The sequence below is a fragment of the Hordeum vulgare genome, chromosome 2H (genome assembly GCF_904849725.1).
Source record: "Hordeum vulgare subsp. vulgare chromosome 2H, MorexV3_pseudomolecules_assembly, whole genome shotgun sequence".
Lineage (NCBI taxonomy): Eukaryota > Viridiplantae > Streptophyta > Magnoliopsida > Poales > Poaceae > Hordeum > Hordeum vulgare.
Genome location: NC_058519.1, coordinates 223,520,354 through 223,592,442, shown reverse-complemented (window position 1 = coordinate 223,592,442; position 72,089 = coordinate 223,520,354). Strand labels below are relative to the sequence as shown.

The 72,089-nt window shown below is 43.1% G+C and overlaps 2 protein-coding genes across 2 annotated transcripts; both read left to right on the top strand.

Annotated features, from left to right (window-relative positions):
• Window positions 1-28,932: 28,932 nt before the first annotated feature.
• On the top strand, window positions 28,933-57,439 carry LOC123426195. Its single transcript, XM_045109986.1, has 5 exons — window positions 28,933-29,315; window positions 53,479-53,651; window positions 56,656-56,757; window positions 56,856-57,268; window positions 57,353-57,439. Exons 1-5 carry the CDS (start codon window positions 28,933-28,935, stop codon window positions 57,437-57,439), a joined length of 1,158 nt encoding a protein of 385 aa, XP_044965921.1.
• A 5,196-nt stretch (window positions 57,440-62,635) lies between these two features.
• Window positions 62,636-63,993, top strand: LOC123429964. The gene is made up of 4 exons (XM_045113928.1): window positions 62,636-62,706; window positions 63,099-63,361; window positions 63,449-63,539; window positions 63,619-63,993. The coding sequence occupies exons 2-4, from the start codon at window positions 63,102-63,104 to the stop codon at window positions 63,991-63,993; spliced, it is 726 nt and encodes a 241-aa protein (XP_044969863.1). The 5' UTR covers window positions 62,636-62,706; window positions 63,099-63,101.
• Window positions 63,994-72,089: the final 8,096 nt, after the last annotated feature.

The following is a 72,089-nucleotide window of genomic DNA, read 5'->3' as shown; positions in this document are numbered from 1 at the left end:
CACCATTCTATAGCCGGTAATAATCCTTTGTGGGATTAGTTCATCCTTATCATTAGGAACAACCGTGATACCTCCCTTCTTAGGTACGCAATGTATTGGATTTACCTAATCACTATGAGCAACAGGATAAATGATTCCTGCTTCCAGAAGCTTTAATATTTCTTTTCTAACGACCTCTTTCATCTTAGGATTTAATCTCCTTTGATGATCAGCAACTGGTTTAAAGTCAGGATCGGTTTTAATCTTGTGCTGACATAGAGTAGGACTAATACCCTTAAGATCATCAAGAGTATATCCAATAGCAGCGCGGTGCTTCCTTAGAGTTTTTAGTAACTTCTTCTCTTCACGCTCTGAGAGGAGAGCACTAATAATAAAAGGATATATCTCCTTCTCATCAAGATAGGCATACTTAAGAGTATCATGCAACTGTTTAAGCTCAAATACAGGATCACCCTTCGGTGGGGGAGGATACCCAAGCAGTTCAACAAGCAGATTATTCTTGAGAATAGGATATTGTTCTAAGACAATTTTATCTATCTCATCTCTCTCCTCCATATGCATATCATTTTCATGCTCAATCAGATATTGCTCTAAAGGATCCGAGGAGGTAAGGCAACAGAAGCAAGAGCAATGATTTCATCTCTACCAGACGACTCTCTTTCATGGGGTTGTCTTCCAAACTTGGAGAAGTTAAATTCATGAGACACACCCTCGAAACTTACTGTGACAGTCTGCTTAATGCAATCAATCTGAGCATTGACAGTGTTGAGAAACGGTCTACCAAATATGATGGGACAAAAGCTATCTTGTGCAGTACCAAGGACGAGGAAATCAGTAGGATACTTCGTCTTACCACACAGGACTTCTACGTCTCTCACAGTTCCCAAAGGGCAGATAGTGTCTGTATTAGCTAGCGTAATAGTGACATCAATGGGTTCTAACTCAGCAGGGGCAATCTCATCTTTGATTTTGTCATATAGAGAATGGGGTATTGCACTAACACTAGCTCCCATATCACATGAACCATGGTAATAGTGATATCCTATCTTAAGAGAAACAACGGGCAGGCCAACTACAGGTCCGTGTTTGTCTTTCACGTGAGGTTTAGCAATTCTAGCGGAGTCCTCACAGAATTTGATAACATGCTCGTCTATGTCTTCGGCTAAGAGATCTTTCATAATAACAACACTAGGTTCAACTCTAATCTCCTCAGGGGGTGCAAGTGGTCTAATGTAACCCCTACGTATCACAGTTGGAGATTTAGAATAATCCTTTATCCTAGCATGGTATGGTGGTTTCTCACTGTAAGCACAAGGAACAACAGGATCACTAAAAGAAATGACTTTCTCTTCAACTAGATTGGTTTTGGCTATGTTGCTTTCTACAGGAGGATGATATTTAAACCACTTCTGTTTGGGAAGATCAACATGAGGAGCAAAAGATTCACATAGAGAAGCTACTATCTCAGAGTCAAGTCCATACTTAGCGCTAAAATCTCTAGAAGTGTTTGTCTCAAAAACAGATTTAACGCAATCAAACTGGAAATTCATACCTGACTCCTTACCTTCCTCCAGCTCCCAATCTTCAGAGTTGCATTTGATTCTCTCCAATAAATTCCACTTGTGATCAATATCCTTCTTCATAATAGAAGCGGCACGAGAAGTGTCAAGCATGGTACGATCTTCATGAGAAAGCCGAGCATAAAAGTTTTGAGTGATGATTTCTCTCGAGAGCTCATGATTGGGGCATGAATATAGCATTGATTTAAGCCTCACCCAAGCTTGAGCTATACTTTCCCTATCACGAGGACAAAAGTTTTAAATAAAGTTCCAATCACGATGTACTAAATGCATAGGATAGAACTTTTGATGAAATTCCAATTTCAACCGATTGTAGCCCCAATTTGGTATTCGTTAGGAATTTTGATATGTTGTTTTTCCTCTAGTGGTGTTACGTGAACGTCGACTACATAACACTTCACCATATTTAGGCCTAGAGGAAGGCATTGGGAAGTATTAAGTAGATGACGGGTTGCTGGAGTGCGAGAAGCTTAAACCCAGTCTATGCGTTGCTTCGTGAGGGGCTGATTTGGATCCACTAGTTTAATGCTATGGTTAGACTTTGTCTTAATTCTTCTTTTGTAGTTGTGGATGCTTGCGAGAGAGGTTAATCATAAGTGGGATGCTTGTCCAAGTAAGGGCAGTATCCAAGCGCCGGTACACCCACATATCAAACTATCAAAGTAACGAACGCGAATCATATGAACATGATGAAACTAGCATGATAGAAATTCCTGTGTTACCTCGGGAGCGTTTTGCCTCCTATAAGACTTTGTTCAGGCTTGTCCCTTGGTACAAAAGGTATTGGGCCACTTGCTTCACCGTTTCTACTACTTGTTACTTGTTACTCTTTGCTTGCTACGTTTCACCTCGCTACACAATCAGTTGTTACCGCTACTTTCAGTGCTTGCAGTTATTACCTTGCTGAAATCCGTTTATCAGAGCCTTCTGCTCCTCGTTGGGTTCGACACTCTTACTTATCGAAAGGACTACGATTGATCCAATATAATTGTGGGTCATCAAGACTCTTTTCTGGACCCGTTGCCGGGGAGTGAAGCGCCTTTGGTAAGTGGAAATTGGTAAGGAAACATTTATATACTATGCTGAAATTTATTGTCACTTGTCACTATAGAAACTCTTCCTTTGAGGAGTTTGTTCGGGGTATCTTCACCACGAACAGAAGCACGAGGAGTTGCTCCTCAACCTGAGGTACCTACCGAAAATATATTTTATGAAATTCCTTTGGGTATGCTTGAGAAACTACTGGCTAATCCTTTTAAAGGAGATGGATCTTCACATACAGACTTTCATCTAATCTATGTACATGAAGTTTGTGGTTTATTTAAGCTTGAAGGTTTGCCCGAGGATGAGGTAAAGGAGAAAGTCTTTTCTTTATCTTTGAAGGATAAGGTGTTGACATGGTATAGGCTATGTGATGATGCTGGATCATGGGGCTACAATCGGTTGAAATTGGAATTTCATCAAAAGTTCTATCCTATGCATTTAGTACATCGTGATCGGAACTTTATTTATAACTTTTGGCCTCGTGACAGGGAAAGCATAGCTCAAGCTTGGGGGAGGCTTAAATCAATGCTATATTCATGCCCCAATCATGAGCTCTCGAGAGAAATCATCACTCAAAACTTTTATGCTCGGCTTTCTCATGAAGATCGTAACATGCTTGACACTTCTTGTGCCGGTTATTTTATGAAGAAGGATATTGATCACAAGTGGAATTTATTGGAGAGAATCAAACGCAACTCTGAAGATTGGGAGATGGAGTAAGGTAAGGAGTCAGGTATGAATTTCCAGTTTGATTGCGTTAAATCTTTTGTTGAGACAAACACTTCTAGAGATTTTAGCGCTAAGTATGGACATGACTGTGAGATAGTATCTTCTCTATGTGAATCTTTTGCTGCTCATGTTGATCTTCCCAAAGAGAAGTGGTTTAAATATCATCCTCCTGTAGAAAGCAACATAGCCAAAACCAATCTAGTTGAGGAGAAAATCATAGCTTTTAGTGATCCTGTTGTTCCTTGTGCTTACACTGAGAAACCACCATACCCTGCTAGGATAAAGGATTATTCTAAAGCTCCAACTGTGATACGTAGGGGTTACATTAGACCACTTGCACCCCCTGAGGATATTAGAGTTGAACCTAGTGTTGCTATTATCAAAGATCTCTTAGCCGAAGACATAGACGGGCCTGTTATCAAATTCAATGAGGACTCCGCTAGAATTGCTAAACCTCACGCAAAAGACAAACACGGACCTGTAGTTGGCCTGCCCGTTGTTTCTGTTAAGATAGGAGATCACTGTTACCATGGTTTATGTGATATGGGAGCTAGTGTTAGTGCAATACCCCATTCTCTATATGATGAAATCAAAGATGAGATTGCACCTGTTGAGTTAGAAACCATTGATGTCGCTATTACGCTAGCTAATAGAGACACTATCTGCCCTCTGGGAATTGTGAGAGACGTAGAAGTCCTGTGTGGTAAGACGAAGTATCCTACTGATTTCCTCGTCCTTGGTACTTCACAAGATTGCTTTTGTCCCATCATATTTGGTAGACCCTTTCTCAACACTGTCAATGCTCACATTGATTGCATTAAGCATACTGTTACAGTTAGTTTCGAGGGTGTGTCTCATGAATTTAACTTCTCCAAGTTTAGAAGACAACCCCATGAAAGAGAGTCGTCTGGTAGAGATGAAATCATTGCTCTTGCTTCTGTTGCCTTACCTCCTCGGATCCTTTAGAGCAATATCTGATTGAGCATGAAAATGATATGCATATGGAGGAGAGAGATGAGATAGATAGAATTGTCTTAGAACAATATCCTATTCTCAAGAATAATCTGCCTGTTGAACTGCTTGGGGATCCTCCCCCACCGAAGGGTGATCCTGTATTTGAGCTTAAACAGTTGCATGATACTCTTAAGTATGCCTATCTTGATGAGAAGGAGATATATCCTTTTATTATTAGTGCTCTCCTCTCAGAGCGTGAAGAGAAGAAGTTACTAAAAACTCTAAGGAAGCACCGCGCTGCTATTGGATATACTCTTGATGATCTTAAGGGTATTAGTCCTACTCTATGTCAGCACAAGATTAAAACCGATCCTGACTTTAAACCAGTTGCTGATCATCAACGGAGGTTGAATCCTACGATGAAAGATGTCGTCAAAAAAGAAATATTAAAGCTGGAATCATTTATCCTATTGCTCATAGTGATTGGGTAAGTCGAGTACATTGCATACCTAAGAAGGGAGGTATCACCATTGTTCCTAATGATAAGGATGAACTAATCCCGCAAAGGATTATTACCGGCTATAGAATGGTGATAGACTTCCGGAAACTGAACAAGGCAACCAGGAAAGATCATTATCCTTTGTCGTTCATCGACCAAATGCTAGAAAGGCTATCAAAACACACACACACTTCTGCTTTCTAGACGGTTATTCAGGTTACTCGCAAATACCTATTGCACAATCTGATCAAGAGAAAACCACTTTCACCTGCCCTTTCCGTACCTTTGCCTATAGACGTATGCCTTTTGGCTTATATAAGTCACCTGCCACCTTCCAAAGATGTATGATGGCTATATTCTCTGACTTTTGTGAAAAGATTGTCGAGGTTTTCATGGATGACTTCTCCTTTTACAGGGCTTCCTTTGATGATTGCCTCAGCAACCTTGATCGAGTCTTACAGAGATGCGAAGAAACCAACCTCGTCTTAAATTGGGAAAAGTGCCACTTTATGGTTAATGAAGGTATCGTCTTAGGACACAAAATCTCTGAAAGAGGCATTGAAGTTGATAAGGCTAAGTATGATGCAATTGAGAAAATGCCTTGCCCCATAGATATCAGAGGTATACGAAGTTTCCTAGGTCATGCTGGTTTCTATGGAATGTTCATTAAAGACTTCTCTAAGATTTCTAGGCCTCTTACCAACCTCTTGCAGAAGGATGTTCCTTTTGTTTTTGATGAGGATTGTGAGGAAACCTTCGAAATACTTAAGAAGGCTTTGATAACCGCACCTATTGTTCAACCACCTGACTAGAACTTGCCCTTTGAAATCATGTGCCACGCTAGTGATTATGTTGTTGGTGTTGTTCTAGGACAAAGAGTTGACAAGAAGTTGAATGTCATTCACTACGGTAGTAAAACTCTAGACAGTGCCAAAAGACATTATGCCACTACGGAGAAGGAATTTTTAGCAGTCGTGTTTGCATGTGAAAAGTTCAAACCTTACATAGTTGACTCCAAAGTCACAATTCACTCTGATAATGCTGCTATTAAGTACCTCATGGAGAAGAAGGACGCTAAGCCTAGGCTGATCATATGGGTTCTCTTGTTACAGGAATTTGATTTGCACGTCGTTGACCGAAAGGGTGTTGATAACCCTGTAGCAGATAACTTGTCTAGGCTAGAGAATGTCCTTGATGACCCACTACCTATTGATGACAGCTTTCCTGATGAGCAATTAAATGTCATCCGCACTTCACTTAGTGCACCATGGTATGCCGATTATGCAAACTATATCGTAGCCAAATACATACCACCCAGTTTCACCTATCAACAAAATAAGAAATTCTTCTTTGATTTGAGACACTACTTTTGGGATGACCCTCACCTTTATAAGGAAGGAGTAGATGGTGTTATTAGACGTTGTGTGCCTGAACATGAACAGGGACAGATCTTGCAGAAGTGTCATTCCGAAGCCTACGGAGGACACCATGCTGGAGATAGAACTACCCATAAGGTATTGCAATCAGGTTTCTGTTGGCCCACTCTCTTCAAGGATGCCCGTAAGTTTGTCTTGTCTTGTGACGAATGCCAAAGGATAGGGAACATCAGTAAGCGTCAAGAGATGCCTATGAACTATTCACTTCTCATTCAACCATATTATGTGTGGGGCTTTGATTATATGGGACCCTTCCCGAGTTCCAATGGGTACACTCACATCTTAGTTGTTGTGGATTACGTTACTACGTGGGTAGAAGCTATCCCCACTAAAAATGTTGATCACCACACCTCTATTAAGATGCTTAAAGAAGTCATATTCCCAAGATTTGGAGTCCCTAGATACTTGATGACTGATGGCAGTTCACACTTCATTCATGGTGTTTTCCGCAAGATGCTAGCTAAGTATGATGTCAACCATAGAGTTGCATCTCCTTATCATCCTCGGCCTAGTGGTCAAGTGGATTTGAGTAATAGGGAGATCAAGTTGATCCTACAAAAGACCGTTAATAGATCTTGAAAGAACTGGTCAAGCAAACTTGATGATGCACTATGGGCTTATATGACTGCTTATAAGAACCCCATGGGCATGTGACCGTATAAAATGGTTTACGGTAAGGCCTGTCATTTACCTCTTGAGCTGGAACATAAAGCTTATTGGGCAATCAAAGAGTCAACTTTGATATCAAACTTGCCGGTGAGAAGCGGTTGTTTGATATCACCTCGTTATATGAATGTAGAGCCCACGCATATGAGAATGCCAAGTTGTTGAAGGAAAAGGTTAACAGATGGCACGACAAACGATTACAGAAACGGGAGTTCAATGTAGGTGATTATGTCTTGCTATACAATTCTCATTTGAGATTCTTTGCAGGCAAGCTTCTCTCTAAATGGGAAGGTCCCTATGTTGTCGAGGAAGTATATCATTCTGGTGCCATCAAAATCAATAACACGGAAGGAAAATTTCCTAGAGTGGTAAATGGGCAAAGAATCAGGCATTACATCTCTGGTACTCCCATAAATGTTGAGACCAATATGATCAATGTCATAACTCCAGAGGAGTACATAAGGGATGTTTATCAGCTTGTTTCAGACCTTGGAAATGAATATGTATCTGTTTCAGCAAGAAATTGGACTCCGATACTTTTCCAATAGGAAATTTCCTCAGTTTTGGAATTTTTGGAAAATAATAAAAAATAAAAAGCAGTCAGGAGAGGAAACGAGGTAGCCACAAGGGCCCACTCCGCCACCACCCCCCTGGTGGCGGTGGGCAAGCTTGTAGGCACCTCGTGTGCCTCCCGGACTCCGTTTTCTTGCGGAGGACTCCTTCTGACCCAGAAAAAATCAATATATAGTCGCCTGAAATTTTTGATCTCCGTATTGCGCAGTTTTCCTCTGTTTTCCTTTCGAGCTTGTTCTGCCGCAGATCTAGGTCAAGATGTCTTCTCAAGATTCAGAGGGAGAGAGCTATGTGGCCGACTACCTTGCTAACCCTAAGGTCTATGGGGACTTGGAACCATATGGCTGGACCACTCATGAGGAAGAGGACTATGAGCCCAAAGGGAAGGAGCAAACGAGTTCCGATGAAGAGGAGGCTCCTCTACCTCAACCTGCAAACACCCATGTGGAGTTCAAGAAGTCAAGCCTCCCTTACCATAGGAAGAACCCTAAGACCTTGTTTATCCCTTCTCGTTTCTTGCAGGAGAGTAAGCAAGAACTTTGCCATAGAGTGTTGAAACTTGAGGAAGAAAATGACGATCTAAGGGAGCAGAACTTTTTGCTCAAGTGGAAATTAGACAAGCTCAAGATTGCTTCAACAACTCCACCACCATCACCACCAAAGGAAGACAACTAAGCATTGGTATGGGCAATCCCCTTGGCTTCTGCCAAGCTTGGGGGAGTTGCCCTGGTATCGTATCACGTTTATATCTTTTGCTTTTACCTTTGTTTTAGTTTTTTCCTTTTCAGTTTTTATTTCTTCTTTTAGAGGAATAAGTCTTTAGTTTTTAGTTTGAGTCTTTTGCTTTTGTCTCTCCCCCGATGTATTCGAGCTTACGAGCTACATAATAAAGAGTTTCTTAGTCAAGGGCTTTGATTTGTGCCATGATAAAAAAGTATGAAAAGAACGATAGCATGAAATATCATGAGACGATCTTATGGATAGTGATAACTTCACATATGACAAGTATGATGATTGAAACTTGTTGAGAATAAATCAACATAGACCTCAGTCATTGTTGCAATTAAGAAGAAGTAATAAGGAAAGAGAGGTTCACATATAAATATATCATCTTAGACACTTTTTACAATTGTGAGCACTCGCCAAACTATTACATGCCTAGGAGTAGATGTTGGACAGGGAAGACAACATAATGAATTGTGTTTGCTTGGTTCCAAACAATGTTATATGATTAGAGATCCCTTAGCATGTGACGATGGCTTCCACCTCATGTTAGCCAAAACTCCCGCACCAAGTAGAGATACTACTTGTGCATCCATAAACCTCCCACCAGTTTTGCCATGAGAGTCCACCATACCTACCTATGGATTGAATAAGATCCTTCAAGTAAGTTTTCATAGGTGCAAGCAATAAAAATTGGTCTCTAATATGTATGCTCTATTAGTGTGTGGAAAATAAGCTTTGTACGAACCTGTGATGAGGAAGACATAAAAGCGACAGACTGCATATTTAAGTTCTTTGTCACAGGAGGCAATATAAAGTGACGTTCCTCCGCACTAAGAGGACACGCATTCAAACCTCAAAAGTGCATGACAACCTCTGCTTCCCTCTGCGAAGGGCTTATCTTGTACCTTTACTTTTTACCCTTGTAAGAGTCATGGTGATCATCACCAATTCCCTTTTTGCCTTTGTCTTGGCTACCGTCACATGCTTGGGAAAGATCTATATTCATATATCAACTTGGAGTTGAGTACTCATGCTTTATTGTTGTTGACTTTACACTTGAGGTAAATGGTTGGGAGGCAAAACTATAAGCCCCTATCTTCCTGTGTGTCCAGCTGAAACTTTGACACCATGAGTACCACATGATTTTTAACAATTGTGTAAAACAAAAGAGATGATTGAGTATGTGGGTTTGCCTTACAAGCTCTTATTTGACTCGTTCTGATGTTGTGATAAATTGCAATTGCTTCAATAACTATGGACTATTGTTGGTTACTTCTCGGTAAGGTTTTTGCTTCATGCTTTGCTTTGTGAAGGAATTGTCACTCTCCCATAAGAATCTTTATGATATATTGTTGTCCTATGTGTGATCATGATGCCCTCATGTGTGTATTATGTTTTATCGACACCTTCGTCCCCAAACATGTGGACATGTTTAGGGAACTTGGTTTTCGCTTGAGGACAATCGAGGTCTAAGCTTGGGGGAGTTGATACGTCCATTTTGCATCATGCTTTCATATTGATATTTATTGATTTTTTGGGCTGTTATATTACTTGTCGTACCATATTTATGCCTTTTTTCTCTTATTTTGCAAGGATTATTTGAAGAGGGAGAATTCAGGCAGCTGGAATTCTCGACTGGAAAAGGAGAAAATCCTAGTCCACTATTCTGCACATCTCCAAATGCCCTTAAAATTTACGTGGATTTTTTCTGGAATATATTAAAAATACTGGACGAAAGAACTACCGGAGGGGGGCCACCAGGGCCCCACAAGCCCCCACTCCGCCACCACCCCCTGGTGGCGGTGGGCAAGCTTGTGGGCTGCCTGAAGGCCCACTAGACCCCCCTCTTTTGCTATATGAAGCGTCCTGGTCTGGAAAAAATCAAGAGGTAGCTTTTTCGTGGTTTCGCTGCCGCCACAAGGCGGAACTTGAGCAGATCCAATCTAGAGCTCCGGCAGGACGATCCTGCCGGGGAAACTTCCCTCCCGGAGGGGGAAATCATCGCCATCGTCATCACCAACACTCTTCTCGTCGGAGGGGAGGCATCTTCATCAACATCTTCATTAGCACCATCTCCTCTCCAATCCCTAGTTCATCTCTTCTAACCAATCTTCGTCTCGCAACTCCGATTGGTACTTGTAAGGTTGCTAGTAGTGTTGATTACTCTTTCTAGTTGATGCTAGTTGGATTACTTGGTGGAAGAGTTTATGTTCAGATCCTTGATTCTATTCATTACACCTCTGGTCATGATTATGATTATGTCTTGTGAGTAGTTACTTTTGTTCCTGAGGACATGGGATAAGTCATGCTGATAATAGCCATGTAAATTTGATATTCGTTCGGTATTTTGAAATGTTGTATGTTGTGTTTCTCTAGTGGTGTTATGTGAACGTCGACTACATAACACTTCACCATATTTGGGCCTAGAGGAAGGCATTGGGAAGTAGTAAGTAGATGATGGGTTGCTCGAGTGACAGAAGCTTAAACCCCAGTCTATGCGTTGCTTCGTGAGGGGCTGATTTGGATCCACTATTTTAATGCTATGGTTAGACTTTGTCTTAATTCGTCTTTTCTAGTTGCGGATGCTTGCGAGAGAGGTTAATCATAAGTGGGATGCTTGTCCAAGTAAGGGCAATACCCAAGCGCCGGTCCACCCACATATCAAACTATCAAAGTAACGAACGTGAATCATATGAACATGATGAAACTAGCATGACAGAAATTCTCGTGTGTCCTCGGGAGCGTTTTTCCTCCTATAAGACTTTGTTCAGGCTTGTCCCTTGCTGCAAAAGGTATTGGGCCACTTGCTGCACCATTGCTACTACTTGTTACTTGTTACTCTTTGCTTGCTACGTTTCACCTTGCTACACAATCACTTGTTACCGCTACTTTCAGTGCTTGAAGTTATTACCTTGCTGAAATCCCTTTATTAGAGCCTTCTGCTCCTCGTTGGGTTCGACACTCTTACTTATCGAAAGGACTACGATTGATCCCCTATACTTGTGGGTCGTCAATGACGTCGTGGTGAAATCTCAAAAGAAGGAAACGCTCTTGGAAAATCTCAAGGAGACGTTTGATAATCTTCACGTGTACCATATGAAGCTTAACCCGACCAAGTGTGTTTTTGGTGTTCCTCCGGGCAAGTTATTAGGTTTCCTGGTGTATGAGCGAGGCATCGAGGCTAACCCGGACAAGATCAATGCGATAACTTCTCTTGGTAAGCCGGCCAATATAAACCAGGTACAGCGCATGGCGGGTCGCATCGCAGCATTGATCCACTTCATAGGTCGCCTCGGTGAGAAGTCCATCCCCTTCTACCAGATGCTCAAGAAGACGGATAACTTCGTTTGGATTGATGCCGCTAATGAGGCCTTTGAAGCCCTCAAGAAACAACTTACTGAGCCGCCCGTGTTATTCGCCCCGACTGATAAGGAGCCCATGCTCCTCTACATTCCCACTAATTCAAAGGCGGTGAGTGAGGCGGTGGTCGTCGAACGCAAGGATATCCGGTTCAGCGACCGGTTTATTTTGTCAACGAGTTGTTAACCTTGTCTAAACAACGATACCCACATTGTGAGAAGCTGGTCTTCAGGATTTTTATGGCGAGCCGGAAGCTGAAACATTACTTTCAGGAGCACCCAATCACTGTGGTCAGTTCAGCGCCAATTGGGGACATTATACAGAACCACGAAGCCACTGGACAGATTGCTAAGTGGGCAATTGAGCTTGGCCCCCATCATGTGAAGTATATGCCCCACATAGCCATCAAGTCCCATGCTTTGGTGGATTTCACCAATGATTGGACCGAGTTGCAGATTCCAGAAGATAAGCGGGATAACACGTACTGGACTATCCACTTTAATAGTTCCAGGCAATTTGAAAGCTTGGGAGCTGGCGTGGTATTATCCTCTCCGCGAGGTGACAAGTTTTCCTACGTTTTACGGCTCATGTTTCCTTGCACTAACAATGCAGTTGAGTATGAGGCTCTTTTACACGGGCTCAGAATAGCTAAGAAGATGAAACTTAGCCGGGTCAGATGCTTGGGCGACTTAGATTTGGTAACTCAACAAGTCTCTGGAACTTGGGACTCCAAAGATCCACTGATGGCGGCTTATAGGCGTGCAGTAACCGAGGTGGCGGGTCATTTTCACGGCTACCACGTTGATCACATTGATCGTTGACATAATGAGGCGGCTGATGCTTTGTCACGACTAGGATCTTAATGCAAGCCTATTCCCCCAATGTGTTCTTGGATGTCTTACACAACCCTTATGTGAAGTTGCCTTCTGAAGAGGACAACAATTCCTGACCCAGAGTCATAGATGGTGGTGGATCTCTGAGCCATTCCTGATTGGACGACTCCTTATATGGCTTACCTAGCCCAAGGCGAGGTGTCGGTTCACGAGATCACCGCCCGTCAGATAATACGACGGTGCAAGTCTATGACCATCCATAGGGGCAAGTTACACAAATGAAGCACTTGCGGGATCTTTCAACAATGTATTTCCCTTGAAGAAGGACGAGAAATTTTCAATGATATACATGCTAGCAACTGTGGGCCTCATGCTGGGTCACGATCTTTGATGTCAAAGGCTTTTCGACATGGGTTCTATTGGTTGACGACTCAGGAAGACGCGGAGGATATAGTGCGCAAATGTGATGGATGTCACAAATTTGGCCGGCAAGTTCACGTGTCGGCTCAGGAATTGCGCATGATCTTGATCACATGGCCTTTTGCAGTCTGGGGGCTTGATATGGTCGGCCCGTTCAAGATATCTTCCGACAAAAATACTCATCTATTGGTGGCGGTTCACAAGTTTACCAAGTGAGTTGAGGCGGAGCCGGTCAGCAATTGCGAAGCAGAGACAACATCTTTCATTTTGGTTATCCTCATAGTATTATTACTGATAATGGTACCAATGTATCCAAAGGCGCCATGAAGCAGTTTTGCCAGCGGGAGCATATCCGGCTTGATGTATCCACGGTAGCACATCCGCAGTCCAATGGTTAGGCTGAGCGAGCTAATCAGGAGATTTTGCGTGGGATCAAGCCCGGACTTATGGTTCCTTTAAAGTGCACTCCGGATTGTTGGGTTGAGGATCTCCCCACGGTGCTTTGGAGTATCAGGACTATGCCAAATAGATCCACTGGTTACACACCCTTTTTCCTTGTTTATGGAGTCGAGGCAGTTTTACCAAGTGATATACGACACGATTCTCCTCGAGTCGTCGCTTATGTGGAAGCATACAACGAGGACACACGTCAGATTCCTTGGATGCCTTGGAGGAAGAGCGTGATTTTGTTGTAGCACGGTCAACTATATATGAACAAGACTTGTGTCGCTATCACAGCCATAGGGTTAAGAGCCGGATTTTCCAGGATGGCGACTTAGTGCTTCGATTCATTTAGGATCACACAGGCATGCACAAGCTATCACCTCCATGGGAAGGTCCTTTCGTTGTCAGTAAAAGTCTTCACAACGGCTCCTACTATCTGATAGACCTTCGTCCAGATAGCCCAAGTTCGGAGGAGGAGACGACCCGGCGGTGGAACATCGCCTACCTTCGGCCTTACTATACTTAGGGCCATTGGCTCCTTATTCATGTACATAGTTCAGAATTTTGTACTATTTTTATCAAGACAATAAAGCCGGCACCCACAAAATTTGGGGTTTCTACCGTTTCAGCCTACATAATGAGCATGAGCCTTTATTGTTTTCTTTTCTAAAGCCGCCCAAGAGGATGAGCCACCGTAAGGAGGTCATTCAAACATGGATGCTATTAGTAGCAAAGAGGATGGGCCTCTATGTTGCGACCGTTCAACATAGATGCTGATAAGCCAAAGAGGACCAGATGCGTGGATGCATGGTTCAAACATAGGTGCCAATTGTAGTCCGAAGAATCAAGCCGGCTTACCCGGGGGCTATTAGTCCCCAAGTTGTTTAGCAGGAATAGCATTGTCTTCTACAATCCTATTCTTGGCTTTTCCCTGATCACATGTCACTTGGGGGCTTCCAACTCATTGAGTTCAGCTTTCTCACCCTCTTGGCTTGCGAAAAATTACGGCTTTACAATGGTTATACTGGATTGTATGCCTTTGCGACTCCCCTTATTGGCCCCGTGTACTCTTGGCGATTCAATCAATTGCGGACCTTGACCTTGTCAAAGTTAAAGCATTGAGGTGTCGTGTGAAAGCCGGCATATGGAAAATAGATAAACCATGGGTTCATGAAACCTGCTTCATTGAAGCTTGACTTGAGCCTGATCCGCCAGTCTAAATTATAAAGGTTATTTCACAAACCTATCTTAGGGTATGACTAGAGCCTTGCAAGCCCGTGTACCTGTCATGACTCAGTGAGCCGGCTTATTAAAAATAATTTGATGCCCTATATGGTATTATCTTTTCCAGGGAAGGATTCAATATTATTATCGGCTCATGCAAAGCATTTTGGTTGCGAAGTCATTGCCTCACAAAGGAAAAATCAAATTGCAAGATGATAAATTTCAGAAAGGCGGCTTATATTAAAGTAATGCAAAAAGCTTCAGCATGCACGAAGGCATAACGCAAAATAACATTTTTTACATCTAAAGGTATTACATGGCTACGGAAGGCCAAAGTTTTTCAATATATCAACCCGGTGTATAGTTCCTCCGGGTTAGAATCTTCCAGGTCAGTCTTGGGCAGACACCTTGATCAAGACGCCTTTGGGTTATCCCGCGCCAAGCCTTCGGGATCTTGGATCTGGAGGTCGCCCATATCATAGTTGCAATGGATTAAAGCGTGGAATTCAGCTTCATCATTCAAGATGGGCGACGTATCAGCATGAGGGGAAAAAAGGTGCTTATGGTGCCGAGGAGTAAGGCCCACTGGTTCAAATGTGGGAGGCGGCACACGCTTGTTTTTCTCATCAGGAGCCGCCTGATATTTTGTTAGATCAACACCTTCAGCAAGCTGACTAGCCGGTAGACGAGCCACCCTCATGCAACGGGCGTATTCCTCCTGAGTGAACTCTGATCCATCGTCCTTATATTAAGAAAAACCACTAGTTATCTCCTCCGGGCTGAGTTCTGGTGCATAAGCCAGAGCCCGGCTCAACGCAGTGATTACCCCTTTACGAGCAGCTGATTTCTTCAAGTCTTCAATCTGCTTAGGCATGGTCAAGAGACGCTTCAACATGTCACTGATGAACTTCACCGGTTCTATGCCACCCATAACAACCTTGATGGTGAACAAGCCGCCAGCATAAAGTTGCTTTGTTAAGGTGTACAAAGCCTTCAGCTTCAGTACACAGTTCTCTTGAAGGTTGGCAGATCGAGCGCCTGCAACAATAATTTAAGGAGTATAAGTCGCTCGGCGGGTCATATTTTTTCTACAACGATTGCAAATGAAAGTCTTACGTACAAATACTCACCAAACTCATCACTCGTCATCTTGGAGATATGTCGTTTCAGACCAGTTAGTTCTTCGGTAACCAGCTTCAGCTAATCATAGATGTCTTCAGCGCATTTCAGCAAGGCAGCTTTGTCAGCTTCGGCCACCTCTTTATGTAATGTGTACTCAGCTTTGAGTTTTTCAATTTCTACCAAGGAGATCCGAAGTTTCTCCTCAGCTTGAGCTGTGGCGTCTTGCTATTGTGCCAGATTTTTCTTCATATCACTCAAGCTTGCATCGGCCTGGTTCAAATTTTCCTATACAATCAAAGACCAGATGGATGATTAGTTCCAAGCTGAGTCGCCAAATGGCTTACACAAGATTTTTTACACTAGCATAGAAGATTGTTATCAAGTCTCAAGTAGATTGCAAGTAATATACTTGACAGTTGGGGCTAATGCATGTTAATTTTCGATGCACAAGTCAAGACCCGGGTCATCGTCAAAAAGATGACCCGACCCTTTAGGGCCAAAGGTTGAAGATTTTCAATTAAGTATTAAAAGGACCCGGCTAATCTTCAAGAAGATGACCCGGCCCTTGGGGGCTACAGGTCAAAGTTTTTCAATTATGTATTAACAAGACATGGCTCATCTTCAAGAAGATGACCGGCCCTTGGGGCTACAGGTCGAAGTTTTTCAGTTACGTATTAACAAGACCCGTCTTATCTTCAGGAAGATGTCCTGACCCTTGGGGGCAAGAGGTCGAAGTTTTTTAAGTAAGTATTAACAAGACCCGTCTCATCTTCAAGAAGATGACCCAGCCCTTGGGGGCTACATGATGATTCTGAACAATTTCATCAAGACCCGGCTAATCTTTAATAAGATGACCCGACCCTTGGGGGCTACGTAAGGATATATGGAGTGAATTATTGAAGTACAACATAACTCATATCTTTTCTTCATCATATTGACCAGGCTAGCATCCATATCCCGACTGATCGAGAGGCGGCTCAGATATCCAGCATGCAATTCTTAAAAATCGAGCTTTTCAATGTTGGGAAGCTCAAGTTTGGCTTTCCCTTTCTCCACTTCAAGTGTTGCACTTTTGATAGTGTGCTTGGCCAACACAGTGGAGACAAGTGTTGTGTAACCCGTCCCAGTAATGACAACTCTCTCCTCATCATACATAGCATCTTTGGTTGTTTTTGGAGGACTCAACGGGTTAAGATTGCCTTAGGATTATCTCCATGGCCGTGTCATCAGCGTTCGCCGGCTCAACATGAGTCTCAAGAAGCTCGTCACGTGTGTCAGCTGGCTCAACACGAGTCTCAAGAACATCAACGACGTCTTGATGAGTTTCAGGAAGCTAGGCACGTGTGTCAGCCGGCTCAACGTGAGTCGCAAGAACAGTAAATTCCAGTTCCTCTTGTTCAGGTCCTTTTGCATTATTTGATGACCCGCCAGCCTTCCTCTTCTTAGCCTTAGCCCTCAAGGATAAAGATTAGGACATATATAATGGATTAAAAGTATTAATGCAAGTATTAGACATAAAAACAAAAGTTACCCTCAAAGGAAAAAAAGAGGTGGTAGCTTTGATGCTGTAGAGCCGCCCGATGTAAGTGGCGATTCCTGATAATTTGAGTCAAAAGATTCAAGAGGCCATTGAATAAGATTAGCTTTAAAATAGAAGGAGAATTTATCAAGTACCTCTTTCCGTCATTTACGAGTGGAGGATTTCTCACGTAAACCCGTTGCAAGATCACCCGAAGAGATTAAGGTTTGGCGCCTTCATGCAAATAAAGTATTCTTCAAAAGGAAATCGGGAGCCAAATGAGCTTCCGGGTGAGAAAAAGGAATCTTTCTAACAACCCTCCTTGGTGGCCTGGCGAAGGAAAGATCTGAGTGGGAAGAGACTGAAATTACCTCAACATCTACGTCCTAATCATCAGTGTCATCATCCTAAGATTGAACAAGTAATTAGTAAATCACACGTTAAATACAAGGGGAAGATAAACATTTACCTCAGATTGGTCATCGATGGTTTGTAACTCGCCCATAGCAGATGAATCATCTATAGACGCCTTGGTCTTCTTCCTTTTTAGGGTGGTTTTTACTTTCTTGATAGCCGTTTTTGGTTGTTTCCATCTCCAGAAGGGCGAGTTTTTCTGCAACAATATTGACAAGGAGGCAAATTCTAAAGCAATAAAAGGAAAAAAACATAAGCAATGCCGAAGAAGGTTAAGGTTACTTACCTCAGGAGCCGGGTTGTGAGTACAGAATAGCTCTAGCCAATTTTGCAAGAAACCTCTTTTGGCTCGCCTGATAGTCTCTTTAAAATTTTGCTGACTTCATCTGAATCGAGCACGACGTTGGTGAAGCGTTGAACATCGTTTAAGTCGCCGTCATACTCGCACATCAAGGCGCCATGATGACTCAGGGGCACGATCCGCCATTCTACCCAGCACCGGGGTTCAGATCAATCTCGGTTAAATTGTTGGCTGTAAAGGCTATGAGCTTCAGCCATACAAAGGCAATGGTAGCTCGCTCTTCTGAAGTTAGTGAGTCTGGAAGTACGAAACCCATCGGAAGGCGTTCCTCTCTAAAACCCGGGAGGGGGTTCTCGTTGGTGGGTGCAGTATTCTTGCAGTAAAACCAAGTTTATCCCCAGCCTTTGGGATGGCTAGGCAAGGCGGCACCAGGAAAACCACGCTCTCTTCACCTCTGAATTGTTACCCCGCCAAGTTCCAAGCTGGGCCCATCAGTAAATTCGTTCTGGCGATTTAGGTAGAAGAATTCCCTGAATAAAAGAACCGTGGGCTCTATTCTCAAGTATACTTCGCAAAAAACTTGAAATTGGCATAAGTTGCTCATCGAATTGGGGCCCAAGTCTTGAGGATGAAGATTGTAGAAGTGCATGGAGTCTCGAAAGAATTTTGACCCGGGGGTGTAAAGATTCGTTCAAGGTGATCAGTGAAAACTACTACGCCTTCGCCGGATCGTGGACGTACTTCCCCAGCAGCGACAAGACTCCTAAGGTCACGCACTGCTGGAGCGCGGCTTCAGAAATCTCCGAAGGCAGCGAGTCGCATGTGGAAGGTTTTGATGTGATAGTGGATTCAAGAGGAAAAAGAGCTGCAGAGATATGTTTGATAGATTATCTAAATGATGAATTGATTTCTTGAACAGAAAGGGACTCAGGAAAGAAGTAACAGAGTAATCTACAATGTTCAAGTCGCCATAACGTGAGTTGCCATTTAAAAAAATAGGCGACTTACAAAGCTAGTGAATTTGAATCTTGTCAAGGAAGCCGGTATAAAGTGAACGCGATTTAGAAAGGGATAAATTTTTCAGATTATTTACTAAGTGTGGGATAAACAAGTTTCTACCAAATTGCCTAAAAATATGGATCTACCGATGGTTCAAAAAGGGAAGAATTCAGTGACCCTAGATGATAGCGAGGTATGGAAGCAGTGGCAATTCGTTACTAACAAATCTCACAAAGCATCTAGGGGGTGATGTGCAAGGAATCATATCACGATATCTACCACAATCTAACGATGGAAAAAGATGCATTAGAGGACCAAGTAGGTCGGCAGTGGCAACAAACACGGGAGGAACTCCGACGAACTCGATTGAACTACAATGGGTTGACAAGCAGATCTGGGAGGAGAAAGGAACTTACCCGAGGACACTGATGGTGGCGGAGAAGACCCACAGTACGGAGGTGAAGTCGCACAATGCGATGTTCTAGGACCTGGTCCATTAATGATGGAGGATGCAACGGCGGTAGTGCAGTGAAGATCCGAGCTGGAGCAAGAAGAAGTGAGGAGCAAGGTAAAAAGTAAAAGGGCCCTCGTGGATATTTAAAGGCCAGGTGCTAAAGTGGAAACGACAAGCGTGGGAATCCATGTGGCGCAGTAAATTTCGGAGCCAAGGGCACCTCGATTTTTGGGCTAAACGGATAATTCAAAGGAGCCGTTACAATGACATCATTAAGTCTTTAGAATCTTGGGGCGGGTGACGTCACTTGTAAACAAGGCAAGGCCTTATAAAGATATTTGAAGCTAACATTGCTACCTCGAAACAGAAGACCTGAATTGCATACGAGCCGCTAAGATTAAAGTAAAGACTATTGATGCGAATAAATTAAACTCAATGTGGGGCCCAATGTTGGGGATATTATCCCACCGTATGACCCGCCCTATGAGGTCGGGTCAAGATTATGGCAGCCCAATGTTCATATTCAAGATGGGCCCTTGGCATACAATACACGAGGCGCAAGGCGGTTTACCAAGAGTCGGTGGCGGCTCAAGACACGAAGATGGCGACTCTGAGCCCACAAGGTAGAAGGTCGCTAGAAGTTTCCTTGGTAGAGGAGTAAGACGAGTTAAAGATATATCGGCTCACGAATCATAATGTGACCCGGACTCTTGTAAACCTAGGGTCTCAACGTGTATATAAAGGCAAGTCCCTAAGGCCGGTAGACTTAAGTTACAATCAATCGAGAGCTAGGTCAGGCGAATCCGCAACCTTGTAATCGATTTCATCATCAATAAACACAAAGCATGACGTAGGATTTTACCTCCATCGGAGGGGCCGAACCTGGGTAAAATCGTCTCTCGTTCCCGATCAACCCCTTTGAGTCGCCATGTAGTTGCGATGGCCTCATCACTAAGTCCTTTCACGAGGACATCTGTCGTGACAAAACCACGACAGTCTCCTTCTTATCATCATCACACGAGTTATCTTGACTAGCATGATTATCATCAATCTCACTTTCATTGCTATCACTAGTTTTATCAAAGAACAAGTCATCATCTCCAAGTAAGTCATCCTCATCACTATTAAAGTCAAAGTACTCAGGGTGTGATACATTGGAGCCTTTATCCATGAAGCAGTTTGCAATCCCTTCATTTGGTGAATCAAATATGTCATAGGAGTTGCAGGTTACGAGTGCAAGACCGGCAACACCTTCATCTTGACTATAGTCGGAGTTGGAGTGGTAGATTCTCTCAGATTGGTTGTCGGACTCGGAGTGGGATACCCATTCACCAACATGATCTTGATGTGTTCTTCTTGAGTGGATCTTGGTGTACTTGTCCTTCTTATCCTATTCCTTGCTTCTCTCGGAGGATTTTCGTTCATAGCGATCTTCTCTACTCCTTTTCTCTCTTTGAGGTGACTCTTCTCTTGAGCTTCGTCTTCTAGGTGACTCTTCTCTTGTTTTGTGGAGGGCGAGCACTCATTGGAGTAGTATCCGGGACTTCCACAATTGTAGTAGTTTTGGTCACAACTAGATGAATGCTTCTCTTCATATCTTGAGTTGTAGCTTCTCTCTTTGCCTCTACTCTTGTAGAATTTGTTGAATATCTTGACCATGAGCTTATCTCTTCATTGGTGAAAAGGTTGTCATTTGAAGTAGCGGTAGCATCACTTCAAGATTTGTAAGCTCTACTTGACTTGTTATGCAACTCTTCTTTGTCCTTGAGTACCATTTCATGAGCGACGATCCTTCTAATGACATCTGTTGGCTTGAGATCTTTGTAGTTTGGCGTAACTTGTCTTAAAGTTCACATGCTGCAGTTTCCATTCAAGGCTCTAAGTATCTTCTTGGCGATGAATTTGTCAGTCATCTCTTTGCTTCCTAAGCCAACAATCTCATTTGTGATGATAGCAAGCCTAGAGTACATCTCAGCGGCTCCTTCACGATCCTTCATCTTGAACTTGTCAACCTAACTTTTTAGCACATTCAACCTAGATTCTCTGACGGTTTCGGTACCTTCATGCATATCAATCAAAGTGTCCCAAATTTCCTTGGCACTCTCAAGCCAACTAATCTTCTTGAACTCTTCGGGGGCATAGGCAGTTGAACAGAATGTCGCATGCTTGAGCGTTGTATTGCTACATCTTCAATTCTTCCACAATTGCTTCATGATCTGGTTCCTTTCCATCATCAAAGAATTCACCTTGCAAACCAACACGAACAATAGCTCAAATGGCGGGGTCATGACCAAGAGTATGAATTTTCATTTTATGATTCCAACTAGCAAAGTTTGTACCATCAAAATATGGACCTCTATGTTGATAATTCCCCTCACTAGATGCCCTAATATCCTAGGTTGTGAAACTAATGCAATGAGACCAAAACTCTGATACCACGTGTAGAATCTGAAGTATGTCTAGAGGGGGGTGATTAGACTACTTGACCAAATAAAAACTTAGCCTTTTCCCAATTTTAGTCGTGGGAAAGTTTTAGCATTTGTTGTAAGTCAAACGCACTCTACACATGCAAGTCTAAGAATATAGCAAAAAAAATAAATGACATGCACATATAAGTAGAGGGTGGAGATAGGAAGATCAAACAGAAAGGTTGACATGGTTATTTTTGGCATGGTTTCGATAGGTGGTACTATTGTATGTCCACGTTGATGGAGACTTGAACCCGCGGAGGGTAATGGTCGTGCGAGTCCATGGAGGGCTCAACCCATGGAAGGTCCATGGAGAATCAACTTTGTCTATTCTATCAAGGCTTACGTCCACGATTGACTAGCCTCATTCAAGGTAGATCTTCATGAAGTAGGCGATTTCCTTGCCCTTTTTAACTTCTTGGTTCAACTCCACAACACGAAGTAGTAGTCTCCCAAGCGACACCTAACCAATCTAGGAGCCACCACCCTCCAAAATGTAATAGATGCGATAAAACAATGAACTCATCGCTCTTGTGCTTCAAAGGATAATATCCTCAACACTCAATCACTCTCTCATGGATTTGGCATGGGTAGAAGATATTGATTGGGTGCAAAGCAACTTGGGTAGGCTATAGATCAAGTTTAAAATGGATGTATTGAAATATCTTGATCTAAACACAAGAGTAGGTGGCTCTCTCTTAGAAAAATGGATATGGAAAGTGTATGTGTGTTCTGAGTGCTTCCTCTATGAATGATAGGTGGTGGATGGGTATATATAGGCATCTCCCAAAATCCAACCTACAACATTATTGCCCAACTAGGTGAAACCGAAGTGAATCTCGGTGGCAACGTTTTGCACAAAATGTGGCAACTTTCGAATTCTCGGTGAGACCGATATAGGAATCTCGGTGGTACCGATATGGTGACCTAGGGCAGTTTCCAAATCTCAATGAGACCGATTACAAGACTCGGAATTTCCGATTCTTGAAAATGACATACCAGAAACTTGGTCACTAGTTTTCAGTGGCAAGAAATGGAATGTTGGTTTTACCGAGATTCTAGGTTTGACAAAGGTCATGTCTGGTGGAAATTGGTAGTGTCGAATGGAAATTCTTGGTGGCACCGATTTTTATCTTTAGGCTTTGGAGAGAGAACTTCTGTGGGAGAATGGGTGAGTACTTTATGTGGCTATCCCTAAGCACTTGAGCAACCAATTCATCATAGATAGCTCACCCCCTTTTAGTAGTATTGGCTTTCCAATGGACTCAAATGTGATTTCACACAAATATAAAATGCAGAGTCTTGTAGCTTGAAGCTTGTCCAGTCCTATTCCTTACCTTGTATCTAGGGGTTCTCCTCCCAATCCTTTAGCCAATGCATATTTGAACTTTTCTGAAATATACTTAGATAAGATCATTAGTTCAATGACACATATATTGTGATTAATTACCAAAACCACCTTAGGGAGAAGTTGTGCTTCCAGATACCCCTCAAGTCGGTTGGGGCCCTCCTTTCAACACAATAAAAATTTGTGATAAAAAGCACTTCAAAATTTCAGCTCGATCGGAGTTACGGATCTCCCAATATTTAAGAACGGTGAAGGGCTAGAAAACATAAGCAAAAAGAGGAGAGAAACAGAGAGAGAGAGATCCAATCTTGGAGGGGCTCCGGCCCTCCGGGAGCCATGTACCAGAGGGGAAACCCTCCTACCATCTAGGGGGATACCAAGGAAGGAGAAGAAGGAGGGTGTCTCTTTACCCCTCTCTCCCAATGGCGCTGGAGTGCCGCACGGGCAACATTCATGACTACGATCTACACCAACAACTTCGCCGTTGTCACACCCTATTTTTCACCACAAGTATTTATGTTGCAAAAATCAGAGCTTGTTAAAACTTTTTCAAATAATGTTGTGTGTGCAACGTGAACCCTTGTTTGAGTGTATGCTTGTTTGTTTGATGACTCAAACCTATGAAAACTTATTACTTTGCTCTCTTCAAAAACCCTTTTTTCCTTTATATCAAGATCACCTTCATCATGATGGGATACACTACTAGCTCATGAAGCCAAGTGGCACTTCCAACCAAAGTTGGTGATCTGATCCAAATATTATTTTCATTCATTAAAAACATTAATTGGTGATTTAAAATATTATTTTCCTATTTTATATCTATGTCTGTTTCTAAGGCCAGTAATCATATTCCCACAAGGAAAATTGCTTTCCTGCCTTAGAAAATTCTGAGTAAATTCATGGAAGCTCAGAAGGACAAATATTTTCCATATATAAGATTTTAAACCCTATTTTATATTAATATTATTTGAGTCAAACCCTGAAAACCATTTCTGTTGTGTTAGCTTTTTGAGATGTTTCCAAAGGAAACTATCTCAGTAAAATCCCATAAAATTACAGGAGCCCTTCCAAGCCATATTAGGTGCTCACCTAAAATCTCACATTGATCCAAGGTGGGGAAGTGCACCTAATGAGCCAAAAACCCTCTCTGTCCAGAGTAGAGTTGGAACAACTCTACATTGCTATGTTTCTCCAATGGAGCTGAAACTTTGCAGAAGTGTTTGACACCCCAAATGAGGACTCCACACCAAAGATGGGATTTGTGAGACTCAGTTTGGCCACACTTCCTTTGTAAAGGACAGTACTGGTCATTTTGAGACATTTTCAAGTTACAAAACCAAACTTGTTCAATGGAGCTCAGATTTGCTGGAACCCCATGTTTTTACCCCAAGACCAAACCTATTAAGTTTCATTTCCAGTGGTGGAGTGGAAGCACCCCAAGTCACTGTCGAACACCTACTAACAGGACGGTAAAAACCCTCCTAGCCAATGTTTTACCCAATGTCAAGGCCCCAAACTTGGTGGGTTAGAGCACCAGAACACCCTGAGCACCCAGTCAATCAGCCCCTCCCCAACTCCAAGCACAAGTGACAAGAACTCCAATTTAAGCCGCAGGGCAGTACTGGTAACACTAGTGTTCCTTGCTCCATTGACCAGCTCGGGCTCCCACCAAGCCACAACAACTAGGCACACTCCCAGCAACACTCAGGACATGGAGGACACGTACCAAGTGCCCCAGAGCGAGCCAGCATGCCGTGGCATGCCAAAACTGCGCTCTGGGCGCGCTGCAGAGAGCCACCAGCAAGGGGACGACGCTCCGGCCGTTCCCAACCTCCCCAGTTATGTCCAAACGCTTCCCCAACAACCATTCAGTGCAAAGCTACCCCAGGGACCCTCTCCCCCTCGCGCAAGAGCTCAGGCGACGCGCGCCCGTGCGCGCCCGACACGGCCGAGCATGCACGGTCGCTGCGGCTCAACCCCACTCGCTTTCCCTCTGCGGCCGTTGCACCAGGAGGTCCTAAACCATGTCCCGAACCCCTGGTTTCGCGTCCAACACCTCACTGTGCTCGCACGCGCGCCACGGTGAGTCACCAGCGCGCCCGAGTCGGGTCACCGTCATTGGCCTATAAATAGGTCCCCCCGGCACCCCAGCACCCTCCAAGCAGCTTCAGCACAACCAGTAGACACTCCCTAGCCACCCAATCGAGCTCGCAGAGCCCCGGTGCTCGAGATCGACCGAGGCCCCTCCGCCTCGGAGCTCCGGTCAATCTCTGGCTACACGTCGGCTCCTGCGCTGCCCGACCTCCCATTACACTCCCCTTGACACCAGGAACATTTCCCCTAACTTCCCCGAGCGAATCAGTGCCCCTAGCCCCTAGTTCAACACCAACCCGAAACCCTTCTGCCACGGGCACCTCGTCGCCGGCGACCCAGACCACCTCCGGTGACGTCCCGACCACGAGCAGGTAGGCGGAGGCACGAGGGACCCGTTCCCATTCCTAGATTGGCCTGAGGACAACGGCAGCCTCGCCGGCGTCCATCTCCACCTCTCTGGCTGGAGGTAGGAGAAAGACCCGACAGGTGGAGCCCACCTGTCGGTGTCCTGGGGCAGCGAGCGCGCGCAGCCACTGACGCTGACCCCAGGGGCCCGCAGGTCAGGTTTGAACCTGGCCCGCGCGCGCGTGGTGGCCAGGCCTGCTGGCTGGGCCGGCTGGATCTGTTCCCCTGGCCTTTTCCTTTTATTTTAATCCAGTAACTTAAATGATTTTTATAAAAAGATTTAGCCAGTAGAAAAATATAACTCTTCCACCAGTAATTTTCTAAAAATGAGTAGTATTTGATTCTGTAATAGTTGACATTTATCAAAAACAGAAACTATTTTGATATAATAAAATGATATTAAAAAGCACTTGTTTGCTTTAGTTTGCTTTTAAATAAATATGCTTAGCTAATAAAACTATAGGAAACATTTTCCAAAATAATAAACTGAATTTATTCAAGCCCTGCGACATTTTTAAAAGCACTTTGTGATCTGTTTTAGTGAGAGCTAGTATTTATTTATTCCTTTCTCGACGGTAGAGTTACCGAGTGAAGGAGGATCCGGAGCGGAAGACCTCGAAGACCCCGGATGCCTAGCTGACCAAGTCAATCAGCCCTTTTGCCATGACTTAAGTATATAAAATGATGCATGCTAGAGTAGCAAGTATTTTCCCGTTGCATGTGATCACGATGCGGTTCATCATTGTGGTGATGGTACCGAAGGCTTCTTCGAAGCACTTGCATTGATAGTAATGATATTCACATGGCTCCTCGGAGCACAAACATGATGAGCTGACCCTACCATCTACGAGGATCATGCTACTGTCATGTTGACCAGTAAAGTAAGATCATTGCATTGAGCTTGACCCTACCCCGTGAGGGTCATGTTATTTCCATGTTGACAAGTAATGATAGAGCATATTATCACAAGCATGATGATGAGTTAAATAAAGAGTTTATGAAAACCCCGTCGGGTGGCACTAATGCCCGAGGGTGATGATGAGTTGGTGATCACTTTTGGTGAAGTGATGCACCGGTGTTTTGGTGTGAGTATGGTTTCGGAAATGGGATTAGGTTTATGATGTGTCGACTATCCCAACCTTACCAGTACGACCATGATACCCCTTTATGGGACGGGGCTTTGTTGATTACTCTGGTCGGTACTAGCAAAGAGCCACATTACTAGTGGCGGGAGTGATCGGTGTCACTCTCGTGATGGGGTCGTTCCAGGTAGGACGACTATGCCATTATTATGAGTTCCAGGCACACCGTTGGTCCCTGCATGGTTGATACAGTCCAGAGTCGGTGCTCGTAAGACGTACAACATGTGGGCTGGGTACCAATCGAGTGGACCTCTTTGTCTAGTATCGTCAGGGGAAAGATGATGATCGGGTACTTACCTCGGGTATATGTGATATACCACGAGTCGTGGATGACACAGAAGTTTCTCGTTTCTCGTGGGTCCAGCGTACTACCTCTTCAGAGTGTAAACTATTCGAATAGCCGTGTCCACGGTCAAGGACAGTTGGGTGGTGCTACTTAAACTACGTCAGTGTTTCCGCATAAACCAAAAGTGTGTGTGTGGTGTTAAAAAGGTCTCGTTATGATAATCACTATAATATGATCAAGTTCGGTGACTTGACATATAGGGTAAACCCGGATGGTTTAGCCCTCATTAATACATTGAGGTAATGACAAGTCCGATGACTTGGCATATAGGGTGAACCCGGTGTGTTCAACCCTTGTCAGATATGTTGATATTTGTAACATGTTCTTAAGAGTAACCCTTTAACTTGTTGCATATACCTGATCATGCCACCACATTGCATTCCACTAAAGATACATGTTACTGTTATTCCTTACCATACATATATATTCATATCATGGGCTGTTTGCGAGTACATTCAAAGTACTGATTGGCTTGCCACTGGTTATGTTATTGACCAGACATGGAAGGACCGGAGTTTGGCGATGAGTACGCCGTCGGAGACGAACCTGCGATCTAGGACGCTTCCAAGTCAGAATGCCTGTCACTGTAGGCTTGATGGCATGGGCATCGCTTAGCTCTTACGAGTTTCCGCTACTCGATGTATCCGTTTAATTGGCTTTAGGCCTTGCTCTTGAACCCGACCTTCTGGTCATTCGATGTAATAATTTCGGTACTTGGATGTAAGACTCTATTATTCAGTATCTGTGTTCAGTGAACATTGATCCTTGGGGTCACTGGGCACGGCGAACTCGACTTGCTAGTCGGGGTCCCCACAGCCGTTGTCACCACCAACTCTCTCCCCCTCTATATAGTGGTGTAACACCTCTTCCCACCACTGCAATCTCTACTTAAACATGGCGCTTAATACTATATATTATTACCCAATGATGTGTGGCTATCTTATGATGTTTGACTAGATTTGTTTTGTCATATGCGTTAATTCTAGTATGTTGTGATTGATATGAGTTGTATGTTGATATGGTGTTGTTCTAAGGTACCTTATGTGTCTCGCACATGTGAAGGATTCCTGATGGAGGGTGTTGCAATACATTCATGATTCTCTTATAGTGGGTGGATAGATTGACATAAGCTTACACCCGAGTAAGGAGATTGTTGCGTATGGAAGTAAAGAGGACTTGAAGTTTAATTATATGGGTGGGTTTTACTTTGATGATATTTAGTAGTCGCAGATGCTTGCTAGAGTTCCAATCATAAGTGCATATGATCCAAGTACGGAAAGTGTGTTAGCGTATGCCTCCCCCTCATTGCATATGATAAGTATCTGTCATGTTATATTCAATGGCCTATGGACAATCTTTCCTTTGCGTTACACACAAAGCTTTCTACTAAACAACTAACTAAATTAATATTTATCTATACAACCCCTAACTTTTATTTACTTGATCTTTATTTTCTTGCAAAACTATCTATTACACCTAGTAAGTACTTCTTGTTTCCTTCTCACAAAGTAGATTCATACGTGTTCTATGTAAAGTAAGCGTTAGCATGCATAGAGTTGTATCAATGGTCGATAGAACTTGAGAGAATATTAATTCTACCTTTACCTCCCCGTTGGGTTCAACACTAATACTTGAGAGAATATTAATTCTGCAAATGACCCCCTACACTTGTGGGTTATGAGGCCTCGCGTACTCCATCCGACGTAACTGCCAAAACCATCGATTTTATTCAATCTAGCTTTTCATACTAATTGAAGTCCTTCAATTGTCCATATAAATGGGCTTCCAAGGTGACACACATCAAGTGTCCGGTGCCCCTGCTCGAGGACGACATGACCCCTGAGATCCAAGGCCTCCTGGTCGTGGTGCCTTTAAAGTTCCGTGATAACGTCAAGAAGGGACTAGGAAAAAAGAAGTTAACTCTTCGGATCCAACATCCTTCAGATACAAAGTGCATGGAAATTTGTATCGTCTCCTCTCATGAGGAGAAAGAATGCGAAGAGGAGAAGAAGGAGAGTGAAGGCACATCGTCCCCATCGAGGAAAAGGGTGACATCCAAAGAGATTGTGGGGGATAACACCCGCTATAGCCGGACACCTCTCGTCAAGGCCTTTGACGTCGCACCTTGCACGGCTCCCACCAAGGCTAACATCGTCCTCTCTACTTCAGATGACGATCACTACGAGCACCCGAGGACAAAACCTCCGCCGAGGAGGTATAGTATTTTGCTCTATCACATTTTTCCTGTTCTGATTCCTTTTTCCCGCAAGTTTTGATTTAGTATTTCGTCTTTCTTAGTGTCCAGCGATCCGGGATGAGCGAAAAGGAGTCCTGAAGCGACTTCCTTCGACCAGCGCCTCAAGGGAGCGTCACTCTTCCCCTCCTAGCCATGACGGGTTGGGGGAGTTGACTTGTCAAACACCACCCATGACCACTACTGGGGACCGTAACAACATCCCAGTGGTCAAGGTAGAAACCTTGGTCACCGAGGACCTACTGGGCAAAGGCCCTTCCTCCATGGGTGGGAAACAACTGGAGCAACCAAGAACTTTGGTTCGTGTGGACCTCGAGCCACCTCGGCAACCTAGTCTAGTTGCATCTCCTGCATTAATGGAGAGAGCCGAGGTGGCCTATCCTTCCCCGCCTACTATGAGGCAGGATCCCAAGGGATGGACTGAGGATATGGAAGGGGCCATGACAGCTTCCTCCATCCTTACCGAGCATCGCACCTTTCTAGGTGAAGCGCTTCAAAAATACCAGTCCGTTGAGGCCGGTATGGGGGAGGTCTTTCAAGGCCTCTAGGTGACCTTCAATCCTCTTTTTAGAAATTATCTTGATGCATAGAGCTGTTGAGAACTACAAGTGTTTAGTAGCCCTTATCAGATGAGTAAACAAAATAAGTGGTCCAAAAAATTATACTGCTACACGCAAATGCCACAAGCGTATAACCACAATAGCCCCCTGATACTTGTGATCTGTGTTTGGTTTTCGTGAAGAGGAACAGGTGATGCAGCACAATATATGTAAGTACTTCCCTCAGTAGAGAACCAAGGTTTATCGAACCAATAGGACTAACAACCAATCCCCGTATTCAGCGGCTACACACAAAAGAGCAAACACTTGCACCCAATGTGGGCAAGAGGGTTGTCAATCCCCTTGGACTCGTTATTTGCAAGCTTGTAAGTAGTGTGGTTGGTAGTAGATAATTGTAAATTGCAAAATAAATTAAAAATTAAATAAGAACATAGAGGTATTGTAGCATTTGTAAACTTATAAGTGAATAGACCCCGGGGCCATAGTTTTCCCTAGTGGCATCTCTCATGAGAGTAAGCATACAATGAGTAAACAAATTACTATTGGGCAATTGATAGAAAAGTGCATAGTTATGTGATATTCACAACAATGATCATGTGTATATAGGCATCACGTCCATAAGCAAAGCAGCCGACTCCTACATGCACCTATTACTGTTACTCCACCCATCGACTTCTATCCAGCATGCATCTAGAGCATTAAGTAAAACAAAGTAATGCCTGGAGAATATTGACCTGATGTAGACAAAGAGAATTAAATTAATATGAACTAACCGCATTGTTTTATTGTTAGTGACAACAATACAAAGACATATCTTGTCCCCTTTTTTCACTGGGATATAGAAATCCGTGAGATTAAAGCCACTACAATGCAACCCTCTCATTGAAGAAAGATAAATCTACTTGGCCAAGGCAAATCAATCGATCGGATATATTTACGAAGCTATGATGACCATGCACATAAGAATCATATTTAGAATTTAGTGAAGACTAAAATAATTATCATGAATAATTTGAACATAAACCCAACAAATGCATCAGACAAAAGAGTTACCTCGGATAGATGAAAGTGAAGATGCGATGATCATTATATTCAAGATCAAGAGAGAGAGAGAGATAGCCATCTACGTACTAACTACAGACCCGTAGATCAATGGTGAACTACTCACACATCACCATGGGAGCAATAAGGATGATGTAGAGGCCCTCCATGATCGATCCCCCTTCCAACAAGGCACCAGAACAAGGCTCCAGATGGGCACACGATGGAACCAAGATTCTCGGTGGTGGAAAAAGTGTTTCGGGTGACTCTCTAGGGTTTCTAGAATATATTTGAATTTATAGGACAAAGAGGTACGTCAGGAGGCAGCCAAGGGGAGCACAGGGGAAGCAGGCGCGCCCTACCCCCCTGGTCGTGCCTGGTTGGCTCGTGCCTCCCTCGTGTTGCCTCTGGTCTCATCCTGACGATTCCAGATCTTCTTTTTGTTCTGAAAAAGTCACCAAAAAGTTTTGGGGCAATTGGACTTCGTTTGGTACTGTAAACCTGAAAAGCCAAAAACATGCCGAAAACAACAATTCACACTAGGCACTGGGTTAATAGGTTAGTGCTCAAAAATAATATTAATTGGTAAATAAAGTCCCAAAAAGTATCCTAGATGATAATATAATAGCATGGAACAATAAAACAATTCTAGATACGTTGGGGACGTATCAGCATCCCCGAGCTTAATTCATGCTCATCCTCGAGTAGGTAAATAATAAAAAATGGATTTTTTGATGTGACATTTTACCTAACATGCAATCTATTGCAGGTTTGATAATTGATAAATGATGAATTATTAAACATCAACATAGTAATGCTTATAAACATAAACAACATAATCATTAAGTTACAAAGCATACGATCCTGAAAGAATGTTCACCCCTATTCATTTATCATATAAATATAGCATGGCTCCATCCTCACCACATAAATACAAATGTTCAGAACCACGGTGTCAAGTCAGGCAATTGAATCATACCTTTTAATGTGCTTCAACTTTTTATTACTTGTGCAATATACAAGCGTGAACCATGGTTATATCATAAAGGTGTAATAGAATATGGTGGTAGGTTTCAAAGGGGTGAAAGTAGAGAAGAAAGTATTGAATCAACTAGGCATATCAATGAGCTATGGAGATGCCATCCATAGGTATCAATGCGAGGAGTAGGGATTTCCATGCGATGGATGCACTAGAGCTATAAGTGTATGAAAACTCAACTGAAGCTAAGTGGGTGTGCATCTAACTTGCTTGATCATTAAGACCTCTACCATTTGAGGAAGCCCATCAACGGAATATAAAAACCATGTTCTATAATGAAAAATTCCCACTAGCATATGGAAGTGACAAAAGAGGAGACTCTCTATATGAAGAGCAGGGTGCCACTTTGTGGCACAAGTGTGGAATAAGAGGTAGTAGCATTATCCCTTCTCTCTTTTCTCTCATTTTCTTTTACTTTTTTTACTTTTTCCTTTTCCTTCTTTTTTTCTCCTTTTCTTATTTTTTATTTATTTATTTATTTTTCGTCCGGAGTCTCTTCCCTACTTGTGGGGGGATCATTGTCTCCATCATCCTTTCCTCACCGAGACAGTGCCCTAAATAATGGTGATCATCACACTTTTATTTACTTACAACTCGATATAAAAAATTGATAGGATGATATGACTCACTATGAATGCCTCTAGCAATGTGCGAGGATGTGCAATGATCAAACATAACATTTTTAAATAAATGATGAATAGTGGCTTTGCCACAAATACTATGTGATCTTATATGATCATGCAAATCATTATGACAATGGAAGTATAAGTCAAATGACGTGACGGTGGAAGTTGAATGACAATATATCTCAAGATGGCTTTGGAATATATAACGAGGCTTATGCGCAAAAGAGCATATCATGTCATGGGGTATGGATGCACCGGTGAAATTTGCACCGATCCTCGAGGTGAGAATGGTCCATGCACGGTACCAAAGAGGCTAGCAAACATGTGGAGGCGAGAGTGTCTATATCCATGGATTCACATTAGTCATGAAGAACTCACATACTTATTGCAAGTTTTTTATTTGCTCTCTGAAAGCAAAGCACTACTCACATGCCCCTAGGGAGGAGGTTGGAGGAGTTAACTATAGCGTACCCCCGACTCAAACAACACTAGGAATTGAACAAGGAATAAGTATGCTCACACATCATCACGATGCCATAAAGATATTTTGATGAACAGTGACTGAACACTTTTAATTCACGATACCTATATTAACCAATGATCATGCACTCATGCTTTTTTACATTACCACATTAAAATAATTAACCATGATTTCTCTTTTATGTGCTACATATGGTTTTGATTATGCACTCATTGAATAGTTATTATTTTTTAATTAGTATTATAACCCATGGAAATTACCGTCGTTGCTTATTAACTCTCAAACAAATATCAGTGAAGAACAAGATTACAATTATTTCCATAAAAGCTATACGCCACCGTGCTCTAAAAGATATAAATGAAGTACTCGAGCAACTACTAAGCTCAAAAGATATAAGTGAAGCACAAAGAGTATTCTAATAAATAATGGTGATAGTGTGTCTCTCTCAAGTAGGTGTATTCACGGAACAATGATTGTGTAAAACTAAAAAGAAAAAGCAAACTAAAGCAAATGACGCTCCAAGCAAAACTCATATCATGTGATGAATAAAAATGTAGCTCCAAGTGACATACCGATGGATTGAGACGAAACAAGGAATGCCTTCTAGGGCATCCCCAAGCTTAGACGCTTGAGTCTTGCTAGAATATTTCCTTGGGGTGCCTTGGGCATCCCTAAGCTTAGGAAATTGTCGCTCCTTGTTCCTCCGCCATCGCGATGATACATCTCCAATGTATCGATAGTTTATGACGTATTCATGCCATATTTTCCTATGTTTTCAACACTTTTATATGGTTTTGATGCATTTTATATGATTTATTAACAACTAACCCGGACTGACGCTATTTTTAGCAGAATTACTGTGGTGTTGTTTTTGCGCAGAAAAAAAAAGTTCTCCCAACTTCCCAATGTTTTTATGATTTTTCTAGAGAAAATAAGAAATACTGGAGCGAAGAACCACTCGAGGGTAGCCATGTGTGGGCACAAGGCAACAGGGTGTGCACACCCCCTTGGGCACGCCCTGATGGCTTGTGAGGCCCACGTGGCTCCGTTTAGCATGATTCCAACGCCAAAAAATCCTATATAAACTAAAACCCCAAGGAATAAACACAGACATTCTGCTCCATCACCACAACTCTCTATATCGATGAAAAACCCATCTGGAGACATTCCAGTACCCTCGTGGAGGGGGGAAATCATCTTCGATGGTTAACTTCATCATCTCGACGGAGGCCATGAAGAGAAGGGAGTAGTTATCCCTCGGGCTGAGGCCAGGAAGAGAAGGGAGTAGTTCTCCCTCGCGCTCTCGTAGAAAGGTGATGCGGCGGAAGATGCCATGGCCACGGCAGCAGCTAGCCAGGACTAGCACCCCTATAAAGCCCCCTCGGCATCTGAGCCCTCGCTGGGGTTTCCCTCTTCCTCTCCTCGCTGCCGCAGGTGAGATAGCCACTCCAGATCCGCCTTCCCCTATCGTAGCCGAGCGAGCCAGAGAGTGGTGATCATCGCCGGCACACTCTCTAGTGAGATTCAGCATGGTAAGCGTGTCCAGGAGCTTCACCAAGGTCGACTACTTCCTCGACGTCCAGTACAGCCCCGTGAGACGCCAAGGCATCGCTGATCCTCGCCGGCCTTCTTCCTCGGGCACAACTCGTTGCCCGCTAAATTCGCCCCATCGCCTCGTCCCCGAGCTCGATTGACCCAGTCAAGCCACCCTAGGTGAGATGCCGCACCTCCCCAACGTCTTTCCCCTCTTGATTAGGGCCTATGAATGTTGTTTTCGTCGAGCTCGAGAGCTTCCTCGCCGGACCTCACCGTGAGCAAGTGCATCGGCCCCATTTGGGTAGCTTGCACGTTTCTAGCGTGTTCTTGACATGTCGTAGGACTGATTCTGGTCAATGGCTCCACTCACGAGTCGCCGGAGTGTCGTGGAGCCGTTGCTCCCTCTTCAGGTCGCAACGGGCAGAAGTGTGTTTGCGCATCATTGCCGCCCATGCTCCGTTGAGCCGCGTCGTGAATAGAGTAGAGCTGCATTTGGATTCGCAACCATCGCTTCTGCTTGCGTGCACCGGTAGTCACCAGGGACGTCGCCCTCACGTTTGTGTCTTCTTTGTTATTGGCGTGGCAAGATACGCTTGTGCATGTATATGTGCACTAGCACCCCCTCTCTAGCACAAGCCGCAGCATAGCTCTATGGTCGAGTGCTCGCTCCTCCATAGGGGAGACCCGGGTTCGACGCCCCCCCCCCCTCGGCGCACCCATTTTCCTGTTTTAGTCGAGCACTCATAGTGGGTCCAAGGGTCAACATTTCATCCTCTTGGGGCCCTGGAGTCACTGCCAAGTGGACACTATTTTTATTTATGTGATATTTATTTTTGTGTGCCCCTGTTGATGTATTTCCCTTTAGGGCAAGTTTCCTATTAGGACATGTCCATTTCTGTCAGCTGACATATAGGGCAAGTCCCATTCAGGACATAGCCAATTCAGGTCATGCCAGATCTAGCAGCTGCCATTTCGGGCAAGTTTTAACTTATAACTTGTGTGTGGATTTTGTGCTCTGTTTTGTGGGTGTTTTTCCTACAGCAACATATGAGTGTGAAATATGATTTTGGGGTAGAAAACCCAAGGAATTTAGTGGTGCCATTAGTTTTTTCATTTAGGAAAGTTTGTGAAAATGTTATTTTGTGATAAGATGCCATTTTGTGACTTTCATATGAATTAACCCTTGCATCCTTTGGAAGACTTCTCAACATGAATGTGGTAGTGGTTTGAGGGTACTAGGCCCTGGTAATTTTCTTTGCCATGAAAACTTTGTGTATTTGTGGCTTTCTTGCTATGAACATGCCATCTCATTAATGTTGTTTTGTGCCATGTTGAAATATGACTAAGTCTAAAAACTAATTCAAATTGTTATGTTGCCATGCTCATACATGTTCTTTGTGCTGGTACTTTGGTGTAAATTAAAGAGCTTGTTTCCGTCTGCAAGTTCGTGCCAATGCTTTGTAAGATAGGTGTTGCATCTTAGTTTTTCACTCTGTCAAACATGCCATATGTCGTAAGTTGTTGTGAACTCTCTTTGAGAAATTTGACTAAGTCCGAGAATCTGCTATTATCTTCGTGCCATGTTTAGAGGATGATACCATGAATTCTATGCAGTTTCAACTCATGTTTAGTGGGAGTAATTTGTAGTAGTGGTTGCCCCCTATCATCCTATGAAATTTAATGCCATGAAAGTTACAGTAGAGTAGAGTTCTATTGCGGCGAACAGGCTATCATGTTAAAAACTTCAAGTGTAAACTGAGATTTTCACAAAGTCCTAATCTGTGATATTTCTTGCCATGTTGAGAGCTTGATTGCCATTGGTTTATGAACATGTCTGTATTTCTGTTAGTTAGGGATGATTATACTTATTGATAGCTTCATATTAATGTCTTGGTTGAAGTTGTTGAGTGGATGTAGCTGCTAGTCTTCACATGAGAAGAAAGTGATATGTTGCTGTTTGTGGACAAATTGTTTGTTGAATTGTTCTCTGCTTTGTGTGAGTTCTGCTCCTTTGTTTTGCGCAAAATTTAGGTATATTGCACCTAGAATTTCTTTCCCTATCTAGTGGCATACTTGGAGTGCCAAGAAATTACCCATAGGTTCTCTCAAATGTTGTTTTGTCATTGTGGCCTTCTGTATCTTGTTTTGTGAGTTTTGAGACATCCATAGCTAGGTTTGCGACGTTCCTTATATATTTTTGCACCGTTTTGTCGTAATGCATCCATTTATGGCATGCTCACACATACCCAAATAAATAATCTTGATATTCTGTCCATAATGGTAACAACATAGCATCCCCAAGTGTGGGGCTTTGCATATCATTAGCATCACGGATATTCAGATACTAACAATATTACTATCATGCTCATCATTCAAGGAATTCATATTAAGCATTTTCATACATTCTTTCTCTAGCAACGAAGCACAAGTTTTCTTTCTCTAGAGTTCATTCTTTCTCTAACAATTTCCCCGAGGGTGGACTACTCCCTCCTCGTCATGGCCTGTGCCGGGATGATGAAGACTTCTCAACATGATTGTGGTATTGGTTTGAGGGTGCTAGGCCCTGGTAATTTTCTTTTCCATGAAAACATTGTGTGTTTGTGGGTTTCTAGCTTTGAACATGCCATCTCGGTTGTCTTGTGCCAACTTGAAATATGACTAAGTGTGAAAACTAATTCAGGTTGTTATGTTGCCATGACGATTGCATGCTCATACTTGTTCTTTGTGCTAGTACTTTGGTGTAAATTAAAGAGCTTGTTTCCGTCTGCAAGTTCATGCAAATGCTTTGTAAGATAGTTGTTGCATCTTAGTTTTTCACTCTGTCAAACATGCCATATGTCGTAAGTTGCCGTGAACTCTCTTTGAGAAATTTGACTAAGTCCGAGAATCTGCTATTATCTTTATGCCATGTTTAGATTATGATACCATGAATTCTATGCAGTTTCAACTCATGTTTAGTGGGAGTGATTTGTAGTAGTGGTTGCCCCCTATCAGCCTGTGAAATTTAATGCCATGAAAGTTGCTGTAGAGTAGAGTTTTATTGCTGCCAACAGGCTATCATGTTAAAAACTTCAAGTGTAAACTGAGATTTCCACCAATTCCTGATCTGTGATATTTCTTGCCACGTTGAGAGCTGGATTGCCATTGGTTTATGAACATGTCTGTATTTATGTTAGTTAGGGATTATTGTACTTACTTATAGCTTCATATTAGTGTCTTGTTTGAATTTGTTGAGTGGATGTAGCTGCTAGTCTTCACATGAACAAAGTGGTATATTGCTGTTTGTGGACAGATTGTTTGTTGAATTGTTTTGTGCTTTGTGTGAGTTCTGCTCTTTTGTTTTGTGCAAAATTTAGGTATATTGCACCTAGAATTTCGTGACCTATCTAGCGGCATACTTGGAGTGCCAAGAAATTACCCATAGCTTCTCTCAAATGATGTTTTGTTATTGTTGCCTTCCGTATCTTGTTTTGTGAGTTCCGAGAGATCGGTAGCTAGGTTTGCGACGTTCCTTATATATTTTTGCACCGTTTTCTCATAATGCATCCATTTCCATCATATTCACGCATACCCAAATAAATAATCTTGATATTTTATCCAGAATGGTAACAACTTAGTAAATGCAAGAGAAAGATGACTAGTTTAGCGTTGCCATCCTCCTTTTATACCATACTCATGCATTAGGTTGTTTGAAGCATTGGACCTTGTTGTCTGTTCATAGGATGTGTATTTTCTTTGGGTAGCATCGGGTGCTAAGAATGAGTGCGAGGATCCCATTGAGTACATTCTTGAAGAGCAAGAGTTGTACCCGTCAGAAGACGTAACATGCAAGATGACCGTGACCTTGATATTGTTTCTAATTTTGTTGTGCTTAGATGACTCATTTCCTTCGTTGTTTATCGTTGACTACCACCTGAATTTCAAGCCCCCTAATATTTCCATGAAAAGCCTCTAACCCCTCCACATCCTAGCAAACATTGAATGGCGAAGTTAGTGCTTGCTCAACCATCTTATAGCATTGCTTGTTGCAGGTGTAGGCTGATCCATGTGTTAACATGGGCATTTTCAATATCATCTTATTTATGATATTAAATTTAATGCACCTATATACTTGGTAAAAGGCAGAAGGCTTAGCCTTTTGCTCGGTGTTTCGTTTCACTTTTGTCGCCCTAGTTTCGGCTACCAGTGTTATGTTCCATATTGAGCGCTCCTAACATGCTTGGGGTGTTATGGGGACCCCCTTGGTAAATAGTTTTGGCTAAAAACTCGTCTCAAAAGACCCAACTTTAGTACTCCATTTGCTAAACAATGTAATAATAAAAAGCATAGGGAGTAGATACCCCGAGGATAATTAATCAACCCCCGGGCCAGTGCTCCTTATGAGTGTTGATCCAAACTGGAGCACCATGCGAGGCCAACCCGAGGCAACTCGGCAGATTTGTATCAGGCCACCATACGCTTCTCTTATCTGTGTGTCCTCAGACTGAGATACACGGCTCTGATTGGGGTCGTTGCCATGTCGGGCGGTCTTGCTGGATTTGTTTTTACCTTCTCGACATATCTTGTGCCTTGGGATTTGGAGGATACTTTGGGCTATCTCAAGGTTAAGGTTTTCCACTAAGGAATCCGAGGAGATCACGGGTTTTCTGCGGTCGAGGCTTCCTATCCAACTTGTGGTAGTTTGCTATGGACTAGTTGGAGCACCCCTACAGGGTTAATATCTTTTGGAAAGCCATGACCATAGTTATGTGGCAACTTGGAAACTTTGTTTAACATCCGTTTATAGAAAACTTGAAGTAAACTTATTTAAAATATGCCAACTATGTGCATAACCACGACTGTCTCTTTCACAAGCTTCTTCTCTGACTGAGGACACAATGAGGTTATGACTGATGTAAGTAGGTGTTCAGGATCACTTAGTGATCATTAATTAGCTCATGACCGTTATGCGTAGACCACTCCACTTTACATTATGTTCTTGTAAGTTAGCCACCATATATTCTTAGATCCGTTGCAACCTTAAGACTTAACCTTACCACACCCAATAACTTGATTAGTCCCGATATCATGGTCGCAAGATTGCTGAGTCCCTGTGGCTCACAGATTACTATAACACCACATGTCCAGGTACCGCAGATGCGTTTGACGCTTCACAGCTTTAGTGGGAGTTCGATGAAGGCACTGGATGCATGTACGTGACATACACTGATGATTAGAGCACGTTGGTAGTATCCTGGGCTAGCGATACAGAGTCATTGCATTTTACCATTTGTTTTCATCCGTAGTCGGACCATGTCTTCTAAATGATTGAAATAAGTGTTGTGTGGCTTATAACTTAACTTGTGGCAGGTGTAGGCCAATCCATATACTCATCTCTTCATACATGTACCTGCGATGATTTATGTACTTGCGAAACGCCTAGATGCGCCTATATCTATATTAAGACCTCGACCCCAAATATGGATAGTGCCGCATCTTGGACGTTACATGTGGTCTTTGCTATTAGAGTAATTAGTGAGGTATTTAAGAAGTTTAAATTTATTTTTCCTTCCAAAAATCCTGACACAATTGATAAAAATCCTCCTTGATGACTTCCCAACAAATCTTGAGGAACTGACCAATGAAACCACCTGGTCCCGGTGCACGGTCAGCTGGATTTAACTTAATTACCTTGTTAATTTCCTTTTTAGAAAAAAGGAGCACACAATTTACCTAGACCATCAGTCTTTGTATAAAGTCTGACAGTTGAAATTCACTAATTGTCTCCTCTACAATACGCGTTCTGTTTTTAAAACATTCGTTGAACGATGCATCTTTTTCTTCATGATTCTTAATTATTATGCCATCATGTAATTGCAAAGTTGGGATAGCATTGCGCATGTACCTCCGAGTATCCCGAGCTCGGAAGTATTTAGTATTTTCTTTTGTCATCTAATGCTCATTTGTAAGTACACCTTTTCTCCCAATTGGACTTTGATATTTCAGGAAACGTAACATATGCTTCTTTAAGCTTCGACGAAAGTTTGTTTTTAGCAATGTGTGAAGTCTGAGGTCTTTGATACGTCTCCAATTTATTTATAATTTTTGATTGTTCCATGACATTATATTATCATTATAGGATACTTTTTGGGAGTTTATTTACCAATTAATATTATTTTTAAGCACTAACCTATTAACCCGGTGCCTAGTGATAGTTGTTGTTTTCTGCATGCTTTTGGATTTTCAGATTTACAGTACCAAACGAAGTCCAATTGCCGATTAACTTTAATACATTTTTTCTGGACCAAAAGAAGACATGGAAGCTTTAGGAGGAGACCAGATGCCTCACAAGGAAGGCACGAGCCAACAGGGCACCACCAGGGGGTAAGGCACGCCCTGTAGCCTCGTGCCCCCATCGGTTGCCTCCCGGTGCCCCTCTCTGGCCTATAAATTCACATATATTCCAAAAACCCTAGGGAGCCGCCCGAAACATTTTTTTCGCCACAAGTCTCTGTTCCGCTGTGTGACCATCTGGAGCCTTGTTCCAGTGCCTTATTGGAGGGGGTCGATCGCGAAGGGCCTCTTCATCATCCTTGGTGCTCCCATGGTGATGCGTGAGTAGTTCAGCATAGACCTACGGGTACGTAGTTAGTGGCTAGATGGCTATCTCTCTCTCTCTCTTGATCTTCAATACAATAATCATTGCATCTTCACTTCGATCTATCAGATGTAATTCTTTTGTGCGATGCATTTGTTGGGATCTCATGAATTGTGGGTTTATGTTCAGATTATACATGAATAGTATTTGATCTGAATTGTATTATGATTCTTATGTGCATGATCATTATAGCTTCGTAAATCTCTCCGATCTACTGATTTGCTTTGGCCAAATAGATTGATCTTTCCTCAGTGAGAGGGGTGCGTTGTAGTGGGTTGAATCTGACGGATTTCTATATCCGAGTGACAGGAAGGGACAAGTTACATCTTTGTATTGTTACCACTAATGATAAAACGATCGGGTTAGTTCATATTAATTTAATTCTCTTTGTCTACATCATGTCATCATTCTCCAACCATTACTCATTTTTTACTTAATATTCTAGATGCATGTTGGATACCGGCCGATGGGTGGAGTAATAGTAATAGGTGCATGCATGAGTCGGCCTATTTTCTTACGGACACGATGCCTATATATACATGATCATTGACGTGAGTATCACATAACTATGTGCTTTTCTATCAATTTTCCAACAGTAATTTGTTTACCCACCATATGCTTACTTCCATGAGAGATGCCACTAGGGAAAACTATGACCCTCGGGTCTATTCACTTACAAGTTTACAAACACTACAATACCTCACTCTTCTTATTTAATTTTTATTTTATTCTAAAATTTACATTATCTACTACCAATGAAACTACTTACAAGCTTGCAAATAACGTTTCCAAGGGGATTGACAACCTCTTGCCCGTGTTGGGCACAAGTATTTGCTCTTTTGTGTGTAGCCACTCAAGACGGGGGTTGGTTGTTACTCCTATTGGTTCTATAAACCTTGGTTCTCTATTGAGGAAAATACTTACCTCCAATGTGTTGCACCACCCGTTCCTCTTCACGGAAAACCCAACACAGATCACAAGTATCAGACTTCCAAATTATCCAGATTGACAAGCCCCATTGCAATTGTCAATTAGCAGTTTAAGATTGGACATTATTTTGCTCCACTGTTTAAGTGCGCATCTTAATCTTCTTAGCTTTGCAGAAATTCTAGTCACACTCGAAGATGCTTTAATAGGTTCGTTCCAGGAATTCTGGACCACTTCCATGAAGCCAGGGTCCTCATGCCACAAGCTTACAAATCTAAACAAATTACATTTTGGGATTGATGTTTGAATGGGCATGACACATGGAGTGTGATCAGAGATGAGTTTAGCAAGTGGTTTTACCATAGTATTAGGAAATTTTGATATTAATTTGGGTGAAGAGAAAAACGAGTCTAGTTGTTCCACCAGAGGTGTATCTTGCATGTTACTCCATGTGTATCGTCCGCCTTTGATAGGAATTTCCAAAAGAGCTAAAGATGTTATGATTTCATTAAATTTAACAATGTCATCAATGTTACCACTTGACAGATTTTGGTTATCCAAAGATTGTATTAAATTGAAATCTTCCATGAAAATCCATAGATGTGTGAATAAATTCCTTTCAGGTCCATTGCATGGTCCATATATATTTGACAAATACCAATTTTATTAGATTGAATAGAGGTCATTTTCAATGTGAGAATAAAAGAAATTTTATGCACTATAACTCCTGTGAATTGGCTATTGCACCATATAATAGTTATCCCACCCGATGCTACCACAGAGGGGACAAATTCAAATTTATCAAAGCAACGTGGGCAACATTTTTTGATGAAAGAATGATCAAAATCTTCTTTTTGGTTTCTTGTAGGCATATGATGGATCAATTAGATTCATCCAATTTGTTATGCAACACTAAAGATTTTGCATCATCATTCATACTATGCATGTTCCAACATAAAATATTCCACGATACAGACGACATTAAGTAAAATAAGGCCCAAGACGAGTAGTTCAAGTACAGAAAAGATGGGCCTCAAAGCCCAACTAGGGGTGTGAAGCCTCTCTCTCTCGTGGGCCAAGCCATGTGCTTCTTCTTCCTGGGCCATCAAATGTCTTCACTTATTTCCTCTCGTGGTATGCCACACTTCAGAATACCCAGATGTTGAACTGTGGGAATGGGAGTTGGGTAGGGGGATTTGCACCTCCTCAGACTGTGTCTCCATCATATTAGGATCGTTAGCTGCATCAAAAACAGGTGCAAGACGAGGTTTAACATGAGATACCTTCAGCTAAGCATCGACCATGGATGGAGCTTTCAACCCCTGGAACCTAGTAGATATGTCACTCCGTCTGACAGAAGTCACATCTAGAGGAGCGTGTGGTCGCTTCCCGCGTGTTGTAGCCGTACCCAACCCCATTGCCATGGGATAAGAGGTGGAAATGGAAGAGCTCTAATGAATATCATAGTTATTTTGTGTTTCACTTTGATGATACGATTCTCTATCCAATAAGGACAAAAGTTTATTTGCCACAAAACTATAACAAATCTACAAGATTTCCTTCGAGTAGTAGATAGTGGTAGTCCCAACCTCAAAAGGAGAGAATGGGAAGCAAGTGTAACATGCAGACCCGAGTAGTTCCAGCAACTAGGACTGAATTACTTGTGCAAGTACCGACCAGTCAGAGTTCCCCTAACCTATAATCATTCTAGAATGAACAACACCATAAAAGGATGGGAGAAACTACAACAAATTTTGAGTCAAATGCACTTCCATTACCAACTGATGTGACTTAACCTGTGTAAAAGAGAGATGCCCATTGTGAACTACATTAAGAGGATTGTTTGTTGCCTCTTTTACCATCTGCACATTCTCATTCCAAAGTCTCAAACCATCATCATGACCAGAATCATATATTTGAATTCCATCCATCATCGAAGGGCCCTCATAACCTATGAGTTGTCTATAGCTGAAGCCCTGATATCGAGCAGGTACAAGAGGCAAAGCAGGACATTCCCCCTAACCTTGCTGTGAAGCAGCTGGAACAGGGGTTGGTGCTTCATCCCAGGCATTATCAGCATTTTCCATTTGCCAAACTTGTGCATCCTGTCGAGCCTAATGCATAGTAGTCAAAAATGGTGGTCGGTCTGGGTGAGGAGAAGCACCCATGGTTGACACATACTCTTTATTTCCCAACAGTCCTTGACTCGCATCTCTTCCATTGAGCACATAAACGGGTACAGTCCAAGATTGACCCATGGCACTAGTAGCAGTAAATCTATTAAGGTTGCCCGTAATGTTAGTATCATAGCTAGTATCATGCATGTCAACTAGGCAATTTCGATGAGGTGGAATAGAATTAAATGAAGAAAGAGTGTTGAGTATCATATAATGATACCATATCATATTAAATGATGTGCTACTATATGTCTTGCATGCCAATAAATGAACTATCTTATGATAGTAACATATGATACTATGAATTACGAATGTGGTATCATAGACTAGTATCATATGCATGATACTACTATATGATACTTCCATTGCAACCAGCCTAACCAGTGGACCGCATGGAACCAGAGCTAGTTAATTAATAAGTACTCTGACCGCACCACAAACTTCTTATAACTAGGCCTGTGCAAAAACATGCAGCGTCCAAAACAGGAAACAACTTTGATAATGTAATGTTCAGTTTGAAAGTTGAAAGGTAACCCGAGTAGCTTCCCTTTCAATCACCGGATGCCTCATATTCGGCCCCTCATCATGCCGCAATAATTAGAAAGAAGAGACTTCATCCAGAGGTTGTTCCCCCAAATCTAACATAGCGTCTCTAATTAAGCGACCAGTAAAACAAATAATCCCCACACAAAATGGATAAATTTCTCCCTCGGGCCTCGTTTGGTTTCAGAGGATTGGGGAGGTTTTGGGAGGATTTTCCTCCCGTGGGCCACAAACCTCGCAAATCCCCGAGGGCCCGTTTGGCGTGCGGGGTTTCCTCGGCCCAATCCCCATCTTACCCCTCCGATCCCTCGCATGCCACGCGTTTCAAAACCCTCGAGGGTGGCCTCATGGATCCGCCGCCGCCGCCGGCGAACTCCATCCCCACTTGATTTCTCCCCGGTCGTAAGTGTCGTGATACGTCCATTTTGCATCATGCTTTTATGTTCATATTTATCGCTTTATGGACTGTTATTATACTTTGTGGTACCATACTTATGCCTTTTCTCTCTTATTTTGCAAGGTTTATTTGAAGAGGGAGAATACCGGCAGCTGGAATTCTGGACTAGAAAAGGGGCAAGTCTGAGTCCTCTATTCTGCGCAACTCCAAATGCCGTGAAAATCAACATGGATTTTTTTGGGAATATATAAAAAATAATGGGCGAAAGAAGTGCCACAGGGGAGCTGCCAGGGGCCCACAAGCCTGGTGGCCCCGGCCTGCCCCCCTGGCCGTGACAACAGGGCTTGTGGGCACCCTGGTGGCCCCCTGGCCCCCTCTTCTTCTATATGAAGGGTTTCGTCCGAGAAAAAATCAGGGTGGAGCTTTTTCGTGGATTCTCCGCCGCCACGAGGTGGAACTCGAGCAGAACCAATCTAGAGCTCCGGCAGGACGATCCTGCCGGGGAAACTTCCCTTCCGGAGGGGGAAATCGTCACCATCGTCATCACCAACACTCCTCTCATCGGAGGAGACTCGTCTCCATCAACATCTTCATCAGCACCATCTCATCTACAAATCCTAGTTCATCACTTGAAACCAATATCCGTCTCGCGACTCCGATTGGTACTTGTAAGGTTGCTAGTAGTGTTGATTACTCTTCGTAGTTGATGCTAGTTGGATTACTTGGTGGAAGAGTTTATGTTCAGATCCTTGATGCTACTCATTACACCTCTGATCATGATTATGATTATGCTTTGTGAGTAGTTACTTTTGTTCCTGAGGACATGGGATAAGTCATGCTAATAATAGTCATGTGAATTTGGTATTCGTTTGGTATTTTGATATGTTGTATGTTGTTTTTCCTCTAGTGGTGTTATGTGAACGTCGACTACATAACACTTCACCATTATTTGGGCCTAGAGGAAGGCATTGGGGAGTAGTAAGTAGATGATGGGTTGCTAGAGTGACAGAAGCTTAAACCCCATTCTATGCGTTGCTTCGTGAGGGGCTGATTTGGATCCACTAGTTTAATGTTATCGTTAGACGTTGTCTTAATTCTTCTTTCGTAGTTGCGGATGCTTGCGAGAGGGGTTAACCATAAGTGGGATGCTTGTCCAAGTAAGGGCAGTACCCAAGCGCCGGTCCACCCACATGTCAAACTATCAAAGTAACGAACGCAAACCATATGAACATGATGAAACTAGCATGACAGAAATTCCCGTGTGTCCTCGGGAATGTTTTTCCTCCTATAAGACTTTGTTCAGGCTTGTAAGCACAAGATTACTCCCACTCTATGTAAGCACAAGATTAAAACCAATCCTGATTCTAAGCCAGTTGCTGATCATCAATGGAGATTAAATCCTAGGATGAAAGAGGTCGTGAGAAAAAAAATATTAAAGCTTATGGAAGCAGGAATCATTTATCATGTTGCTCATAGTGATTGGGTAAGTCCAGTACATTGCGTATCTAAGAAGGGAGGTATCACCGTCGTTCCTAATGATAAGAATGAACTAATCCCACAGAGGATTATTACTGGCTATAGGATGGTGATAGACTTCCAGAAACTGAACAAGGCAACTAGGAAAGACCATTATCATTTACCGTTTATCGACCAAATGCTAGAAAGGCTATCTAAACACACACACTTCTGCTTTCTAGATGGTTATTCAGGTTTCTCGCAAATACCTGTTGCACAATCTGATCAGGAGAAAACCACTTTCACCTGCCCCTTCGGTACCTTTGCTTATAGACGTATGCCTTTTGTCTTGTGCAATGCACCTGCCACCTTTCAAAGATGTATGATGGCAATATTCTCTAACTTTTGGAAAAAGATTGTTGAGGTTTTCATGGATGATTTCTCCATTTATGGTTCTTCCTTTGACGATTGCCTCAACAACCTTGATCGAGTCTTACAGAGATGCAAAGATACCAACCTTATCTTGAACTGGGAGAAGTGCCACTTCATGGTTAATGAAGGCATCGTCTTAGGACACAAAATCTCTGAGAAAGGCATTGAAGTTGATAAGGATAAGGTCGATGCAATTGAGAAAATGCCTTGCCCCACACATATCAGAGGTATACGAAGTTTCCTAGGTCATGTTGGTTTCTATAGAAGGTTCATTAAAGACTTCTCTAAGATTTCTAGGCCTCTTACCAACCTCTTCCAGAAGGATGTTCCTTTTGTTTTTGATGAGGATTGTGAGGAAGCTTTCGAAATACTTAAGAGGGCCTTGATAACCGCACCTATTGTTCAACCACCTGATTGGAAATTGCCCTTTGAAATCATGTGCGACGCTAGTGATTATAGTGTTGGTGTTGTTCTAGGACAAAGAGTTGACAAGAAGTTGAATGTCATTCACTACGCTAGTCAAACTCTAGACAGTGCCCAAAGAAACTATGCCACTACGGAGAAGGAATTTTTAGCAGTCGTGTTTGCAAGTGAAAAGTTCATATCTTATATAGTTGACTCCAAAGTCATTATGCACTCTGATCAAGCTGCTATTAAGTACCTTATGGAGAAGAAGGACGCTAAGCCTAGGCTAATCAGATGGGTTCTCCTGCTACAAGAATTTGATTTGCACGTTGTTTACCGAAAGGGTGCTGATAACCCTGTAGAAGATAACTTGTCTAGGCTAGAGAATGTCCTTGATGACCCACGACCTATTGATGACAGCTTTCCTGATGAACAATTGAATGTCATCCGTACTTCACATAGTGCATCGTGGTATGCTGATTACGCAAACTATATCGTAGCCAAATACATACCACCCAGTTTCACCTACCAGCAAAAGAAGAAATTCTTCTTTGATTTGAGACACTACTTTTGGGATGATCCTCACCTTTATAAGGAAGGAGTAGATGGTTTTATTAGACGTTGTGTGCCTGAACATGAACAGGGACAGATCCTGCAAAAGTGTCATTCCGAAGCCTACGGAGGACACCATGCTGGAGATAGAACTGCTCATAAGGTATTGCAATCAGGTTTCTATTGGCCCACTCTCTTCAAGGATGCTCGTAAGTTTGTCTTCTCCTGTGACGAATGTCAAAGAATAGGGAACATCAGTAAATGTCAGGAAATGCCTATGAACTATTCGCTTGTCATTGAACCATTTGATGTCTGGGGCTTTGATTATATGGAACCCTTCCCGAGTTCCAATGGGTATACTCACATCTTAGTTGTTGTTGATTACGTCACTAAGTGGGTAGAAGCTATCCCCACTAGAAATGTTGATCACCACACCTCTATTAAGATGCTTAAAGAAGTCGTTTTCCCAAGATTTGGAGTCCCTAGATATCTGATGGCTGATGGCAGTTCACACTTCATTCATGGTGTTTTCCACAAGATGCTCGCTAAGTATGATGTCAACCATAGAGTTGCATCTCCTTATCATCCTCAGTCTAGTGGTCAAGTGGAGTTGAGTAATAGGGAGATCATATTGATCTTACAAAAGACTGTCAATAGATCTTGAAAGAATTGGTCTAGCAAACTTGACGATGCACTATGGGCTTATAGGACTGCTTATAAGAATCCCATGGGCATGTCGCCGTATAAAATGGTTTACGGTAAGGCCTGTTATTTACCTCTTGAGCTAGAACACAAAGCTTATTGGGCAATCAAAGAGCTCAACTTCGATTTCAAACTTGCCGGTGAGAAGCAGTTGTTTGATATCAGCTCATTAGATGAATGGAGGGCCCAGGCATATGAGAATGCCAAGTTGTTCAAGGAAAAGGTTAAGAGATGGCACGATAAAAGAATACAAAAACGTGAGTTCAATGTAGGTGATTATGTCCTGCTATAAAATTCTCGCTTAAGATTCTTCGCAGGCAAACTTCTCTCTAAATGGAAAGGTCCCTACGTTGTCGAGGAAGTATATCGTTCCGGTGCCATCAAAATGAATAACACGGAAGGTAATTTTCCGAGAGTGATAAATGGGCAAAGAATCAAGCATTATATCTCTGGTACTCCCATAAATGTTGAGACCAATATCATCAATATCATAACTCCACGGGAGTACATAAGGGATGTTTATCGGCTTGTTTCAGACTCTGAAAACGAAGAGGTATGTGTTTTGGTAAGTAATTGGACTCCAAAACTTTTCCGATAGGAAATTTTCTCCGTTTTGGAATTTATGGAAAATTAGAAAACTAAAAAGCAGTCCGGAGAGCGCACGAGGCGGCCACAAGCTTGGTCGCCGCGGCCTACCCCCCTGGCCGCGGCGACAGGGCTTGTGGGCACCTCGTGTGCCTCCCGGACTCCGTTTTCTTGCGGAGCACTCCTTCTGGTCTAGAAAAAATCATTATATATACGCCCGAGGGTTTTGATCTCCGTATCATGCAGTTTTCCTCTGTTTTCGTTTCGAGCCTGTTCTCTGCCGCAGATTTAGAGCAAAGATGTCTCAGGAATCTGTTGGGGAGAATAATCTCCCTCAAGTTCATGAAGAAGTAGATGTTGATCTGAAAAGAGTAGAAGTCACGGAAGCTAGGGACAAAGCTAAGGAGAAAACCCAAGCTAGGGAGGAAGTTCAACCTATGTTCAACATTGAAGATGTTGAAGGAGTGGATTTTCTCCAACCCTTCCTCCACGTGCTGTCTCCATCCTTGATTGAACTCTTGAGGTTTTGTGAAACAACTCGTGCTCGCAATATTTCCCTTTCTCGTGAAGTTGTTTTGCTGGAGAACCATGTCGCAGATCTCCAAGGTATAAATCAAAGATTGATAGCTCTCTTGGAATCAAAGGCAAAGACTCCACCACCATCACCACTAAAGGAAGACAACTAAGCATTGGTATGGGAAACTCCCTTGGTTTGTGCCAAGCTTGGGGGAGTTGCCCTGGTATCGTATCACCTTTATATCTTTTGCTTTTACCTTTATTTTAGTTCTTTCCTTTTTAGTTTTTACTTTCTTCTCTTAGTGGAATAAGTCTTTAGTGATTAGTTTGGGTCTTTTGCCTTGTGTCTCCCCCGTTGTATTCGAGCTTGCGAGCTATATAATAAAGAGTATCTTAGTCAAGGGCTTTGTTTGTGCCGTGATCAAAAGTATGAAAAGAACGACATCATGAAAGATCATGAGATGATCTTATAGAAAGTGATAGCTTCACATATAACAAGTATGATGATTGAAACTTGTTGAGAATAGACCAACATAGACCCCAGTCATTGTTGCAATTAATAAGAAGCAATAAGGAAAGAGAGGTTTACATATAAATATATCATCTTAGACACCTTTTACAATTGTGAGCACTCACCAACTATTACATGCTTAGAAGTAGATGTTGGACAAGGAAGACAACATAATGAATTGTGTTTGCTTGATTCCAAACAATGTTATATGATTAGAGATCCCTTAGCATGTGACGATTGATTCCACCTCATATTAGCCAAAACTCCCGCACCAAGTAGAGATACTACTTGTGCATCCATAAACCTTCAAACCAGTTTTGCCATGAGTGTCCACCATACCTACCTATGGATTGAATAAGATCCCTCAAGTAAATTGTCATCGGTGCAAGCAATAAAAATTGCTCTCTAATATGTATGATCTATTAGTGTGTGGAAAATAAGCTTTATACGAACCTGTGATGAGGAAGACATAAAAGTGACACACTGCATAATAAAGTTCTTTATCACAAGAGGCAATATAAAGTGACGTTCCTCCACACTAAGAGGATACACATCCAAACCTCAAAAGCGCATGACAACCTCTGCTTCCCTCTGCGAAGGGCCTATCTTGTACCTTTACTTTTGTCCTTGTGAAAGTCTTGGTGATCAACACCAATTCCCTATTCCGTCTTCGTCTTGGTGAACGCCATATGCTAGGGAAAGATCTATATTCATATATCAACTTGGAGATGAGTACTTATGCTTTATTATTGTTGACTTTACCCTTGAGGTAAATGGTTGGGAGGCAAAATTATAAGCCCCTATCTTTCTCTGTGTCCAACTATAACTTTGATACCATGAGTACCACATGAGTTGTAACAATTGTGGAAAACAAAAGAGATGATTGAGTATGTGGATTTGCTTAACAAGCTCTTATTTGGCTCTTTCTGATGTTATGATAAATTGCAATTGCTTCAATGACTATGGACTGTTGTTGGCTACTTCTCGGTAAGGTTTTTGATTCATACTTTGCTTTGTGAAGGAATTGTTACTTTCCCATAAGAATATTTATGATATATTGATGTTCTATGTGTGATCATGATGCCCTCATGTCAGTATTATGTTTTATCGACACCTTCATCCTTAAACATGTGGACATGTTTATGGATCTTGGTTTTCTCTTGAGGACAAGCGACGTCTAAGCTTGGGGGAGTTGATACGTCCATTTTTCATCATGCTTTTATGTTGATATTTATCGCTTTATGGACTGTTATTATACTTTGTGGTACCATACTTATGCCTTTTCTCTCTTATTTTGCAAGGTTTATTTGAAGAGGGAGAATACCGGCACCTGGAATTCTGGACTAGAAAAGCAGCAAGTCTGAGTCCTCTATTCTGCGCAACTCCAAATGCCCTGAAAATCAACGTGGAATTTTTTGGGAATATATAAAAAAAATTGGGCGAAAGAAGTGCCACAGGGGAGCTGCCAGGGGCCCACAAGCCTGGTGGCCGTGGCCTGCCCCCCTGGCCGCGGCAACAGGGCTTGTGGGCACCCTGGTGGCCCGCTGGCCCCGCTCTTCTGCTATATTAAGGGTTTCGTCCGGGAAAAAATCAGGGTGGAGCTTTTTCGTGGATTCTCCGCCGCCACGAGGCGGAACTTGAGCAGAACCAATCTAGAGCTCCGGCAGGACGATCCTGCCGGGGAAACTTCCCTCCCGGAGGGGGAAATCGTCCCCATCGTCATCACCAACACTCTCTCATCAAAGGGGACTCGTCTCCATCAACATCTTCATTAGCACCATCTCATCTACAAACCCTAGTTCATCACTTGTAACCAATCTCCGTCTCGCGACTCCGATTGGTACTTGTAAGGTTGCTAGTAGTGTTGATTACTCTTTGTAGTTGATGCTAGTTGGATTACTTGGTGGAAGAGTTTATGTTCAGATCCTTGATGCTACACATTACACCACTGATAATGATTATGATTTTGCTTTGTGAGTAGTTACTTTTGTTCCTAAGGACATGGGATAAGCCATGCTAATAATAGTCATGTGAATTTGGTATTCGTTCGGTATTTTGATATGTTGTATGTTATTTTTCCTCTAGTGGTGTTATGTGAACGTCGACTACATAACACTTCACCATTATTTGGGCCTAGAGGAAGGCATTGGGGAGTAGTAAGTAGATGATGGGTTGCTAGAGTAACAGAAGCTTAAACCCCAGTCTATGTGTTGCTTCGTAAGGGGCTGATTTGGATCCACTAGTTTAACGCTATGGTTAGACGTTGTCTTAATTCTTATTTCGTAGTTGCGGATGATTGCGAGAGGGGTTAATCATAAGTGGGATGATTGTCCAAGTAAGGGCAGTACCCAAGCGCCGGTCCACCCACATGTCGAACTATCAAAATAACGAACGCGAATCATATGAACATGATGAAACTAGCATGACAGAAATTCCCGTGTGTCCTCGGGAGCGTTTTTCCTCCTATAAGACTTTGTTCAAGCTTGTCACTTGCTACAAAAGGGATTGGGCCACTTTGCTGCACCGTTGCTACTACTTGTTACTTGTTACTTTTCACCTGCTACGTTTCACCTCACTACACCATCACTTGTTACCGCTACTTTGAGTGCTTGCAGTTATTACCTTGCTGAAAACCGTCTATCAGAGCCTTGTGCTCCTCGTTGGGTTCGACACTCCTACTTATCGAAAGGACTACGATTGATCCCCTATACTTGTGGGTCATCATGCCCCTCCCATCCTCCCCCTCCTCTCCCTATTTTGACATCTGCGTTCGATCCGTCGATTCCGCGGTGGGTGATGCGGAATCGGCCTCTGTCCATCCGCGCTACGCACCGCCGGCCGGCCGGCGCCCTGTCTTGGCGCTAGGCTTGAACACGTCGAGATGGGCCCCGGAGCTGGGTTCTTCGGACACGGTGTCGATCTTCCTGGGGCACCTCTCGCTCTGTGACGTGGAGGTGGAGTATCTCGAAAAGCTCCAGCGCCAGCAGCACCTAGTGTTGCAGCACCATCGGCGAGGGCGTGCTGGACCTGGACGGCGGCAAGGATAGGTCGTGGGTGCCCGACCTGTACGGAGGCATTGGCGGGTTGGCGTCGGTGTTGGACCAGGCGGTGTTCGTCCGGGAGGAGGAGATGGAGGACGTGGAGAGGCCCGCCATGGACCTTACCGATGCCAACGGTGGCAGCAAGCACTAGCTCCATCGATCAGAGGCATGTAGTTTCAGTAAGCTAGCTAGTGTCATTGCTAGACTCCATGGTAGAATTAGTAGCTAGAATAAATCCCATGAATGGATGCGTCTCTGGATGCATGTCTGTAGTGATAAAAGGCTCTCAGTTTCAGTTCACTGCTGCTAATAAGTAGGAGTAACCTTTGTCTCCTTGCCATCTGATCAAGCCTGATCAAACCTCTTACAGCCCGCTAATGTCACTCTATTATACACTTATACTTAGTACTGTATACGATTGGTGAGGCAGGGGATGTTCGAAAATGCAGTATGTCGTTGGCGCGGGCTCAATCCGCATTATACTTTTGTGTCACTCATTTCGGCCGGAAGATGGAATCCAGCAATCGCTTGCCTATCTAATCTACCTACGCAGTAGTTGTCTGTTATGGGCAAGCAAGCTACCTAGTCAAGCAGCTGACATGGATATGCCATCAGATCAGAATATCCATTCCATTTTTCGATATATCGGCCCACCGACAGCTGCTCCTGCAAAAAAACGAAACTAAAGTCAGTCCAAGTAACCTTTATTTGCCCTAGTAAACATGCACCAGCAGGCAGTCCATTCACACATTGAGTGGGATCAGGACTGAGAAGCAGATACTGACTGAGATTCAGTAAGCCCAAGCAAAGCTTTGGATGATTAATCAGGTATGCAAAACCAAATAGGAACCGTAAATCGTCAATCATCTGCTTTTATTTGGTAGCTACTTACCATGATAAGAAAACCAAACAGACCCAACAGATGCGTTGTTATGCATCAACACAAAACACCCGCGATTCTTCTCAAATTGTGAGTTTCCTCTTGACCTTGTTTTTATTTTGACAGCCTACCGCTCGGGCTCTTGTTGGGGTGGACGAGTTGCCTCCATCTTGGGATCCGGTTGTCACGCCTAACTTCGGTACTCCCTCGCCTCTTATGATTTTCTATTATGTCTGTATTAAAAACTTGCTTCAAGTCAAGTTCTAGGTACCGCTAACTTATTGTTGACTCGGTTGTGTAAAATGCGACACCTAACTAGATTTCTACATTATATATATATATATGTGTGTGTGTGTGTGTGTGTGTGAGTGACAATTTGTTGTCTTACACGTCGTTTATTATCCTGCTTGTTGCTTGCTTATTCTAGTTTTAGTGCCGAGATGAATTCCGAAATAATCGACCGAATTCGAAAGAGAAGAAGAGAGGATGATGAAGATTTGATGTCCTTCATTTGTCCCATATTGCATCGAATGCATAAAAGAGGAACAATCGAGAGAAAGAAGCGACATAGCTCCATCCTATATGGAAAGAAGCGTGTCCATGATATTCTTACGGGGCATATTAAAAACTGCCTCGTAGCTTATAGGATGGAGCCACATATCTTTAGGGCTTTGGCATCTTACCTTAGAAGAGAAAAGTTGATATTGGATACAAGAATTAAGGTGGAGGAGAAGTTGGCCTTTTTTTGTACATGGTGTCCCACAACGCGTCTTATGAAGATCTCTAGTTAGAATTTCAACATAGTGGTCAAACATTCCATGAGTACATCAACGAGTTCTTCAACATTATTCCTCTCTTAGCTAGTCGATTTTTGAAGCCTTCGAGCATTGATGAGCCACATCCAAGAATCTCAACGGACCCAAGATTTTATCCCTATTTCCAGGTTTCCATCAAACACTTCCACAATTTCTTGACTTATCTAACTTGAAGTTCTTCGTTGACCTTCAATCCATTTTATTTTCAGAAGTGTTTAGGAGCCATTGATGGTTCACATGTGGCTGGGAGGGTTCAGCAACAGATGCCAGAGTTCTTCAGTCTGTGATGATGACAGGATTAAGAGTACCCGAAGGCAAGTTTTACCTAGTTGATGGGGGTTATGCAAACACTCATTCATTTCTGGCACCTTATCGGGGTGTGCGGTATCATTTGAAGGAATTTGGTCATGGACACGCTCGGCCACAAAACCACATGGAATTGTTCAACCATCGACATGCTATTCTACGCAACCATGTGGAAAGGTCCCTAGGAATTCTTAAAAAGCGCTTCCCAATTCTTCATGTTGGCACACTACATACAATCGAGAACCAACAAGTGAAACTTCATGTTGTTGCTGCAGTTCTTCACAATATCATTAAGATGCATAATGGAGACGAGACTTGGCTTGACAACTAGCCCAATAACATAGCGCCAAATGATTTTGTTGATCTCCCAAATGGTGATGAGAATAACTATGGGAGCAATGGCTTAGGGAACACTTTGAGGGATGAAATCGCAATGCAAATGTGGCAGGCATATCATCCTGAATAACCAACATTGTGGTGTGTTTTTTAATCATATATACATATGCATTAATCAACTTATGTCGTCTTCATCATCTAACAATGTAATCCTTGTTGAATGCAGATATGTATCCAAAGGGGTCTCCAAATTACAATCTTATGAAAGCGATTGGAAAAAAGGCTTCACACGGTGCGAAGAAGTTGACACCCAAAATTAAAAATACTACTCCAAAAGGTATTTTAATGCTTCATCTCCGCTTGTTGAATTATAGCAACTCTTGTCATGTTGAGTGTGATCAAGTATTTTACTCTATACATATGTGTTATGTGTAGTTAAGAAGCCCAGAGCTCAGTGGAACCCGACTCTTGAAAAGGCTCCGGTAGATTTACTTGATGAGCACAATAATCCATATCATAGAGGTCAAAATGGTTGGTGTGCTGAATCTTGGAACAGAATGACAAAAATATTCCATGAGAGATATCTCCATACAAATTTCACAAAACAACAAATCCAAGAGAAACAAAAAGAGTTGAAGAGTCAATACAGGCTAATCAAGGATGCTCGAAAGCAAAGTGGTGTTAGCTGGAACTATCATACACACATGATAGAGGCCGACCCACATCTTTGGCAGAACTTGATTATTGTAAGTTTGATAGTATACAATGCAACTTGTTTTCTCTTGTTTTCGGGTGATCTAGGTTTGATAAATCATTTCTCTTATATACAGTCCTGGCCAGACATAAGCAAGTTTCAAACAAATCCATTTCCTTTGTATGACAAGCTAGGTGATCTTTATGATGGTGAGTTTAATGGATTTTCATTTGCTATCTTTTTCTTAGCTTTATAAATAATTTCTATTGCTATGTGACCTTTAATGAGAACTTGGGTGCTTGTGCAGGACATATAGCAGAAGGTAATTTCAATTTTACATCAATTGAGGCTACACAAGTGATTGACGATGATCCTGAAGTTGAAAGAGATGAGACTGGGTTCTCTTTTGATCTGAATCAGTGCGAAGATGATTTACTCATGTATGATGATGCAAGAGATGCGGCTCAAAGTGATGGTCCAAGTGGAGCTACTCAAAGTGGTGATCCAATAGATGGTACTCAAAGTGATGTTACTCGAGCACGTGCTCCTGGTGGTTCCAATAAAAAGCCAGTGAAGGAGCCCAAGAAGAAGAAGCAGGATGATACCATGGTGGAAGTGATGGCGAATTATGTGGAGATCAAACGGAAGCAAGCAGAGGAGGAGTCTGCTTTGTTCGCAGGGTCAAAAAATGCCCAACAGTTCACCATCACCAAGTGCATTGTTGTTCTGCACAAGATGGAAACCATCTCACATGGAGAAAGGGCCGCTGCATACAAGGTGTTCAAAAATGCTGAGAATCGTGAGATTTTCCTCAATGCTGCCGCTGAAGATGAAGTGAGCGCCGTCGTGTTCCTTCGGAGCGAAATGGCAGACTTACCTCGGGGTATCTAAGGTAAGATTATTTGTCGACATTGAGCACCTCTTGTTATTCATTTCCTACATGTGCATACTTACTCTTATGCTTACTGTTATTCAGAGCCGGTCCCAACCCCCTAAAAAGAAGAATGGTCCAACCTTTTATAGCTTAAAACTTGTATGCAAAATGTCATGATTTCATAGTATTTCCAGCTTTCTACTTATTCTGCCTGTTGTTTTTTTTTGGTCTGGTTGTCTCTTTGACACCAAACTGTGAATAGTAGATAGTTAACCAGGCATGGCCACTCTTTGTAAATAGTTTCTCCTTATGAGTTGCAACTGCTTGGAGGCAGCAAGTTATCTTGCGGCTACTGCTCACGCATTGCCATTAGGTGAATTCGTCAACAGAGAACATGTGAATGCTGAGATTTTGTGGCAGTCAGCTGATGATTCCCACCTCTTTCTCTGTTCTTGTTTGTTCTGTATGTCAGCGCTGATAGCTGATTCTCTCCATTGCCAGTACGGGAGGGGCCTTTTTACTCTTCTGCCAACTTGCCTTTCAGTGTATCCGTATGGTGGTGATATCATTATATATCTAAGGAGTGATAGTCCAATGTTAAGCAATCTTATGAAATATGTTTGATCTTACCAACTAGAATTCTTCTCGTCCTTTTATAGTAAACTTCAATATTGTCCTTATACTCTTGCCACTTGCCAATAGCCTTCAATCAGAACATACAGCACACGTTTTATCCAGTATTTGCAGGATGGCAATACCATCCTTAGATATCTAAGGAGTATTCAATTTTTAGAAATCTTGTTTCTTAGGTGATGATTCCCCCCTTGTTTCTTAGTTCTTATTTGTTCTGTGTGTCAGTGCTGATAGCTAATTCTCTATTGCGTGTACGAGAATGTTTGGAGCCTTTGGTGTAGGAGTTTGTACACATTTGTATCTTCTATAATGATGCGTCTGGTTTTGACATTTGTTTGTTGTTTCTTTGGTAGGGAAGAAGATAACTTTCGGTGATGACTTAGCTTGGTAATTCCCCTTGAAACCGCGCAGAAACTCCAACTCACCCCTAGTGAAACGTGAAACTAGTGAAATGCCAAACATTTCCTTTTTGCTTGGAGACTACTTCTATTTTTAAATTATCTTATTATTATTGTGTACCTGGTGGTTATCTCCCAGACAATATCGGATGTTTTGGAGATTTATATTATACCCGTGATGAATTTTGGTCAGATATATTATCTTATTATTATTGTGGACCTGGTTTTGTGTTCATGCCTTTATATTTTAGTTCACTATTTCTCACGTTTTGTGAATCGTTTGGTTTTGGAATCCAATTCTATATGGTGATTTGTGTAGCATCTTCTCTTGAATAATAGTATACTCATATGTACGAAGTTGAAGTTGTAAAAATTATATTTTTAATTATACTATACTACTGTTATGAATCTTTTTGTATGAATCCCTGTGTATCAAATAGAAAGGATGTGAGAGGATTTGAGAGGATTTGAGGAGATTTGAGAGGATTGGGTGGAAGGAAGGGATTCACCCAATCCCCTGAAATCCCTCCCTTCCAAAACCTCCCCAATCCCTCTTAACCAAACGAAGCCTCAGGATTTGTTTGGTAGAAGTGGATTGGGGAGGAGGGGATTTGGTGAATCCTTCCTTCCATCCAATCCTCTCAAATCCTCGGGGCTTTACTTCCATCAGTCCGTCAGGCCTTGTTTGGTGCGCAGGGTTTGAAAAAGTTTGTAGGGGATTATCCTTGAGGGGATCAGAAACCCAGCGATTCCGTGCATGTCCATTTGATGGACAGGTTTTGCGATAAGCAAACCCCTTAAATCCTCTCTAACCCCCCTCAATTTCTTCCTAACCACGCGGCTCAAAAACCTTGTATCATGGCCTAGAGATTTGGCAATTGAGGGGATTTGAGAGGATTGGGTGGACGAAAGGAATTGACCCAATCCTCTAAAATCCCCCTCGACAATCCTCCCCAACCCCTTCCTATCAAACAAGGCCTCAAGGAGGGTCGTGAAACACATGGATAGAAAGGGATTGAATGGGAACGGAGGGGATTCGGCTAAGCAAAACTCTCCTACCAAATGGGCGCCCATGGTTTTGTTGGGTTTCTGACCCTCCGAGTGGTTTTCCTCCTGAAACCTGAATCCTCCTGTGTCAAACAAGGCCTGAATGAGCCATTGGACACTTCCAGATTAAGACTCGCCGTCCCATACTTCTATCAGTGAGATATCAATTTGAATTCATGTTCCTCCTTACTCAGAACCTCATTTCGTATCTCTACTATTAAAGCAGGATCGAACGTCCTGATGGTTCAACCTCGCTCATGGTTCGACCACCTTCCAGCCCATCGATACTTCCTCCCACGTCCTCACACAAGTTAGATCTCTCCCCCTCTCTTCTCCAGACATCCCTCTTCTCCACCCCGCATCCCCTTCCTCACGCACGCAGACGGCTTACCTCTCCCCCGCCACGACCTCGCAGTCGCCGCCATCACGCACCTGCCTAACCAGGAACCCACAACTGCCACCGTCGTTGTCGTGGAAACCTAGGACGATCTGTTTCTACATCGATGGTTAGGACGCCCCAGCCGCCAGAGCCCTTCGCCACTGCCGAGGTCCGAGAGGAGCCGCCGCCGCCGAGGTCTGAGAGGAGCTGCCGCCGTCTTCCCCACCCAGAGCACCGCCCTCTCCCCCGCCAACGCTGTAGTCCACTCACCTTTTTTCGCCCTTCGCCGCTGCCGAGGTCCGAGTGGAGCCGCCGCCGCCAAGGTCTAAGAGGAGCTGCCGCCGTCTTCCCCACCCATAGCACCGCCCTCTCCCCCGCCAACGCTGTTGTCCACTCACCTTTTTTCCTTAAAGCAGGGAGGCCCCGGATCGAGTCTAGCAACTCAGCGGGGTGGTAGCCAGATCCGCCACGGCCAAATCTCGTTTAGATAGACCGCGCCTGGAGAGATAGATTGAGGGGGTGGGCACCTTCTGCGCCTTCTCTCTCGGGACGCTGCTCCGACCCAACCCGATCCCGGGACGCCCATGGATTCTTGTGTCATTCATTCTCATTGCAGCTCTAATGTGGGGATTACGAGTTGTGCTAATTTCATTTGCTAGAGACCAACTTCTGGTTTTGTTATTGGCAAATTTGTGCCTTCGAGATTGCTGCTCGCGTTTGTGTTCTCGAGCTGAAAATTCAGTTTATTATCCTGTTTGGTCTGCTGAATATAAACCATGATTATTTGCATCTCAACTGCAGACCAACAGCCCATTCCGTCCTACTATTCGTTTCATGCGAGCAAAGGACCAAGCGGTTGCATCTTGATGGCTGGTGGGCGCTCCATTTCAGTAGTTTATACTTCAGTCCGGAAGAATGGTTCAGGATCTCAAGGCATGCTTTTGTGTTAGGTGAGATGTGAATTGATTTTGACCAATATGAAATTCATTCAAATTTTGTTGCTGATGTATCTGCATTTAATTTTATGTGGACAAAAGCGTTGTAGTTGAGAAGCCAGAGAAGAATATATCACTTTGGTACATATTCGAGCTACGGTTTTTCATTCTCCTTCCAATACATTTATCATGGGGCCATTTGCCCATAAAAGACATACATGATGGTCATCGTTGGACCGATTATATTTGGTTACTTCTACCCATAAATTTCAAGTCCTGGACATGTATATTACACATCTCTTGCAGGATATATTAATATTAACCTATGTGTTTGTTGCATTGCATTCATCTTTTTTTTAACAAGGCAGGGCACCCAAAGGTTCCAATTTCATGCAGCTCCTAAGCAAAGTACAACAGATATAACAGAGGCCCGAAGAGGAGAGTAGAGAGGAAAGCATGACCACTACCTAAGAGCTGAAGAGAGGATACAAGAAGGAGGTTGATCAAAAGATCAGTCCGATGATCTACAGATCCAGAAAAACTAAAAGAGGACCAGCATACGGAGACTGTTTAAATGTAAGCTAATGTAGGAGCCAGCACTATCAGAAAGTTTAAGAGAACACACAAGCTGGAGCTGCATCAGCCGAAGACCACAACTGCTAACTTCCTCCAAAGATACTATAGCCAAGACACCTGAAACATTTACCTCATCTAAAAAACAAAGTGAACTCAGGGCAAGCATGTAAGGGCTTCCACTAAATGCAGATTGTTCCTCCAAAAACAGCAGCAATGGATGAGAAGGACTGAAGAATGATATTTGTAAGCTTGGTTCAGGCTGCGCCGCTTCTATCTATTTAATACACGGTATTTGTAAGCTTGGTTCAGGTAGTTTCTGACAACAACTGACAATCTATCCCCATGTCATTCCTCTTATATGTACATAAGAATTGTGTGCACAGATCAGAGTGTGTGTATGGGGGTCATTTCCATATGTGTTGTGTTGCCTTTATTATTTTATCGATGTAAAACGCTTGACAAATTATCCTTTCAGGTTGTTTGTGACTCATACGTGCAGGTTGTTTGATTAACAATTAATCATTGTGATGATGGAGTTGGGCAGCTGGGCATGAAAAATTACCGTTCACAAAAAGGTTCTGGATGTATTAAGCCCAAGAAGATTTTGCTTTAGTAAGTCGGGTGATATCTTGTATTTTTTTTGTAAATTTGTCCAGTTATTTTTTCGCCTTTCTGTTACACATGATTCTGACAGTTATTTGTTTGAAATATGTAGATACAAAAGCGCATCAAATTTGACTGCACAGTCAATCATAGTCGCATATTACAAAGTAGTAGAACTCGGGCTTACAGACAATGGTGAAAGCAAAACATTCTATATCCAGGACAGGAAATAGTATTTAGAGGGGTCAAAGAAGAAAGCGAAATTAGGGTGTGATTATTAGATGGTGGTGCTAAAAGGGGCGGTAATCTCAAGAAAAATTTACGGGTAAATAACTACTCGCTCTGTTATTATATATGATGTACTTACATCTTATATCGTGGGACTGAGGGAGTACCTCAAAGAAGACATAAATTTTTTGATGTAGAAAATCTGTAGGATGACTATGCTTTGATGCATAGTTTGCAGTAGCACTTCACTTAGGTAAAATATAAGTTCTTAGCATATTCAACAGTACTTCTATTGAACAATGCTCAATTGATATTAGGCTAAAACTTCGAGAGTACCTGAGGGGCCAAGGAAAGTGTTGTTTATAATCTTAACATGAGTCATCTTTACCATCTTTACTATGGAGAATGGTACAAGATCAAAATTAAGAAGAGTGTCAGAGTGGATCGTACACACCAAAAGTACTCGTGCAGAAAATCATCAGCAGGTACAAATTTGCCAAGGCATTGTGATTTTAGTTTGATTGGGATAGGTAGCAATCTACATATTTAATTCTTTCTTTTTTCCCTTACATTCCGTTTAAAGGTTCAGACAATGGATTTTCATTAAAATGAGCTTGTTAATAAGATGGTAATCAAAATCCTTTGGATGTCATTCCTCTGTCTTCACTTCCATCTTATATCACAATTTCACATGTTACATTGATGTTAATAGACGAACGACACAATCAAGGCTTTCATGTTTCTCACTCCATAAGTTCTCTGTTGATAGAAGTAGATCATAATTATTTAACTTGTCTTCTTGGATAAGTTGTAACATTAACATTTTCTTTTAAAATTCTATACTATGTAACGGATAAAACTCTTATATTGACTGCAGGTGATGTCGAAGAATTGGAAAGAAAGAATAAAAAATGATTCAGCAGACTTCTTGTCCATCTCAGAACTACTACCTCAGAGCAAACCATGTAATTTGAATATTTATGCATCCATTGGCAAAATTGTCTTAATGGGTTCTCTTAGACCTGAATTGAAGGGGCACTTGTCAGTTATTAAGAAACATTCCTTGAATGGACATAATGATATCGTCAGAGATTTTATTACTACTGGATGCAAGTTATGTGGTTTACCTCTATACCAAAAGTATGCAAACGCATGTCATCTTATCAACATTTCATCAGTTAATCTATATTGCTCTGCTTGTCAAGATTTATAGAACTCTCTATTCAGGAATCTTCATGGAGACAGTACTTATCCAATCGATTGCCTTGATAATCCAAAGTATCTCCATGTTGTTGGACAGATATATAAACCATTCATGGTAAGAGATCCAGCAGCCAACCTCAAATAGTTTCTTTGTTGGAAATAGATTAGTAAAACCATATCTTCACGATCCGCAGATCTATGTGCAAGACCAAACTAGACAAGTTCCTGTTCTTGTGAAGAATAAAGTTGCCGAGATTCTGTTTTCAAATATCAACGCAGATGATGTGTCTGAATGCTACAAGAGCCGCCATTGCATGCTGGTAGATACTTGTGACTCTGGCCAGTCAAGCACTTGTGGAATGCTAGATGGCAGTGGCAAGACAGGCATTGCTAAAAGGAAAAGAACCAAACATAAGCTTGATTTTCATCTTATCTGGCTCATTGTTATGAAATGTCTACTGAACCAAGGCAAGAACAGTCCATTCTGCTTCCAGATTTCAGTCAACCCCGGGAGAAATGTTGAGGATGGACGATTTGAACTGATTTCGTTGATAATGCCAATACCATGAGATGGGAATTCTTCTTTTACCACCTATCTCAAACCAAACTAATGGTTATTATGTGCCTCTGCAAAAGGAATTGAAGGTCTGTTTTTCACAGGTGATTGCTGAGTACACTAGAGGTGCTTTGGTGTTCCCATGGTTTGTACAGCGACATGGTTAGGACGACAGAAATATTAGACCACTAATCTTCAGTTTTAGCAGGATCAACTTAGCAGAAGCAAAGACCTAGCACATTTATGACAAATCCTCTGTAACACTCTGCTCCTTACTTTTAAAGAGCCCATATTCAACGGGGGTCTCCAATTAAAATTGCATCACCCTATTTTGATCACGTTAACAATTTCTTAAATCTTTCTCATCCAATTCTTTTATACTATCCAATATGCTTTCTATTTTTTAAGCCTTCGCAATTAATTAAAGACATCAATTTAAAATTGGGTCACTTGACTTTGACCGGGTCAACAATTTCTCAATAAGCACTCTCATTTATTTCTTTTAATTCATTATATTTTCTATTTTTGAAATTCTTTCATTAACTTGAGATATTCAATTTTAAATTTGTTTTACGATTTTGACTAGCCCAATGAATTTACAAATCAATCAGCAGCAATCGGCTGTACAAATATATCAATCCCGTGCATCCTCCCACCATCTAGAAAAAAAAGTGTTACCATGTGATAATGTAGCATCAATATAGTATACCAAAAAAAGGGTTTCCCCGCTTTGTATACAAAACAACCAACCGATACAACCGACGATACGTGCTGGGGCCGGCAGCATAATCATGCCCAAAAGAAAGAGAAAAGAAAAATAAGAAAAAAAATGCGAGCAACGCGGGATCAACGGAAGTTGTAGTGTCCCACAACTATTGCGCCCACCGAATAGTTCCACCACACGTCAGTGCCATCGGATTGCCATGTGCCAAGCAACACCTTCAAGGACTCCGACGACAACGACGCTGCTGCCCGGACAAGTCCTAGGATTTCTCCCGCCACACGGAGGTTAGTCGGGAAGAGGTACATCTGACGCCCTTCAGGAAGGGAGGGGGCGCCCGCAGGCGTCACCGCATCGGTGTCGGTCAAATTCGATAGAGATTTCTCCCGACCCCTCGCACCCATCGCCCGGGACCAATCCTTAGCTCCACCATGCCAACAACCACCGTAGATAGCGGCCGATAGTACCACAACCGCGTGGGAGGGGACAACCTCCACCGACACACGCGGTAGCAGATCGGACGCAAGCGCAGGGGCATGCTGGACCCCTTGCCCATGTTACATTGATGTTACATTGATGTTAATAGACGAACGACACAATCAAGGCTTTCATGTTTTTCACTCCATAAGTTCTCTGTTGATATAAGTAGATCATAATTATTTAACTTGTCTTCTTGGATAAGTTGTAACATTAACATTTTCTTTTAAAAATCTATACTATGTAACGGATAAAACTCCTATATTGACTACAGGTGATGTCGAAGAATTGGAAAGAAAGAATAAAAAATGATTCGGCAGACTTCTTGTCCATCTCAGAACTACTACCTCAGAGCAAACCATGTAATTTGAATATTTATGCATCTATTGGCAAAATTGTCTTAATGGGTTCTCTTAGAGCTGAATTGAAGGGGCACTTGTCAGTCATTGAGAAACATTCCTTGAATGGACATAATGATATGTGAGATATTTTATTACTACCGGATGCAAGTTATGTGGTTTACCTCTATACCAAAAGTATGCAAATGCATGTCATCTTGTCAATAGATGCAGTCAATATACCAAAACCTCTATACCAAAACCAGTCGGGCCTAGATCGGGCCCGTTAAGCCCCCGCCACCGCGCTGCAGCAGACGCAACATAGGAGCGGCCGCCCCCATCACCCGTATGGCACCAGACCAGCCGGAGATGACCTGCCGAAGACCGAACCGGCCCGCCCTGTCGGGTCGCCGATCAACAGACTGCCTCGCCGCCAAGGGCAGCACCACCACCGCACCTACCATCGGCCCCTGCCACCAAGGCGCCGGACCGCCGCCCGCCAAGCAGCCCATGCCAATCCCGCGGCCTGTGCCGCCCACCGGGCCAGATCCAGCCTCCGCTGCATCCAGCCCCGAGCACGCCACACCTGCGCGCAACCACCGCACCGCGAGCCCGCACCCATGCCTCTGCCGCCGCACACGCCAGTTGCCGCACCGCCGGACCCACGCGAGCACGACGCCCTCGCGCTACCAGGGCGTCCCGCACCAGCCCAAGATCCGAGCGGAGGATACAGGAAGCCCGCCGCCACCCGGCGGCATGTGCCCACATCGGCAGGGAAGGGGACCGGAGGAAGGGGGAGGAAGCCGACATCTAGGGTTCGCCCTCTCGGTCGCCCGCGGGGCTACACGAGAGGAGAGAGGGGGGAGGGGGTCGGGGCATCAATATAGTATATGAAACCATTGAAAATTCCACATAAATATAAGTTGAGAGCGGATGAGACAAAATCACACCATGAAAGACCCACCAAATAAACGTATTATAAATAAAAATAAAACATACTATCATCTCTTTCACGTCACGAAAGAGATGATAGTATGTTTTATTTTTATTTATAATAATGGGAGAAACCTTCGACCAAACAACCCCCTCTCTTTTCTCTTTTCAATGTAATGAAACGCAAAATCTCTTACGTTTTCTTGAAAAAATAAACATTTCGTCAGTTCTAAAATATAAGGGGTACTTTTTTTGAAAAGTCAAATTTCTATAACTCTGTCCAAATTCAGAGCAAAAAATATCAACATCCACAATATTAAATAAAAATGAATGGAAAATAAATTTATGACGAATCTAAGCATAATAATTTAATATTATGAATTTTGATATATTTCTCTAGCCAGCCTGTCCGTATCAATCCGGTCCGGGAGACCTAGGTTTGACCCAAGGTACTTCCATTTTTTCTAGCCATTTCTCAAACCTCAAATATTTTACAGATTAAAGTATTTTTTAAAATATTCATATCTTTCAAACCTCAATTTCAAATTTAACATGTTAATTTTTTTCACAAAGGCCATCTCGCAAAATTGTCGCTTAATTGTCACCTTAACCCATTGTTATATATCACTTATAAGTGATAAAAAATATTCATGATTTTAAATATGTTCATGATTTTTAGAAAATGTTATGATTTTTAAATTGTTCATGATTTCATGAAATTAAGAGTGATAGTGTATCTCAGTAATACAATAAAATATGGTCATCTTTATTAAAAATTAGGAAAAAATAATCGATTGCAACGCACGAGCCTTTTGCTAGTCAACAATAGAGGAAAGGAGAAACCAGCGAACAAGATCCAACCAAATGAACGATGGCTTGGAGGATGAAATCAGAATAGTACAAATAATGAATTCCGTCCAATTACCCATTCCCGCTGTACAATGAACTGAACTCTATCTAAACTCCTTCCGGAGCGAGTTCCTCCTTGCCTTAACAGACGCAGCACTGGCAAGCGCGTTCTTCTGCACCGCCGGCTCCTCCTTCGCCGTGTTCCCGTCCAACCCCTCCTCCGGCTGCTGCAGAGCTTGCAACTCGGAAGCTGCAGTTTCCACGGCGAAGCGGTTGGTGATGTCCTTGAGCGGCGCCCGCCTCCGCGCCCTGCCGAGCCGCTTCATCTTGCCTTTCTTGACACCAAAATGATGAGGGCGGACGACAGCAGCAACCGCAGCCGGAGGCGTTGTACTAGGCGGCAGGTTCTCCTGGTCCCCGCTGTCAGCTGCCATCTCGGAGCTCATACGAGCAGACGCTCTTCGGATTGGAGGTTGGTGGTACAAGGGCGGGTGGTGACTCTCGGGCGGCGCTGGGGAAAGGAGGGAAGAATCCATGGGTATTTGTATCAGCGGTCGGAGGGAGGGAGCAAGCCAGAAGATTTGAGTTCTGGAGGGAAATTTAGGCTGGATAGAAGTGGAGGGAGAAGACGAATCTGTGGGTTTTGCTGTTTTCGTTCGAAGCGCCGGCAAATCTTGGAAATTTAGATGAAAATTGAGATCTCGGGCCGCCTGACGGGGAGAGAGCCGGGTAGGCGTCCGCCAAAAAATTTCGTTTTGGGGCTGGCTGCTGCGTGGCTAGGAGGGAGATCCACATGGATGGTGGCCGGCTATGCGCTGTCCGCACCCCGTTTTGTGACGTCAAAATTCGCAGTCAGTGGCACCGTCGCTAATCCTCGCCGCCTCGCAGTCAGGCTGAGGTAGACGGACATAAAACGCAGTTTAACATGTGAAAGCAAACGGAACGTCCATTTTTATCCGTCGCCGATCCATTCTCTTTCTAATTTGGATCATTTTTACATTGAAATGGACATCACACGGATGGGTAGAACGTGCGCCCTTGTCCTTCCTTGACCTCGTTGGAGACACAATGCCCCCACTTTTCCTCGTTTTTTTCAAAATCATCTCGCGCTCCCCTCCCCTCCCTCCTTCATGGCCGGTACCTTGAAAAAACCCAGCAACCCGACTATCATCATGTGGCCTCGGCGAAGAAGAAGAACCCGAAGAAGTCGCGGTCGAAGCTCGCACGGGTCGACCGTGAATGGGCTAAGAGGACCCGGCAGAGCGTTGCCGCAGAGAAGAAAGCCGCTGGCAAGGTCGGCGCGCGACACAAGGTCGTCGTCGATGATAAGGAGGCCATCGTCGCCAAGGCGCAAACCTTCCTCATGCTAGCACATGTCTCGTCATCCATTCTCTCGGTCGCTGCTATGGTTGTGGCTAACACAAGCTCGTTGCGCATTCGCCCTCCGCGGTGCTTGTCGCCCAAACTCCTCCATGACATCGGAGACGGGCGATTTTCATTCGCCTAGGTACCATGCTCGGACCCGGTTCTCCACGTCGTCGGATGGCAGCGTGATCGCCCCTGCCACCCCCGATGTCGTCACAGTCATCGACCTTAATGTCACGCCTGGGTATAGTAGCATCGGCATGTCGTCCCCGGGATGGAAAGGAAGTAGCCTCGGTCGATTTGTACGACCAACCTTCCCGTGGTCCACAACCTATTCGAAGAAATGTCAATCCCTACGCCGACGACCCAGACTACAACGCGTTCATGGAGAAAGACATCTTCGAGGGCCATGGTCAGGCCTTCCACGCCGAGGGCCAAGACCAAGCTTATGATCCCGATGCAACCCAAAGCCAAAACGGTCGTGGCCAAGACGGTGTCGACGAAAAAGAAGAGGCCGACAACCATGGAAACTCATGGCATGAAGATGAGAAAGAAGAGGGTGTGGACATTGCGGAGGGGCCATTGTTTATCGATGAGCTCGCTCAAAGAGCCGAAGCACAAAGGAGGAAGCAAAGCATTCGCACGGGATCATCCAGCAAAGATGAGGACACTTAGTGGGAGTCTAGCTTAATAGAAATGATGGAGTACTCATATTAACAAAGAATTCCTTATTTTTTGGGAGCTCATTCGAAAAGAACTTTAAAGTTAAGCGTGCTTGGCTTGGCGTAGTTCTAGGATGGTTGATCGACCAGGGAGTCAGTCCCACATGCACACGAGTGATGACAAAGTGCGTAGGAAAGACTAGTATTGATATGTGGGCTAGTCTAGATCCTGCCAAGCGTAATGGTTGTGAACCAAAGTTAAGCGTACTTGGTTTGGAGTAATTTTAGGATGGGTGGCTGACCGGGAAGTTGGTCCCGAGTGCGCACGAGTGAGGATAAAGTGCGGAGGAAAGACTGGTGTTGGTCTGTGAGGCTAGTCTAGATCTCGACAGGCATAACGACCATGAACCGATGGCTGTGGCCGGGGCGTTATGCACTTTGATTTGCGAGAGTTGGATGGAGATGGGGCAAGATCCCAAGACCGGTGCCAAGCAAAAAGGATTCGGTTTTTGGACGAGAGTTCAGAAAACCTTTTACAAACGGAGGAAGTTTGCGCCCAACAAGTTTGCGAGTGATTGTGGCATACACTCACTCCCAAAGAGGCGAGGGTTCATTCAACAAGAATGCAACAAGTATTGTGTCATGATTGAGAACGTTGAAGCCCGTCCCGTGAGTGTCCTAGGCGTGGGCGACTTGGTATTACCTATCCTCTTTCATTCCTATGCCTTGTTAATTTTTATGTTATCTTGTGTCCTTTCTATTACATTTGTGGCCTTACCTTTGACTATGTAGGCATTCCAATCTTTGGAAGTCTTCAAGGCCCGACATAAGAACAAGCCATTCACTCTCACACATTTTTGGTCGCTCATCAAAGATTACACCAAGTTTAACGATCAGTATGTCGTTCTAACAAAGGAATGATGGAAGGCGTTTGCGGCTGGGGATGGAGATTCGGTGAAGAGGACGAGTGGCAAGACCAACTCGAAGATTGGCGAGAAGCGTGATGCGACATCTTTCACCATGCAAAAAAGTTTGCACAACATGATAACTCAAAAGGAACTGTGGACGAGAAGAAGTGCCAAGGAAAGGAGGAGCAAATGAAGATATAATTGGAGCTCCAAACAAATAAGCTTGACATGGAGGAGGCCGGCAAGAATATGAAGCTCAACATTGAAGAGGCCGAATGTCGATGCTAAAATTGGGTGATCTCGGGTAGGGCTCCCAAGCTGCAGAACGGGGATCAATGGGCAACAGGAGTCAAGGGATGCGATGTTTGTCCATGTTCATGCCCTCTCAAAGAGGTAAAACCTTAGGTCATGTTTTGATCATAGTGATGTGATGGAGTATCAAGTACAAGATGATCCACCTCGAAATCGTATGACTGTGCTCTATCCTAAGGTGATTCATCGTGCCTCTATGGACTAAAACCCTTGGCTTATATACACATCAAGGGTACCTAGGTTTATACATAAAGTCGGTTGCCAACTAGAGATAAGCATGCCAGATATAAGAACTGTCCTTCACTACATAACAAATAGACATCCTTGACATTATGGGCCGAACGAAAACTTTTTTGCATTGATGTGACACTTTCATGACGACAATTGTGACAAAAACACGTAACATCATCGATTTGGTCGGCTCTATTGGGTTCTACCATAGGTGCATGACATGTAAATTAAAAAAATATTTGCACATGACATCCAAAAACATGCTATAGAGATGGACCACAGATTCTTACCATTAGACATGTACTGTCGTGCGGTGGAAGTAGAGTTGGGGCAGCACATTCGTGAAGTTAGTATCCTCCTTGTCTGATTTCCCTCGAATAGCTGATCGCTGGATCCCACGTACACGTTCGCCGGACTGGTGCAACTGCACCACCTCTAATGGTATCCGCGTGTGCAGGAGGAACACCGTGTAGCGAACTACTAGGTCCGATCACACAGTTGGCGGCGACTGGAGGTGGATAGTGGCAACACATGCAAAGCCCTAATGATGGTGCCGAAGCGATGAACTAAATGAGTGTGTCGCACCTCCAATATAAATAGGCATCAATCACGGACTCAACTCTTGGGCCTTGCGCGAATCCTAAAGCCCACATGCTCCTTTCCTTTATGAGCGCAACCCCCTAGCTCTCGTTCACTTGGTCGTGAGTAAGATCACATCTGGCTCGGCTAGTTGATAGTGGCCTCTAGCAAAGCGTGTCAACTCCAAGTGTCCGATGAAGCTGGTTAGGCAAACATGTACTTGACATTTCTATTCCCTTTGTCACACGATATATGTTGTCATGCTCAAGACGACATGGTCATCCTTGTTGCAACACGACCTCTTTCTCGTTTCAGTGAATCCGACAAACACTTCGGATTATATCATAATCCTCATTGCATGGCCATGCTTATCCACGTCAGATTACCCGAGGGGCCTAGAGTATATCTCTCCTAATCGGAGGGGCAAACCCCATCCTGCTCAACCATGTCTCGCAGCATGGGTCTCGACATGCCCGAAACCTACCTTTGTAACTACCTAGTCATGAAGTAGAGTATCGTCGTCCGAAAGCAAGTCTGTCACCATCCCGAGTAAATGCGCCAGCTTAGGTCTTATGGCATAGAACGTATGTTGTACCAAAGACTCACAAATGACCTATCGCTACGTCTAATCGTTGGGCATGTCCAACTCAGCCCTTATCTCGACTAGGATCTGACTACATCGAATTCGACCAGATCTTTTTGAGTCCATATTATCCTGCTAGCATCCAATGCTA

Coding starts and splice junctions, on each gene's coding strand:
- LOC123429964 (XM_045113928.1), top strand. CDS start 63,102: ATGTCGAAGAATTGGAAAGAAAGAATAAAAAATGATTCAGCAGACTTC. Junction 63,362..63,448: donor GGTTTACCTCTATACCAAAA/GTATGCAAACGC, acceptor CTCTCTATTCAG/GAATCTTCATGGAGACAGTA. Junction 63,540..63,618: donor AGATATATAAACCATTCATG/GTAAGAGATCCA, acceptor CACGATCCGCAG/ATCTATGTGCAAGACCAAAC.
- LOC123426195 (XM_045109986.1), top strand. CDS start 28,933: ATGACCCCTGAGATCCAAGGCCTCCTGGTCGTGGTGCCTTTAAAGTTC. Junction 29,316..53,478: donor ACAAAACCTCCGCCGAGGAG/GTATAGTATTTT, acceptor CTAGTGTTGCAG/CACCATCGGCGAGGGCGTGC. Junction 53,652..56,655: donor GGACCTTACCGATGCCAACG/GTGGCAGCAAGC, acceptor CGGGTGATCTAG/GTTTGATAAATCATTTCTCT.